We start from the raw sequence: 72,089 nt of genomic DNA, 5'->3' as shown, positions 1-72,089 counted from the left end.
CCGCTGAGGCAGGAAAACCTCCCCACCAATGGCAAGGAAAGCAACCGACAAGGTCATATCCTACACTGAGTTGCTGCCTGGATGCTTTCGCAAGTCCCACATGTTGTGACCACGTTGACAATATCAGTACTGATTGCTTGAAAAAACCCATGTTGCCGGGCTAGCGTCTTCGCGAACCCAACTCCCTAGTGGCCATTATGTAGGAGAAACAGGATGCCATGGTGCAAGGCAGATGTGATAACTTAGCATCGTTAACCCATCTGCCATTTTTTCCTTGCAGCAAATGGACACAATAGAGGCTGAAGAACTCGCTGTGCTTGTGCCACATAACACAACTGTTTCCTATATGTCAGCCACCCTCAGTATAACAAAGTATCTCAAGGATAATAGTGTTCTCTGAGCAGTGATGAGCCGTCTATTGAAGCGACACACCGTTTTGGTCGAGATCTTGGAGTGTGCCTTGTATAATAGCAAAATATGTTAATGGTCCGACAAGAACCCGAAACGTCCTCTGTACACACTGTCGGGGAATTTCTTCTGCGTTATCACAATTGCCAAGGCCTCCTTTTCCCTTTGTCTGTAGGCCTGGGGAAGGCAGACACTGGTGACTCACTCAGTCGGTGATGACTGGTGCAGAATAGCGTCGTTAGTAACAAACCTCCCAATCGAGACTCTGATTGAAGAACTGCAGATTCAGTCGCCGCCTGGCCCAGATCTCGACGGAAAGACTTTGTGCCGCTCTAAGTACCCAGATCGCATCGTAATACTAAATGAACTATTTGTGCACACATGACTTGTGGAGGCAATCATGGCCAGCGATCTCTGGTGGCGCTCGCACAGCCACCTGCTGCTTAGGCAGTGTGCATGACTGGAGCTCTGTCTGCTGCTGGTGTCACCCCTTTGACGTTGGGCTACTAGTACACCTCTTCTGTGAGAACGCTGTAGATTGTACAGTCCGTACACAGAAGATAAAAGAAAGTGTTGGACGATATCAACTCAGTGAAATACTGCAAACAAAAAATGTATGGCAATCAAATAACTTCCATCTCCGAGAGAGATTCACAAGGATGGTAATGCAGCGAAAATCAGGTAAATGTAACAAAAGGGAGTAATGTCCTGGAGCAAAGACCATGGGCCTTGCCCCAAAGAACCAGGACAACTAACATGTAGACAGCGACATGTCTATCAGATGAAGAAGTTAATTTCATGGACATGACTCGATGTTACTCGGAATGTTATAGCCTCAGAATAGAGGCCAGGCCTATGTTTCATGCTCAGGATCATATCAAATAACACACACACGCTATTACAGAAATATTTTTTCCGTCATCAACAGATTGTGTGCTGATATGAAATTTGCTGGCAGATGCAACCTGTGATACACACTGGGACTCGACGGATAACGTTTGCTCTTCGCAAGCAAGTGCTTACAAACAGGGCTACCCAGGCACGACTCTCGACCCCTCCTCACAGCTTTACGTCCCCCAATACCTCATCTTCTGCATTACAACTTTCACAGTTCGCCTCCATAAGTTCTGGGACTAGCACTCATGGAATAAAGGATATTGCAGAAATCGGTTGGCTGCTGATAAACGTCCGGGATGTGAGGTCATGGTTCAAGAAACTCTTATGTTTCTGACGTTTCGTCCAGGACTGCGCAGGACGTCCTCAGAGGCGCTCCTCCGCTGAATCTTGCCGTCTCACTCGTCGGACGTCCGAGAGCGACATAAATACTGTAGGAAAGGGGGAGACGTCAAGGTAACACGTGATGAGCAGAGATAATCCTTGTCAGAGATAAAAACTTAACTATCGATTGTCGTCTTGTCAAAGATAAAACTAGCGATTGTGCAAAGCTACTTCCACATGTCACTAAGTTTCATTGCCTCCTCTTTCCTATGAAAATTATTCTGATGCTTATTCATTTCAATGGCTTCACTACATAGTCGTTATTTGACGTTGTGGATAAAATTTCTGTTTCAGAAAACTTCACTTCTGTGTTTCCTGACAGAGAAATCAGCTGTAGCAGGGCATACTCTTTCAATCAGGAAACCACGAAGGGAAGTTCCCTAAAAACCAGAAATTTTATCTACAACGTCAAATGACGACTACGTAGAGAAGGCATTGAAATTTATAAGCATCATGATAATTTTCATAGGAAATAGGAAGCAATGAAACTTAGAGACATATTTGGACAGTAGCTCTGCAGAATCGCTAGATAGTTTTATCTTTCACAAGACTACAATCGATATTTAAGTTTTTATCTCTGACAGCATTATCTCTGCTCATCACGTGTTACTTTCACCACTCCCCTTTTCCTACAGTATTTATGTCTCTTTCTGACGTCTGGTCATTCAGTCGGTAAGACACAGCAGAGGAGCACCTCTGAGGATGTCCAGTTCAGTCCTGGATGAAACGTCAGGAACAGAAGAGTTTCTGGGACCACGATCTCGCATCCCGAAACGTTTACCGGAAGCTATGTGATCCGGTCGTGAAAGCTTTCATTCTATGATCAGAGATGTGTTAGCCACAGCCTGAGCATGTTTTCAGGAGACGAACTTCTATAAAGTTTAGAAGGTAGGGGACGGAGTACTGGCGGGAGTAAAACTGTGAGGAGGTGTCGTCACTCATGTTTGAGCGGTTCAGATGGTAGGGCACTTGGCGCGAAGGGCAAAGGTCCTGGGCTCGAATCCCACTGCAACACATAGTTTTCATCTTCGAAGAAGTGTCATTATTCATTCATTAAAGGGTATTTCAGAGATATGGCTTAGCCGAATCCTGTGGATGTTTCGAGAAGGAGAACTTCGGTGAAATGTCTAAGGTAGGAGACGAGGGACTAGCTGACGGAGAACTGTGAGGATGTGTCAGAACTTGTGCTCGAGCAGCGCACATGCCGACACAAGGGAGAGATTCCGGATGTGAGTCTTAGCCCACTACGTAGTTTTAATCTGCCAGGAAGTTCCACGTTATTATATTTCATGGCGCTTGTCAAGCATCCAAACAATGCAGATATACCCTCGACATATGGAGGAAATAATGTGTACTTACAGAAGTACTGCAATACGTTGTTCAGTCAGACACTAAAGTGGGTCAGCGTGCTTGGGTAAAGTTATTGACTCTATCTTCTGCATGTTTGCAAATTATTTTATTCGTATTTAGAATTATCTGCTTTCAGCTGAGGACCTGTAGCTAAATTTGGGTTTTCCTCATTCTCCAATTGAAAATATGTCGCATGGATATGACGTGCAGCGTGAGGGGTTAGAGCAGCTGGGTGTTGGCCGGGTAATATTTTACACGATCTGTCGTTCTAAAGAAGGTATTCGCCCATATGCAAGCGTGCAGAGAGGCAGGCGCAGAGTGCATTAATATGCATGCGCTGTCTGGCGGCTGGACGGGGCACTTGCCTCGGGAGCCGTGACGCGTCAGCAATCCCACATACACACACACACACACACACACACACACACACACACACACATACATACATACACATATCCACATGCAGCGCTGGAGCTGGAACAGCGCAGCCTGAGGACCGCTTATGGGATTAGCGCAGGCGACGAGTCCACAACCAGAGCTGGCTGCTGGCTGCCTCGCTACCTCGCAGCACAGGGCGCCCTACAAAGAGACGTCGGGCACTTTAGAGCCTCCAGCGCCCAATATACGGCATACGAACTAAGCACACCACACCATCCGCCTTCTGGACTTGGTAAAGGTTTTCTCATGGCCAGGTTTTGCAACAGTTCTACTATGATGCGAATCTGGAAATTTTGCAAAATAATCCTTTCATGACACTGTGCAACATCCCCGAAGGATACCAAAATGAACAAGATCGAGCCTTTTGCGCAACAGACGCAGAAATAGTAGACGACCTTAGCTCAGACCAAGGAGACACTTGCCACTGACTGCAAAGTGTTTATTGTGCTAAGTGTTTACCCAGGTGACAGTTATAAACAGACAACGCTTGTAACACTAATGTCGATTATAAGTAGTTTATACTGTGTAATTACGTGTACGTAACTAAGAAGCGGTTTTTCTTTACTAATGTAGGTCACTGAATCGTCAGAGAGAAAACTGAAGTTTGTAATATAAATATTGTAAAAAATTAAAGGATATTTAAAAATAATGGAATTTTATAATATATGTCTGCTCATAAAAGAGAAATAGAGAAATTGAATGTTGGTAGATGCTTATGCAGTTTGTATTGTGTAGTATAAAAGATTTAGGGGACCCCCCTCCGCTAGAGAAGTGGCTTGGCGCACGTTAAAGGTGGTTTTGGCGGTTGATCTGGGGGTCTACTGGGTGAGCACGTTACGCAGACAGTGGCTAGCCGTTGTACGGTTTACATCGAGGGTGCAAAATGAGTCATTTGGAAGCCAATTTATATTGAAACTGCCTCGGATGTGGTTTCGTCTGTCGTATGGTGCTCTTGTTAATATGGAATGACTCTAAAACGAGGATAATATGTCGTAAAGAAGAATTGATAAAGAACATTCAACATCAAGAGTGTGAGACCAGATAACCGCCACGTGCTTGCCTCCACTATGTGCCGCTGCTCCGCCCACTTCAGGAACTCAGGTATGTATCATAGTACGAACCAGTATGTTTATGTGAATGTTTTTCAGTAAAAATTCCAGTGATATAAACATCCGTTTGAACCTTAGAATTGTCCTGATCATGAAACCAATGCTGGGTCCCTTCATAATTGTGCAGAAACCCAGTGTCCTGTTTCTAATTAATTAATGGTTTGCTTCTGTACGAAGTGTGATAAAGTTCAGTGCCAAAGTGTGTAGTGTTATCGTAAAAATACCTGCTTCACAGGTAATGGATAAGGCACACAAATTGAACCTATAGGAAAAGTAATTTTGTTTTGATTATTATCATGAACTATATTCTGAAGTTAACTGAACTTAATATTTGAGTTACTTACTTTAAAGTATGAAGACATAAACTACTTCAAGTGGGGTTAGAAATCAATATTGCCAAATTGCAGTTTGTTTCTCAAATAGTCACAGAATTTGCCTGTAAAGACAGTTTCAGTTTATGAGTCTCTACTACATTCGTTTGTATTATAGGAAATGTGAACTAAATATTGCTTTCGCTAAAGAAATCTGAATCATTTCCATAAGAGTGTGAGTATAAAAAGTGTCTGTGTAATTTTATTTAACATCATTTGTGGAGTTTGTATGTTAGTTAATCCAGGACTCTTGTCATGCTCAATTTTAGTTTCGTGACGTCCTTAATAACATCTTAGTGGTGAGTTAGCTATTGATTGCTACAGTAACTATTTTCACTACGAGTGAAACATTTTCTTAATTTCCTATGATTGCTCATTTGTGTACACAGTAACTAATGCTACCCACTACACAGCTCGTCCGGTAGTCGTGTGTATTCATTGCACTATTCAAAAGGAGTATTAATGATAGTCAATTTAGTAACTTATATTCATTTTTCTTAAAACACAATGTTCGAAATTGTTATGCTTAAGTAGACTGGCAACAGTTTATAGTTTCATTTGTATGAACCTTTCGACTTTTGTTGCTTTCAGAGCAAAGGCTGTTCAGTTTTCTATTAATTGTCATAAATACGAAATTACTGTTCGATACCCTCTGCTCATTAGGTAAACACACGGTGAAAACTTTCTAAATTCCTCCCAGAGGGTAACTCAAGTCTGCAAGAGCGTTATATTTTGAGCGAACTTGCAGCTTTCGTGTTATATGCTACAGACACGAGAGTATTATTGCATTAAACATTTGCATTAGTGATATTTATACATACATATACACTCCTCCTTAGCTGAGGTCACTAACGCACACCTGTACAATGGTATTCGCTCAGAGATAATCAGTTTCGAAACCAGGTGGTGGGTGAAGTTTTCACTGCCAGTATTTGCTCAAATGGTGTGGATAAGTGGTGGCGTAAAGCTTCTGAACACCAGACTTTGTGTCAGTGTTCTCGATTAAATTCAAACCCCCTCTGCAATGTCTCACCAAGTGAGGACATGTGGCACTTTCGATAGTGATCTGTCCGACGCAACGGGTGCCATTCGGAACAAGTAGATCGTGTGAAGATGAAAATAGTATCAGGTCTTTCGGACATGTCCTAAAGAACCGATACCATTGGTGATATTGCACCTCTCCAAGAATTTACCAACGACTGTAGCAGCTAATAGTCTGGATTTCATTGTTATTTCAAGTAGACTATGTGGCGGTAACGGGTTTCAAACTCTACCTTCTCTTATCAGCGTTATACAACACGACCACAACAACATTCTATACACACGTCCATTACACTGAAGCTACATTCAACGAGTACACCTGAGACAACTGTCACGTCTCCGCAAGAAAATGGGACACTGGGTGCAGCTGACCAGCCCTTCACATTCCCCAGCCAACAAAGTCATACCATTCTACACTGAGGTGACGAAAGTCACGGGATACCTCCTAATGTCGTGATACAGCTCCTTTTGCCCGGCGTAGTGCAGCAACTCGGCATGGACTCAACAAGTCGTTGGAAGTCCCCTGAAAAAATAATGAGCCGTGCTGCCTGTACTGCCGTCCATAATTGCGAAAGTTTTGCTGGTGCAAGGTTTTGTGCATGAACCGACTTTTCGATTACGCCCCATAAATGTCCTATGGGATTCGTGTCGGGCTATTTGTGTGGCCAAATCATTCGCTCGAATTGTCCGAACTCTTCTTCAGACCTACATGAAGTCGATGAACGGCTGCAAATTGTCTCCAGGTAGCCGAACATAATCATTTCTAGTCGATGTAAGATTCAGTTGGACAAGAGGACTCAGTCCATTTCATGTAAACACAGCCACAACATTATGGGGCCACCACCAGCTTGGATATAACGTTGCTGACAACTTGGGTCCTTGGCTTCGTTGGGTCTGCGCCATATTCGAGCCCTGCTATTACCTCTTCCCAACTGAAATCGGCTCTCATCTGACCAGGGTGCCATTTTCAGTCCTCTAGGGTGCAACCGATACGGCCACAAGCCCAGGACAGACGCTGCAAGCGATGGCACCGTCATACATCTTTCACCGTCCTACATCTCACAGTATTTTTAGAAATTATTTCATGCAGTGAAGATTGTTTGTTAGCAATGCAAATGATGCTGCTCTCGGTCGTTAAGTGAAGGCACTCGGCTACTGCATTGTCCATGGTGAGAGGTAATTCCTGAAAAAGTGGCAGTTGACCTTAAATAAAGAAAAGTATTACGTTATTCACATGAGTACTAAAAGAAATCCACTAAATTTCGACTACGCGGTAAGTCATACAAATCTCAAGGCTGTAAATTCAAATAAATAATTAGAGATTACAATTACATATAACCTAAATTGGAACGATCACACAGATAATGTGGATAGAGCAAACCAAAGACTGCGATTCATCGGCAGAACGCAGGTCTACTAAAGAGACTGTTTGTATCACGCTTGCCTCCCTTGTCCTGAAATATGGCTGTACGGTGTGGGATCCGCATCAGGTGGGACTGAGATCAGCATCAGGTGGGACTGACGGATGACATCGAAAAAGTTCAAAGAAGGGCAGCTAGTTTTGTATTATAGCGAAATAGGCGAGATAGTGTCACACACATGATACGTGAACTGGAGTGGCAATCATTAAAACAAAGGCCTTTTTCGTTGCGACGGGATATTGTCATGAAATTTCAATCAACAGTTTTCTCCTCCGATTGCGAAAACATTCAGTTGGCGCCCACCTACATAGTGAGAAATGATCATTACGATAAAATGAGAGAATTCAGGGCTCGCACAAAATATTTAAGTGCTCGTTTTAGCCTCACGCCATTCGAGAGTGGAACGGTAGAGATACAGGTTGAAGGTGGTCCATTGAATCCTCTTCCAGGCACTTTTTCGTGATTAGCATAGTAATCGGGCAGATGTACTTGTAGAAATTTGCTATTTTCAGCACACTCTTGTCACTTTGTATATCGGATTCTATTCTGTAACGATTTCCAAAATGGAATGTCCCATGCATCTGGCTACAACTACGATTCCGCACTCAATTTCTTTTAATTCCCGTAGGGGCCATAATCTTGTCGGAAATCTTGGCAGCCCAGTCTTCACGGTGTGCTGGACTGAGGAGAGGTATCGATATCGATCGGTGAGTCCTGGCAAGAAGTCGGCATTCCAAAAGATCGCAAAGGTGTTCTGTAGGATTCAGGTCAGGACTCTGTGCAGGCCAGTCCTTTACAGGGACGTTATTGTCGTGTAACCACTCCGCCACAAGCCGTACATTATGAACGGGTGCTCGATGGTGTTGAAAAATGCAAGCGCCATCCCAGAATTGCTCTTGAACAGTGGAAAGCAGGAAGGTGCTTAAAACATCAATGTAGGCCTGGGCTGTGATAGTGCCACGCAAAACAACGAGGGGTGCGAACCCCCTCCATGAAAAACACGATCACGCCATAACATCACCGCTTTCCGAATTTTACTGTTGGCGCTGGACACATTGGCAGATGGCATTCACTGGGGAATTCGCCATACTCACACCCTGCCATCAAATCACCACATTGTGTACCATGATCCGTCACTCCTTACGGCGATTTTCCACTGTTCAGTCGTCCAATTTTTACGCTCCTTACATCAAGCGAGGCCTCGTTTGGCATCTACCGGCGTGATGTGTTGCTTTTGAGCAGTCGCTTGATCATGAAATCCAAGTTTTCTCACCTCACGCCTAACTGTCATACTACTTGAAGTGGATGCTGATGCACTTTGGAATTCCTATGTAATGGCCTGCCTATCACACATTACGGTCCTCTTCAACTATCGGCGGTCTCTGTCAGTCAACAGACGAGGTCGGCATGTACGGTTTTGTGTTGTACTTGTACCTTCATGTTTACACTACATTATCACATCAGAAACAGTGGACCTAGAGATGTTTAGGAATGTAGAAATCACGCGTACAGACGTATGATACAAGTGACACCCAATCACCGGACAACGTTCGAAGTCCGTGAGTTCCACGGAGGGCCCCATTCTGCTCTCTCGCGATGTCTAATGAGGTCGCTGATATGGAGTACCTGGCAGTAGGTGGCAGCACAATGCGCCTAATATGAAAAACGTATGGTTTGGGGGGGGGGGGGGGGGGTGCGGATGCTTTTGATCACATAGTGCCTATGTGTATATCGCTATCTCATGACTTTTGTCACCCTAGTGTGCTTTATAAATTGGTAAGCCAACAAATATTAATATTTCAAAACACGAAACATTACTTCTTTGTAAGAGTTTGAATATTAATGGAAAGGAGTAGTATGTAAAGTCACAGATCACAACATTTCTCACAGAGGCCAGAGAGGTGAAACAGACGCTGCCGCCATAGCCAGGAGGAGTCAGTAGGTAGCCAGAGACACCAGAAGCGACACTGGGTTTTCGGCTGCCGACGCCTCTGAAGCCCCCCTCAGCAGCTGGCGGGGCGTACGCTAGTAACAACTGGTGGGCATCCTATCTTACAACTAGCCTCCAGGTTCCCTTTTCTGACGCTCTACTAAAAGTGCCAGTTATTCCAGCTCGTAACACACAATAACTATACGGGTGTTACTCTACACCTTCATCTACATACATAGCAGCGCAGGTTAGCGGCGTGGTCTCGGCCGCCTTGCCACGGTTCGCCCTGCTGCTGCCATAGGAGATTCGACTCGTCCCTCGAGCGTGGGTGTGTGTTGACGCAAGCGTAAATTAGTTTAAGTTAGATTAAGCAGTGTGTAAGCCTAGGACCGATGACCTCAGAAGTTTGGTCCCATAGGAACTTACCACAAATTTCCCATTTTCTACATACATACTCCACACCTCACCACAGAAGAGCCTGGCGGAGGGTACCTAGTACCATAATTAGTCATTTCCTTTCCTGCTCAACTCACAAATAGAGTAAAGGAAAAACAGACTGTCTCTATGCCTCCGTACGAGCCCAAATTGTTTCTACCTTATCTTCGTGGCCCTTACGTGAAATGAAAGGGCTGCAGTAAATTGCTCTGAAGTCAGCCTCAAAAGCTAATTCTCTATATTTTCTCAATTGCACTTCTCGAAAAGGATGTCATCTTATCTTCACGTGTTCTCATTTGAATTCACGAAGAAACTGGGAAACATTTGGACGTTGATCAAACCATTTGGTAAAAAATTTAGCCTCAGTATTGCTTCGATGTCATCCATTAATCCGACGCGGTGGGTCTCACTAGTGTTCTATATGGGGTCTCCTATATATGTGAGCTACACTTTCCTGACGTTCTCCCAATAAACTGAAGTCGATTACTCGCCACCCCCACTACCCGTCTTACATGCCCATTCCATTTCATATCGCTTTGCAAAGCTAAACCTAAATATTTCATTGAAATGAACACTATTACTGCTATAGTCTAACGAAAAGGTTTGTTTTTCCTGCTCTAATTTCTCACTTTTTTCGACATTTTGAACAATCTGTCGTGCGGTATACCAACTAAAAATAATCTCCAACTCATCTTGTTTCTCCACAGAGTCACGTAACACCTTCCTGTACAGCACACCTTCATCAGGAAACAGTCGCAAACTGGTGCTCACCCTATTTCTCAGATCATTTATGTGGGTAGATAATAAGATTAGCTTACCACAATTAATCTTGGGCATAATCAAGGGTACCATTTGCCACATGGCGATTAGGAACTCTATCACCACTTTGTTGAAAAACTACCCAACTACCCAAGAGGAAGGTGTTTTTAACTGTTCGTAGCTTTCCAGTGGTGGTCCACCAATATACACACATGAATAACCTCGTGCAGAATGTATGAACATGTAATTAATGAAGTTATGCACCAAGTCCACTTTCAGTGCCATAAATTTGGCTTCTCCAGAAAGTTCCTTCTTAAAAACTTAGATTTATACTAGTTGTACTTGCATTTAATGCTTCATAAAGGGCGTTACTCCTTCGTAAAGTTTCTTTAGTTACTTTCTTTTAGGTTAACTTGGCAGAAATACAAGATATATGTACCTCAGAAATTATTTGTTTAACGTCTTCCATAGTTTATGAAGTTATGTTGAAGAGCTTTTCTAATAGCTCTGCCTCATTCTTTTGAAGCTGTGTATCTGTTAAATTTGCGTGCTTGTCATAAAGTTTAATTTCTGTACCACAACAGTTATGTTATCATCATAAAATTATTGAAAACAAAATCAGCGAACTTTAAAGTTAAAATTTTCAACTCTACTTAACAGTTGGTTTTTTTTTTTTTTTTTTTTTTTTTTTTTGCTGTACTGCATAGTGTTGGACTTAGCAAATATCCTACACGAAACGTAAATCAATAGAAACTACATTAGGTTCTTGTTGAAGTATGTATGCGTCTTTAGTTTCTGCTTTTATCCAACTGACCTCCGCTTTATGTGTTGTGAATTGTGTGATGCGTGATGGATTCCGTATTTGAACTGTTCCATATCTTGTAACCACTGCAAGTTGCAGGCAGTTTCGCGTGATTTTAATTTTCATGTTTAGTTCCATTAGCTTCTGTTTGGTCCTTAGGTAGCTGTGTATAACTCCCCCATCTTGGCTAGGCACAAACGTAACGAGAACAGTCATTGCCTGCTAAGGAAAGAGCGACTCTTGTAATTAAGTTTGTAGGAGTACAAGTTGTAATTAAAGAAAAAAAATGTTCAAATGCGTGGGAAATCTTTTGGGACTTAACTGCGAAGGTCATCAGTCCCTAAGCTTAAACACTACTTAACCTAAATTATACTGAGAACAAACACACACACCCATGCTCGAGGGAGGATTGGATCTGTGAGGATAATTTTACAGGCCCCCATACTTTCCCTAGGCCGACAAACTTTCATCTCAATCTGCACGGATGCACAGTTATTTTTAATTCGCTGCTGTAGTTGTGCTACATTCCCAATTGCTATATCATACACGATCTTCTTCAGACTGCCCCAAAGGTGGAAGTCCAGGGGGTTAAGCAACTGGTCCTTCGTGACCCGTTAAATTATGGGGATAAGAGACTTTGAGATACTTCCAGAATGAAATGTGCAGCAGTACAGTGGACAAAGAAGCATCAGCCGATAAGCAGGCAAACACGACACGCCAAAAGCTTGTACCGGCCCATGACATAATGCCTACCACAAATGACATTAGATGCATCGTAACTTGGAAATAAAGCGGTTTGAGACAAAACTTTATTTAATATTTTACCTTATTTTGATGCATCATTACATCCACGGAATGTGTAGAGTTACTTTTCAGCCGGCCAGTGTGGCCGAGCGGTTCTAGGCGCTGCAGTCTGGAACCGCGCGACCGCTACGGTCGCAGGTTCGAATCCAGACTCGGGTATGGATGTATGTGATGTCATTAAGTTAGTTAGGTTTAAGTAGTTCTAAGTTCTAGGGGACTGATGACCTCAGCAGTTAAGTCCCATAGTGCTCAGAGCCATTTGAACCAGTTACTTTTCAATCTCCTTGTGTATCTAAAATTATTTTTTTTTATTTTCGGAGTAGAAAAATGGTGTTAAGATAAATGTCTCTCATTGGATAGTGCTAACAATGTTGTTAATCATTCGGTCGTTTTGACTGCAGCGGGAGAAAAATTGATTGTTAAGTAAGATCGCTAGTTCAGCGAGGAAACGGGAGTTTAGCATTGAATTGCTTCATCCAGAGACGTGAAAGCGTTAGAGGGTTCATAACAGGAATCTTGTACTGAAAGATGTTTTTGTTAATGAGAAGGGACTTCTTGATAATGAGTTGTACACTACTCGGCACCGGTACTGTATTACTAGCTGTAAATGGTAGATGTTAAGCTAAATAATTTTATCGAAGATATGACGTGGAAATTGGTTTATTTACTTCATTGTTGACGAAATGACCTGAATTACTTATTTACTTCTTTATTATTGAAGCCGGCCGGAGTGGCCGAGTGGTTCTAGGCGCTACAGTCTAGAACCGCGCGACCGCTACGGTCGCAGGTTCGAATCCTGCCTCGGGCATGGATGTGTGTGATGTCCTTAGGTTAGTTAGGTTTGAGTAGTTCTAAGTTGTAGGGGACTGATGACCTCAGACCCCATAGTGTTCAGAGCCGTTATATTATTGCAAGAAAGAACAGCAGTTACAAAAAGTTTAAATAATTACATGAAGTACAAAATGTTACCGAGATTCAGTTGGCTGAACAAATGTGAAAAATATCTTGTACGAGTACGACAGTATAATCGTTGCTCAGGCCACAACGCATCTTAACGCCTGCACAAAATCATACTTTCGAAGTAACTTTGTCCAAACAACTTAATGTAACTGGTAACAGATTTAGTAGGTGGTTTAAGAATCATCTTTTTAGGTTTCCGTAATGTTAGTTTAGATGAATAAATTACGTAAATGTGAAGGGAAGGAGCTCATGCAGTTTCCAGAGAAAAGTTTTACAGTTATACATATCCGTTGTAGTCATAATAGAGCGAGTGTTACGCAAAGTACACGTGATTTAACTGACATTTTAACTGGTAAATACGTGGAGAGAAATTTGAGAGCCCCTTGCGGTGTTAAAAGTTACAAGAAGATCGAATGGAATTAAATGTAAATAAAGGAACCCCAAGGAGAAGATGTGTATGATCAGAGCGAAAGATATATTCCCGGTTTCGGCGTATAAGGTAAGAGAAGAAAAAGTGTGTGTACTGGTTATTTACTGAGTAGTGAAATTACATCTTCCAAGAGGAAGATTTATTCCCCTTACCGGCGTATAATCTCAGGATAGGATCAAAATGATTATACACAGAGCATAACAGTAACATCGACACTGTGTAATGACGATAAATGAATCGAGGTACATTTTAACGTAAAAAATAGTATTTATTTATTTCTAATTAGCTTTGGAGAGTAACACTAGTCACGTTACGTGAATTTATGGCGATTGATTAGCTGAAAGCAAATGTAGTTTCATTGAGATTAATGATTATTAGTCATGAATAGTATTGAGGTGGAAATATGAATATGGACTTCGTATTTATGATGAAACACAAACTATATTACTAATAGCATTGTCTACGAAGTATGAAAATGAATATGAATGTGGTGTTGTTGCTTAAGTGTGAGTAATATTATAAATGGTATTGCTGTTGAAATATTAATATGAGTGTCAATAGTAATTTAGTAATGATGATGCAAAAGTCAATAATATTGATTCCTGTGTACGGTAGTACAATCGACTCGGCTGACAGCGAGGTGATATTTTGTCTAAAAGGAGAGGCATGTGGCGGTTTTCTTAAACAGGCCATCTTAAAAATTTAGACTCAGAAATTTAACGAGTTAAGCATGTCAGAATGGGAAATTACATAGACATGAGAGAAGCAATCACCGACCTAACAAGAGGGAATTTTTATGTTTTTAATATGAACTGAAAATGGTTGCAGGACGCCTAGAGTAAGTTACGTGCGCTGCTGTTGGTGAAGGGTCGGTGAACCAGGTAATGTCAACAGCAGAGGCTAGCCGACAGCCGTGCGAGCATAATGCCACCGCCAATGAATCCGCCGAAGCACGAAAATAATGTAAAAAATGTTAAGAAATTATGTTCTGTTCATATCTGTTTGTTCATGGATAATGGTTTGTAACGCGCCGAGCATGATACTTTGTGATTTTGTAAGTGCATTGACTGACTGCAAATGGAGGTTAAAGATTTTGAGTGGCCGCTGCCTGTACGTATTGTTGCTCTTAAGAATTGTAGTAATTTCAACGCCGTCCTTGAAAAATTCTACACAGTCGGACAAATTATTAATTCAGGCCTGGATTCATATCATGAGACAACGGATTAATCCTTCTGCAGTAGAAACTTTCCTTTACCTATACCAGAATAGTTGTAATATATGACTTATTTTTACCATACTAATGCAGAATTCCTGTAGCTCTTCTGCTGCGTCTTTGTCAGTTGTGATGTTTAGCGAGATGCTATAAAGGCTTGTTTTAATGAGTTTCAAAATTGTGCGAAGTACATGGTGCGATGACAGCACCATTCTATCGTTTTAAATGACCTACTTCGTGTTTCGGATAACAAGGTTCCACGATGGGTTTGTAGCACTGGAGGGAAACGCATCAGTCCCACCTAATAATGGCATGCTTCTTCCAGAGCCCACAGTACAGTCTCAACATGTTTCCAGTGAGGTAACGCGACGAATGCTTTCCGGATATCTAGAAATATCGAAGGTTTTGAAGTGCAACAGGGTGAGTTTCCCGTACTCCCCTTGTCAGCAAACTCCTCGTATTTCAAGCCATTCGAGAATCTGTGGGACTGCCTCTGTCGGACTGTTCGTGTCACAAATCCTAAACCGAGAAACCCAGCGCGGCCGACCGAGATGCTGGTGTCGGCATGACTCCACGCTCTGTCGGTACCTTCCAGAACCTCATTCACACTCTTCCTGCACATCTCGCAGTGGTTCGGGCTGCAAAAGATGATTGTACAAGCTTTTGACGGATGCTTATATTAATGTGACTAGACAGTGTATGTCTGATATATGTCACTGTTACCTACTTTGTATGTAAACGTTTTGTTTATGTGATGATGTAGTATATATTATGCTTGTTTCACTTCTGTTAGTGATATTTATTTTTTATCGATACAAACACGAGTGTTTCGTCACGATGTAACCGGTTTCGACAAGCCAGTGGTCATCTTGAGACTAAAGGATCATAATAAATGCTGAACGTGGTTCCAGTGGCGTTGTCAACAACCTGAAGGCAACAAGCAATATACAAGTAAAATATCATGAGTTAGTCACTTTATCTTCCAGAGACTATGAAACGTTTTCTGAAATTTACAGAAATTTATTGTTTCTGTATTGTTCCGTGTAAGTTGCTTTGAAATTGTATCTTAGCTATGTAGTTAATGTAATTCTGAACAAGCTGATATGTCCACCAAGGGAAATACCATTTCATTTTGAGCTTGGGTTTCTACCACTAGGTAAGAGAGGTAGAAATGCTTTTATCACGTCGAATCTAGGCGCGCCGAGGAGAGCACAATCAGTCTCAGTGACGCAACCGTCATCGCCAGACTCCGTTTAGCCATCGTCGACGACGGTCAGTTTCCAAAAGCTGCAGAGGCATGAAACCTGAATACTCAACTAAGAACTTTAAATTGGCTCGTATCAATGAATAAGGTGTGAAGCGAAATATAATGAAGCCCGTTCAACGATCCGGTAAATATTAGGTCACATCAAATACTGTGCGAACTTCACGAGATGGTAGCCACCAAATAAACGTGCTGCCCTGTGAAATGGCTTTCCTTGGAACTCTGGTTGCTGAAATCCGCTAGCTGCGACCCGCATATTATTTTTTGAACTGTAGTAATGCATGATGTTTTATCGTTCATTTCAGCTTCGGAAAGTCAGATTAGGATTCTTTCTTTTTGCTTCTCGTGCTTGTTACAAACTTATATAGGTAATCATTTAAAAATGTTTTGTCCCTACAATCCTTTTCTTTTTTAGTGTAAAATGTTACCGATGCTGTTAAGTTCAACATAGACTCCATTCGTGGTCTGTAACTACAATATTTTCAATGTGTTCGCGCCAGGGTAACGCTTCAAATTCCGGAGCTTTGGTGTGATAACTAAAGTGAAAGTTAGTTTTGATAATACAGTTATAGTTAGGATTAAACGAGAGCCACAGATTGTAGTAGTAATCCCCTGAATGCATTAATAAAACGTATGCTCATCTCTGTTTCTACTTTGCAAGCGACTGGCGTAATGTTAATGAACAGATCTCGTTATTCCAACTGTATATAAAAGCCTTAGCAGTATTTCTCAATGCTGACATGATGTTTACTACAATAAGAATCAGAAGCTACAGTCTGACTAACAAAAATGTTCAAATGTGTGTGAAATCTTATGGAACTTAACTGCTAAGTTCATCAGTCGCTAAGCTTACACACTACTTAACCTAAATTATCCTAAGGACAAACACACACACCCATGCCCGAGGGAGGACTCGAACCTCGGCCGGGACCAGCCGCACAGTCCTTGACTGCAGCGCCTGTGACCGCTCGGCTCACCCCGCGCGGCAGTTTGACTAACCATCTTTTCCTTTATTAGAGCAAAAATATTTTCATATCGCAAAATACCAATGACCAACTGGTTAATGATTAAAACAAATGAGTGTCCTTAATGAAACAGCTAACCGATTTCAAATACACTGGCGGAAAAAGAAATTCCAGCACCAAGAAAGAGTAGTGGGACATACACGAAAGTTAGTAGGCCTGTTTCTACGTCTTGAAGATGATGTTTATTCACATTTCGCTCCAGTCGCATTACAGTGGGGCTACTTACCTTTGAGTCTGGACGTGGTAGCCTGATGTTAGTCAAGACTACCTTAAAGGCCACAAAGACGCCATTATCACCATGTTACCGGGTTTGAACGACGTCGTGTAATTGGGTTACAAGAAAACACTTGAAACATCCCCATAGAAAAATTTGTGAATGATTGTGCTGATAAACCCATTACGTTATTTAATTTTCAAACAGCTGTGCAAAGCTGAACGTGCACAGACATTTCTCTCTTTACTTATTCAGATCATCAATAAACTGACACACAATATTTGTAGCACAACGCAATCTGATAATCACTACAAAAGAATGGCCCTGACTAACAATAACCTATACCTTTCATGAATCACTTACCTCACAAAAATCTTGGTTGCTCGAACTACACTCCTGGAAATTGAAATAAGAACACCGTGAATTCATTGTCTCAGGAAGGGGAAACTTTATTGACACATTCCTGGGGTCAGATACATCACATGATCACACTGACAGAACCACAGGCACATAGACACAGGCAACAGAGCATGCACAATGTCGGCACTAGTACAGTGTATATCCACCTTTCGCAGCAATGCAGGCTGCTATTCTCCCATGGAGACGATCGTAGAGATGCTGGATGTAGTCCTGTGGAACGGCTTGCCATGCCATTTCCACCTGGCGCCTCAGTTGGACCAGCGTTCGTGCTGGACGTGCAGACCGCGTGAGACGACGCTTCATCCAGTCCCAAACATGCTCAATGGGGGACAGACCCGGAGATCTTGCTGGCCAGGGTAATTGACTTACACCTTCTAGAGCACGTTGGGTGGCATGGGATACATGCGGACGTGCATTGTCCTGTTGGAACAGCAAGTTCCCTTGCCGGCCTAGGAATGGTAGAACGATGGGTTCGATGACGGTTTGGATGTACCGTGCACTATTCAGTGTCCCCTCGACGATCACCAAAGGTGTACGGCCAGTGTAGGAGATCGCTCCCCACACCATGATGCCAGGTGTTGGCCCTGTGTGCCTCGGTCGTATGCAGTCCTGATTCTGGCGCTCACCTGCACGGCGCCAAACACGCATACGACCATCATTGGCACCAAGGCAGAAGCGACTCTCATCGCTGAAGGCATCACGTCTCCATTCGTCCCTCCATTCACGCCTGTCGCGACACCACTGGAGGCGGGCTGCACGATGTTGGGGCGTGAGCGGAAGACGGCCTAACGGTGTGCGGGACCGTAGCCCAGCTTCATGGAGACGGTTGCGAATGGTGCTCGCCGATACCCCTGGAGCAACAGTGTTCATAATTTGCTGGGAGGTGGCGGTGTGGTCCCCTACGGCACTGCGTAGGGTCCTACGGTGTTGGCGTGCATCCGTGCGTCGCTGCGGTCCGGTCCCAGATCGACGGGCACGTGCACCTTCTGCCGACCACTGGGGACAACATCGATGTACTGTGGACACCTCACGCCCCACGTGTTGAGCAGTTCGGCGGTACGTCCACCCGGCCTCCCGCATGCCCACTATACGCCCTCGCTCAAAGTCCGTCAACTGCACATACGGTTCACGTCCACGCTGTCGCGGCATGCTACCAGTGTTAAAGACTGCGATGGAGCTCCGTATGCCACGGCAAACTGGCTGACACTGACGGCGGCGGTGCACAAATGCTTCGCAGCTAGCGCCATTCGACGGCCAACACCGCGGTTCCTGGTGTGTCCGCTGTGCCGTGCGTGTGATCATTGCTTGTACAGCCCTCTCGCAGTTTAGGGAGCAAGTATGGTGGGTCTGACACACCGGTGCCAATGTGTTCTTTTTTCCATTTCCAGGAGAGTACTTCAATATAGCGAGCGCCAATAGTGCCAGCTAAATTAAGTCATTAACTACTGATAGCTATAGTTAGCAAGTGAAAGATTTTGATAGAGAACAAACAATGTATTTACCTTAATAGTGTGCAAAAGTAATTTTATATATATATATATATATATATATATATATATATATATATATATATATATATATATCAGTTCATTACATCGAGTCTTACAAATTTACTGTCTGATGGACACACGTCCAGATCATCCGCTCTCAAAACTCCGCCATCTCTCTCTCCACATCCACCGCTGCTGGCGGCTCACCTCCAACTGTGCAACGCTGCGCGCTGTTCACATCCAACTGCCCAACACTACAATAGCGAATATTTTAACAATGCCAGCCAGCCATAGACTGCACACAGCACAGTCAGTGATTTTCATACAGAGCGCTACGTGGCGTTACCAACATAAAAACCTAAGCAGTCTACTTACACACTGTACACCGTTTCTGGTAGCGGCGGTCACGAGAATGCATGGTCGTCAGAAGAACAGGCCCCAGACGGCCCCATGATACTGCCAAGAGGGTGACCATCGTTCTAGGTGTATGGCTCTGGCGCACCGAACTGCATCTGCAGGAGCAATACGAACAGCCGTTGGCACTCAGGACACCGCCATTTGGGACTTCAGTGTTGTCAAGCGAGAGCTCACTGGAGGACACAATGGAGGTGTTTTCTGATGAAAGTTGTTACAGCTTCAGTGCCAGTGATGGCCGTGTGTTGGTTATAATGACGCAAGTTGAGGGCCTGCTACCAGCTTCTCTGTGTACTAGATATGCTGGTCCTACACCTGGAGTTACGGTCTGGAGTGCTATTTCGTACGACAACATGATCACTCTCGTGTTTATCCCACGCACCCTGGCTGCAGTTTTGTAGGTGAACCTGGTAATTCACCCTGGTCTGCTGCCATTCATGAATAGCATTACAGGGTTGTCATAACCCAATATGCGCTACAGAGTGTCGACTTGTGGCCTCGGCCTGCTCGATCACCAGGTCTCTCTCCAGTCGAGCACATACGGGGCTTAAATGGGCGACAACTGCAGCGTCATCCACGAACAGCACGAAGCGTCGCAGTATTGACCGACCTAGTGCAACAGGCATGGAATTCCATCCGGTAAACTGACGTCCGGCACCTGTACAACACAGAGCCCTCACGTTTGTATGCTTGCATTAAACATTCTGGTGGCTACACCAGTTATTAATGTACCTGCATTTCACATTTGCAATGACTTATCTCGTGTTTACATTAATCTGTGATGTTAACGACTTGAAAAGGTGGATTTTACCGGTTCCTGATTCAGTTTTAGGTACTGGCACTTGTTCAAAAATGGCTCTGAGCACTATAGAACTTAGAACTACGTAAACCTAACGAACCTAAGGACATCACACAAATCCATCCCGAGGCAGGATTCTAACCTGCGACCGTAGTAGTCGCGCGGTTCCAGACTGAAGCGCCTAGAGCCGCTCGGCCACAACGGCCGGTACTGTGACTTGTAATGTTTCTTTATTTACGTGACCATTGCAGCACTCCAACCCCAGTTCTCGATACCAATAATATCGTACTACTTTTCTGCTTAGTTACAGAAATATTTTTGTGACAATATTCACATTTACTAACGTGTAGGAACTCCGATGTATAGATATCTTACAGTGATATGGTTCTTGTGTGTATTCATTTGTGTGAGACTGTCATAATCTGTAACTGTTTAGGCGCGAATGCGCGCAGAGCGGTCTTTGTTTCACTTTGTAGAAGTTAAGTTGTTATTTATCTTTGTAAAAGAACAGTCAAGACTTCTGTATGGTTAAATGTTGTTGTTGTTGTGGTTTTCAGTCCTGAGACTGGTTTGATGCAGCTCTCCATGCTACTCTATCCTGTGCAAGCTTCTCCATCTCCCAGTACTTGCTGCAACCTACATCCTTCTGAATCTGCTGAGTGTATTCATCTCTTGGTCTCCCTCTACGATTTTTACCCTCCACGCTGCCCTCCAATGATAAATTTGTGATCCCTTGATGCCTCAAAACATGTCCTACCAACCGGTCCCTTCTTTTTGTCAAGTTGTGCCACAAACTCCTCTTCTCCCCAGTTCTATTCAATACCTCCTCATTAGTTATGTGATCTACCCATCTAATTTTCAGCATTCTTCTGTAGCACCACATTTCGAAAGCTTCTATTCTCTTCTTGTCCAAACTAGTTATTGTCCATGTTTCACTTCCATACATGGCTACACTCCATACAAATACTTTCAGAAACGACTTCCTGACCATTAAATCTATACTCGATGTTAACAAATTTCTCTTCTTCAGAAACGCTTTCCTTGCCATTGCCAGTCTACATTTTATATCCTCTCTACTTCGACCATCATCAGTTATTTTCCTCCCTAAACAGCAAAACTCCTTTACTACTTTAAGTGTCTCATTTCCTAATCTAATTCCCTCAGCATCACCCGATTTAATTTGACTACATTCCATTATCCTCGTTTTGCTTTTGTTGATGTTCATCTTATATCCTCCTTTCAAGACACTGTCCATTCCGTTCAACTGCTCTTCCAGGTCCTTTGGTGTCTCTGACAGAATTACAATGTCATCGGCGAACCTCAAAGTTTTTATTTCTTCTCCGTCATTTTAATACCTACTCCAAATTTTTCTTTTGTTTCCTTTACTGCTTGCTCAATATACAGAATGAATAACATCGGGGAGAGGCTACAACCCTGTCTCACTCTCTTCCCAACCACTGCTTCTCTTTCATGACCCTCGACTCTTGTAACTGCCATCTGGTTTCTGTACAAATTGTAAATAGCCTTTCGCTCCCTGTATTTTACCCCTGCCTCCTTCAGAATTTGAAAGAGAGTATTCCAGTCAACATTGTCAAAAGCTTTCTCTAAGTCTACAAATGCTAGAAACGTAGGTTTGCCTTTTCTTAATCTTTGTTCTAAGATAACTCGTAAGGTTAGTATTGCCTCACGTGTTCCAACATTTCTGCGGAATCCAAACTGATCTTCCGCAAGGTCCGCTTCTACCAGTTTTTCCATTCGTCTGCAAAGAACTCGTGTTAGTATTTTGCAGCTGTGACTTATTAAAATGATAGTTCCGTAATTTTCACATCTGTCAACACCTGCTTTCTTTGGGATTGTAATTATTATATTCTTCTTGAAGTCTGAGGGTATTTCGCCTGTCTCATAAACCTTGCTCACCAGATGGTAGAGTTTTGTCATGACTGGCTCTCCCAAGGCCGTCAGTAGTTCTAATGGAATGTTGTCTACTCCCGGGGCCTTGTTTCGACTCAGGTCTTTCAGTGCTCTGTCAAACTCTTTCCGCAGTATTGTATCTCCCATTTCATATTCATCTTCATCCTCTTCCATTTCCAGTACATCACCCTTGTATAAACCTTCTATATACTCCTTCCACCTTTTCGCCTTCTCTTCTTTGCTTAGAACTGGGTTTCCATCTGAGCTCTTGATATTCATACAAGTGGCTCTCTTTTCTCCAAAGGTCTCTTTAATTTTCCTGTAGGCAGTATCTATCTTACCCCTAGTGAGATAAGCCTCTACATCCTTACATTTGTCCTCTAGCCATTTCTGCTTAGCCATTTTGCACTTCCTGTCGATCTCCTTTTTGCCTGCTTCATTTACTGCATTTTTATATTTTCTCCTTTCATCAATTAAATTCAATATTTCTTCTGTTACCCACGGATTTCTATTAGCCCTCGTCTTTTTACCTACTTTATCTTCTGCTGCCTTCACTACTTCATCCCTCAGAGCTACCCATTCTTCTTCTACTGTATTTCTTTCCTCCATTCCTGTCAATTGTTCCCTTATGCTCTCCCTGAAACTCTCTACAACCTCTGGTTCTTTCAGTTTATCCAGGTCCCATCTCCTTAAATTAGCACCTTTTTGTAGTTTCTTCAGTTTTAATCTACAGTTCATAACCAATAGATTGTGGTCAGATTCCACATCTGCCCCTGGAAATGTCTTACAATTTAAAACCTGATTCCTAAATCTCTGTCTTACCATTATATAATCTATCTGATACGTTTTAGTATCTCCAGGATTCCTCCATGTATACAACCTTCTTTTATGATTCTTAAACCTAGTATTAGCTATGATTAAGTTATGCTCTGTGCAAAATTCTACCAGACGGCTTCCTCTTTCATTTCTTCCCCCCAATCCATATTCACCTACTATGTTTCCTTCTCTCCCTTTTCCTACTGACGAATTCCAGTAACCCATGACTATTAAATTTTCGTCTCCCTTCACTACCTTAATAATTTCTTTTATCTCGTCATAGATTTCTTCAATTTCTTCATCATCTGCAGAGCTAGTTGGCATATAAACTTGTACTACTGTAGTAGGCGTGGGCTTTGTGTCTATCTTGGCCACAATAATGCGTTCACTATGCTGTTTGTAGTAGCTTACCCGCACTCCTATTTTTTTTTATTCATTATTAAACTTACTCCTGCATTACCCCTATTTGTTTTTGTATTTATAACCCTATATTCACCTGACCAAAAGTCTTGTTCCTCCTGCCACCGAACTTCACTAATTCCCACTATATCTAACTTTAACCTATCCATTTCCCTTTCTAAATTTTCTAACCTACCTGCCCGATTAAGGGATCTGACATTCCACGCTCCGATCCGTAGAACGCCAGTTTTCTTTCTCCTGATAACGACGTCCTCTTGGGTAGTCCCCGCCCGGAGATCCGAATGGGGGACTATTTTACCTCCGGAATATTTTACCCAAGAGGACGCCATCATCATTTAATCATACAGTAAAGCTGCATGCCCTCGGGAAAGATTACGGCTGTAGTTTCCCCTTGCTTTTAGCCGTTCGCAGTACCAGCACAGCAAGGCCGTTTTGGTTAATGTTACAAGGCCAGATCAGTCAATCATCCAGACTGCTGCCCCTGCAACTACTGAAAAGGCTGCTGTCCCTCTTCAGCAACCACACGTTTGTCTGGCCTCTCAACAGACACCCCTCCGTTGTGGTTGCACCTACGGTACGGCCATCTGTATCGCTGAGGCACGTTTGGTCAAAGTGGAAATTAAATATATGGAGATTGATACAAAAGTGTTTTCTTGATGATGTGACAATTAAGAAGAGGCCGGCCGGTGTGGTCGTGTGGTTCTAGGCGCTTCAGTCTGGAACCGCTTGATCGCTACGGTCGCGGGTTCGAATCCTGCCTGAGGCATGGATGTGTGTGATGTCCTTAGGCTAGTTAAGTTTAAGTAGTTCTAACTTCTAGGGGACTGATGACAACAGATGTTAAGTCCCATAGTGCTCAGAGCCCTATTAAGATGAAGTGTATGTGAATTTTCAAGAAGTTCAATAAAAATGTGGATCGTGAACACCAAGTCAAAAATTATTTCTACCATACCATTGTTCTGATCTGGGATTGTTTGATCATTAAGAATTTCCTGAAAAACGCATTTGTTAGGTCTTCAAATATTGCTAAAATACAGATCCGGACATTCTAGCTGTCAAAGTGGAGTAACCCTAGATCAACAAGGTGAGCATAACAACTTCAAAGGATTTTTCGTGGGAATCCATTCAAGATAAGTGTCAAAATTAATGACTTTTTTTACAGTGACTTCATTATTTCCATTCTGACGATACCATCCACCGTGATTAACTTTGTTGTTGCCCGATAAAGCGACCATATGCTTCGTGAGCAACATTATTTATCTGATTTCTAACCTACTTTGCAAGTGGTGGTATTGTTAGACACTGCAGGTCTGAGAAGATGGCCCTGAATGAAGCGTTGCACAAGAAAGAACTGAAAATATCAGTGTAACGACTGCTTCAGAAGCGACAATATAATTCTATTTTAGGTTCTTCGGAATTATGATAGCCTGTATGACAAATTTAATTTTTTCAGATCCTGGTGTGTTAATTTAAAACTTCCTACTTTAAGAGTGTCTGCCTCTGTTGCTGAGTGGTAGCTCTTGAGCGATCGTGTTATGCTTCCGCCTCTACCATAACACTGCGAGGGCTTGCTGCGTTTTCCTTTGGTGCTCTGCGTGTCCCTTTGCACATCACATCGTCGATCGTCTAACAACGTTAGTTGTTTGTGTGTCTTTACTGATGAAGTTTTAGCCCACATCGTGATGTATACCATGCTTCACAAGAACATTTCATGTAGCGGTATTGGAAGTTTCAGTTTCTACGAATGCACGTGGGTCCCTGGAGGTTCGAGACTGCTTTGCTAACTGATTCGGGTCACTACAGGACAGGTTCACACGGTTTACTTTGATTCCGATTCCTCCATTTTTTTGTCAAATTTCTGAGTCCACTTAAGCAAACAGGTAAATTTCGCATCATCGTTCCCAGATTGTCTTCAACCATCGTGGTTGAACTATTACTACGGTTCTTCTAGCTGACGCGGAATTCACATATAGCTAAGTTATGATATTTAATCTTTCACCTAAATTTGACGTAACAAATTCCTTAAGAAAGTTTTGGCCCTATACGGGAAAATGTAGACTATACTACGAGAATGCTGATTGCCTCCAACATCGATTGCAGTGCTGTAGCACCATTCGTTTGGTGGAAATGTGTATAAAACGGAATATCCTCTCTCACACGTGTGCAGACACCGTATTCGTACTACTTATACAGGACAAGTAGGAACCTGCTTTTTCTGTAACGGAAGTGGCCACCTCCGATCAAATTGTGCACTTTGAGTGATGGTCTTAAAATTAACTTATGAACAATGTCGTTCATTGACATCAGTAGACCTTGTTCCACAACAGACGGAAGCCATGCCTCCACAAGTTACTGCGAAGGAACGGAAACTGCTGACTCGCAACTTTCGAAGATTTACATGGTTACATTCGCATCGTGACATTGAAATTGCAAACGCCACGCCACTGGCACTTAGAATTCAACACAAGCGTTGACATACTCAGGATGGGGACGAATTTTCCCCCACTCCTTTCCATCGCCTCTGGTGTAATTCAGTCGGAGGACGCTTCTCCCCATACCGAGTATCGGTCTTAACAGAACTGGAAATACTGTACAGAATCAGACTGATTCCGGCATTCTCCACCGTGATTTTCTGGAATCGAGAACGTTCCTTCAGGAAGGACTGAGGATAGGGATGTAGTTGTGTCCCATACAGTCTCGACTAACTTGTCTACCATACCTAAGGCCTCACATAGTTTATAGGCTTCTTATCACCCTTAACCCCCCCCCCCCCCCTCTCCCCTCCTTGCCCGTCTTTCTTCTTGTAACTTTGCAGCAGGTCACTAATGATAATTTAACAGGCAATACTGCAGTGCAGAAAATACTGGCTGATAGCCCCAGTTTCAGTTTCAGTCGGGACCTTAATGATTAAGTGCGTTCACTGCCATTACGAAATGCACTGGTCTGCATAACTCCTAACCTTGTGAGATATACATACTTTATAGTTACCTCAAGCGACAGGCTTGACCGTTTTTATTTTTCTCGTTTGTTATGTAGGAACCTATTGAAGATAGATGCTATACCAGCAAGCTTCACAAATGAGTATGCTGTAGCTTTAACATTCAGTCACGTACGACAACTAGTACACCTCTATCGTTTCCCTTGGTTGACAAATATATTAATTTACAGGATCCTTCTCTCGATGATGTTATTAGCAAAGTCTGGGATAGCAAGCCCTCAGTTATGGACTGGAGGATAGAGAATACAAAACCTGGATCCGAATGCGATTCAGCGCTACAATGGCGAGAGAAATCCGGCAGACTTACAAATTTTACTCCGCTATTTTACAAAATCCTGAAGATAGCTCCCGGGCACCATCTCCTGCGGATTACGAAGGTTAGGCGCGTTAAAGCGGAACTGCTTCAGCTTAAACGACAGGACGTCTTATTCGGTTTCGACTGTGTTGTAAACGCACACGTATCACGACTCTTACAAACAGAGATGGGTACTTGATGACGTCACAACGAGACATGTCGCTCACGATACACCATTTCTTTTCTGATCTTTACGCAGTGCCTGCTTCTCATACTGTGTTGTCTGTTGTTTTTACATCTTCTCTGGATTGAGTAGTCATTAAAGCATTAAATGGTGAGTATTTAGGTGGTTATCATAGAGATAATATATATGATTTTGTTTTTCACTGCCGCGCGTTGTAGCCGCGTGGTCTCGGGTGCCATGCAACGGTTCACGCCGCTTCCGCTGTCGAGGGTTTGAGTCGTCTCTCGGGCATGTATGTATGTGTGTGTGTGTGTGTGTGTGTGTGTGTGTGTGTGTGTGTGTGTGTGTTGTCCTTAGCGTAAAGTTAGTTTTAGACAGATTAATTAATGTGCAAGGCTAGGGACCGATGACCTCAGGACTTTGGTGTCATGGGAACTTATCACAAATATCCAGATTTGTTCATTCATCCTCACGTAAGTCACAGGTATTAGAAGATGTCCGATGTGCATCTTTGGCTACTTGCAGATGGCACGATAACGTCGCTGGTAATGGGGTATTGAGGGGCGGGGGGTCGGATCCCGCCCCTTTCAAGGTTGCCAATATCGTCTTAAACCGGAAAGCGTCGGGACGTCAGACACTGAAAAACCCCGTCCGATAACGCTCCTTCATTTAGGTTACTAAATAGCTGTGAGGGCAATATTCAGCCCGATAATGCTTTTTAATTTTGATTACAAAACAGTTGCGAGGGTAATGTTCCGCCCGATAACGCTCCCCAATTTTGATTGATTGTTTCCAGGGCAGTAAATAGCCGCCTGTCGGCCTAGATTACGACGATCCTTTCAGTTCGCCAAAGTTGTTTTCCTGGTCGCACGATCACGTCCCCTGTCGCAAAATGCTGAGACATTGTGTCGTTGGCTGCCACCGCTTCTATTGATGAAGCCTTCTTTCTATTGGTTTTAATAAGGGGTTTGACCGAGTAAGTCACCGTTTCTTGTTGCGGGTGCTGGAAGCTGTCGGTTTTAATGTTCAAGCTCATCGAATATTACTCACTTTAGTGAACCAACCCCCCCCCCCCCGCCCCTCCTCAAAAAAAAAAAAAAAAAATAAATAAAAAAAAATCTTAATCCGTCGAGGTGTCCCACAGGGGAGCCGCCTCTCCAAGTAGCGGTATTATTTCTGGAGCCCTTGCTTCGCCCTATCGCTCCTCAGCTACGCAGGGGGACGATATTAGGAGACTAATTTTCGTTGCGAGCTTAAGCGGACAATGTTATGGTTTTATTTAGTAATTCAGATGAAATACCCTTGCTCAAAGAAACCTTCGATGCCTTTTGTCATTTCTGTAGAGCCCACATAAATGAACGGAAATGCTGTACGTTAAATTTACGGCCTTTTACCGAAGCTGTGATCCCATGGGCCTTGGTGATTGATCGCTATAAATCGTTATTTATCATCATTGATAGCTGTTTGATTAAGATAACTGCAGTCAGTTGGAGACGAGTTATGGAGAAAATACAAGAGGCGTTTCTCAAGCATGAGCACCGCTTCCTTACATTACTTCAAAAATTCCTGATCTCAGGTACCTATGACTTGTGTAAAGCGTATTATGCAGTACAAATTTTTCCACCTTCCGCGACGTTAGCCCGTAAACTAAATAAGTTATCAGAACGTTTCCTATGGAGTACGACAGTAAATGATGGAGAGAAACCATCTCCTTGTGGTGACGCAGCTTCCTGATATACAGGTTTACTTTTCGATGTTATTTAACCGGCTCACTATCTTAACATATGCACACGTTGCTCAGTCACTCACGTCTCGACTGCCTCTCTCCGGTCAGTTAAATTCCGTCTGTTAATGTTGGCTGAAAAATTCCAAATCGAAACATTTATGGGAATTTTATATGGCTATAAGTTATTTGGGGCAGGTATCCTCTCAGTGACACATATCACCACCAGGCTCTTGTTCCGTAGCTAGGGAGGTCTCACTTGCTTCTCTCCTGATGAATGTGTGTCGCCAATGACAACCTGGATGTTGGTATGGATCTATATTAGCCTCCCTGTTCTACCAAAGGATGTGGTGCCGTCTTGGTGTAAGGTCGTTCCATTTCTGATCCCAACCAATGGACGTCTTTTTCGTATTGGTCTAAGTGCTACGGGCCAGTGCAAGAATTGTCTTCAAAGTGATACGTTGACACATCAAGCTCTTGTCTCTTGAGGTCGAGAGCACTGGATCTGGATTAGACGGCAACTGGCTTTCCTCACTCGATCGACCGAAACTGCCTTTTTGGTGACATCCTTCTACCTTCAGACTCTTCCTATTCCCCACTAACGAAAACCAAATAGGCCATTACGTTCACTGTATAGTGGGAGAAGAGGACGATAACGACCCTCATAAGCTCTAGCAATCTATGGCTACCCCCACTGGAAATGCCTGCGGACGCCGCTTTATCGCTCTTTATTTGCCAATGTGCTGGTTCTTGTTTTTACTAGCCATCTGATTAAGTAGTTTTGTTTTATAGCACTCTAAAGTCTCAAAAGCTCTTCCGACACTTCTGTCTTGCTTCTTGTGGTAATAACTACTCGAGTTAATGGTTCCGCAGATTTTGTTTTTATATGTCTATTACATTTCGTAGTGAAAAAAAAAGAAATTAGGAGAATCACTGAGAAGGTTTTCTTTGTGGGACACTAGAGTTTTAGTTCTTTGAAAGACGAGATTTTGGTTTTCTTAATAAGAAAATGTGAAGCTTGTGGCTACGAGCCGTGAGGTTGCTAGAACAATGCGGTGAAGCCGTGCGGGGCCCCATCTTCAATTCCCGGCACTGAATGGGATTTTTCCTTCGAGAGAACTAGTAGGGGGCGCAGTCGGCCTCGTGATGTCAACGGAGGAGCTGCACGACCGATTAGTAGCGGTTCCATGTCAAGGAACTCGACGACGACAGCAGTCTGCTGACCAAATGCCCCTGCACACCGCATCCGATGACGCCACCGACACAGGATGACATGGCGGTTGGTCAGCCCAATTGGCTCCTGCAATACGTTTACTTTTACGTAAAGAGTTATTATTTAATGTGTTTGATGTCGTAACACTGAAATGACGTTACGATGAATCTTTGCTTACTAACTGTAGTGTAAGCATCATGCTGTAAGTGCTTGCTCTATACAATGGTAGGTTGATATGCATTAAATAACTGACTTAAGAAGAAATATGTTGTGGCATGTTGTACATTATGCCTCTGAGAAAATTCGCAACTTAAATAGTTTTTCGGAAATCCACCTTACTGTTATAATGTCTCCTTGAAATAAACTCCATTTAAATAAACATTACAGGACTTGGAAACGATAAAAAATGCGATCACGTAATTTTACCACCAGAATACACAACACAACGCCGGAAAACGCAAAACATCGCTTTAAGATAACTGAGTTCCTTGGTTTCAGGTAAATAGTATACTGTTTGCAACTATAATCATACGAAAACCGGAAACTGTTAGAAGTAATGCTCAGAAAAGAGTGGAACGCTTTTTTGTATTAAGACTCCTGCAAAATTAACAAGACTTCCGCCCAAAACTGCATAACTGAATTACAATATTTCTTGTACGTTACTCCAGAAAAATTGATGAACAATTTGTTTTTCAGCGCTCTGGGCGTCAAAGAGCAGGTATGGGCAAAATATATCATGTTTGTCCCCATCATACTGAACATATTGTGAATCCAGAAGACCGGAAATGACGAAGGAAATGCTATATTTATTCTGGTGTACGCTTAGGCTGGATACACAGGTAGCACTTTGTTTTACTTCACAGTGCATCATCTCAACACGAGGGGATAATCCTGGGCCCGTTGAAAGCCGATCTCGCCGCGCTGGGGGCGATGTTTGCTTGTGCGAGCGGAGCAAGAGGTCGGCCCCTAGCGTGGGGAAACGGGTCCGGGACAACACAGTGAACAGACCTGCTGTAGAGGTTCGCTGGAACTGGTCGAACTATCAAGAAGTTAGTCTCTTGCGCGTTTCGTTCTCACTTTTTGATTCTTATTTCATACTTCGTTATACCTGCATATTTCATTTCTCTGAAATCTAATACATTTCTTCTATTTCTTTTTGATATCGCTTTTTTGCGCGTTCAGGACTGCGGTTGCTTGTAGGTCTGTGACGCTCTTTAGACAGGTAAACAGAGTGGTACCGTTGTCCCGGCAAAATTTAGGAAATTATTGAGGAATATTATACGATTGTTTTTATATGCGGGCCCGTATTCTTCAGTGGCTCGTTACAAAGTAACTGCGTCTGATTTTATTCCTTATGACCATTCATATTTACATCCGTATTCCACTGAAAATACCTGCAAAACACTTAAAATGTCGATGATACGCACTGTCGTTTTTTAGAAACAATGTTTTGTGTCAACGTATAACGCTTTGTATCATCAAAATCTGATCAAGGAAAAAAAAAATCGTGATTTAAAGTTTTAACAGTCTGCTCGGCTTAATAGTTCGAATGTTAACTTACTGACTGTGTTTGCACTAAAGAACCAATATACAGCGCGGTTAGTTTATTGGTATGCCAAAGAAAAATTATCCTGCGCTATTACTTTTCTTACCTCAGTGACAGAAGTATTTTCGGAATTTTGCGTCAGTGAGACAATTTAGTTCCTCTTTCTTTTCTTTACGGATATAAACTAGCACCTGATTCACTTGGCTGGAATGTACGGATTTACTGATCTATCAGTGACTCTCTGAGAAAAATTCTAAAAACTCTCCGTAACTCCATCTTTATATATATGGTTGCAGGAACTCGGCTGCTCAGTGTAAAAAGTCGAATAAAAACCCTTTCAGCCATTTAAATCTGCAGCTGTTGCTTTATTTGAGGAACCACTTTCGGTGCTACATAATGCCATCTTCAGGCCCCTGGCCGATTTCTAGGAAGAATCCCATCTCCGCCGCTAGCGTTCAGTGACTGATATCCGTAGATCCTTCACACAGTGATCACTTCGATTATAACTTTCCGGATGTTAGATAAACATTCCTACATATTATTTAGAAATGAGTACTTAGTAATGATTTTTGTGTTTGTTTCAGAGTGGATAGGCAGCATTATAATATCGTTTAGCCATAATGTACCGATTTAGTCTGCGTGAAGTAATGGCCTCAATCTTCTCAATTTATCACACAAACTGAAGTGTAAGCTACATATAGGTACACGCAAATTCACATGTAGGCTGTTACATTCATAAGAGATATTTTACTACTCATACTGTTTTCTTAATTTACTTTCAAGTAAAAGTGACTAATTAACGCTTAACAGAATATTTCGGTAATGATCAGTGGATGAAAGCAAAAGGTTGATAGCAAGAAGCAGTTTAATGATGTTCCCAGAATTGGATCTTATGCTGTGATCAAGACACCAAGAACACGACACAAAAAACTTGGCTACGTAACGAAGAGGACATCAACTTTCTTGTAGAGATTAATCGCCACCGATCTACTTCAGAAGATGTTTTTAGAAAATTGATAAATACCGACAGTTAACAATACCGCAGTTCGTTAATCCAGACGATTTTATTAAGAACCAGCAGAAACAAGTTATAGCAATTAAAAACAAAAAAGAACTTGTTAGGTGCTACATGAAATGCACTATACCCAATTACGTACGCTTAATACGTGACTTAACTTTACTTCAAGCTATATCGAACTGATATTTACTGAAAATCAGTTTCTGCGAGCGACTCGAAGGAAGGTTCTGAAAATACAGGCCAAAACACACAGTAAATTAAATTTGCTTTTAGTAGCCAAGATTACGACTTCTTGGTTAAAAAGAGTTTTCTGCCACGTTCTAAGCGAAATTTCATTCCAAAAATTCCTTCATCTCTCTAACTTTACTCCAAGTGATTATTCTGAAAAATTATAAGGTGAAACAAGTGTAAAGAGCTTATTGTTTGCTGAAGACACATTGTGACTGAAAGGAGGGATATCTTTGTAGGACATATTCAGAGATATCAAAAGATACTTTTATTCGAAATGGAGGGAAATATAGGAAGGAAAAGCTGCTTTATTTACTGACTGAACTTTTCGTGTCATTAGCTGGTCTTTCTTTTTCTACCAGCGACAGAAGATGGCAATACTACAGAGCCTACACAGTAAATTCCCACTTATTTTTCACCCAAAACTAGGAATATCGTGGTGATAACCCTAACGCTACAGAATCCATCGGTGAAACTCCAAAAGCAGAAATTCGTAAGTTTTAATCTTCTACTCTCTCCTATCAACGTACTACGCCCATCATCTTGCAGAAGCGTAGCTGTTTTGCTCATATCGTGGAGAATGTAAACATAGAAGAATGACTTGGCAATAGCAAGGGAGAACGTCGCCCATGCGCAAAAAGATGCTCTACAGGACGAAGTACTGGCCTTCAATAAGTGAGGCCACAAACATCTTTTCATACTTTGATAATTTATTTTCGGATCACATGATTGTGTGTGTGTCACTTAACGGCAACTGGAAATACTCACCGTGGATCTCGTAGACAGTTCAATAATTCTAGATCAACGACGCGCCGCGGAAGGCCACTGCGACCGCCTTCCGTCATTATCAGCAGATTTTAATTAAGGCATGAATAACGCATAAGGTTGAGATAAAAACGCAATTAAAGTTTGCATTGGGCGGCGGCTGTTTTAAGATGCAAATGGCGTGGTGGCGGGGGAAGAAGTGCGACGGAAGTTGGCGCCGCCTCGCCCTGCTACGTATTCACGTGAGGAGCTCACTCTGTTAGTCTGGCACTTCGGAAGCCGGTTAGTATCAGTAGTTCATGTGACCCAGTAAAAGCAAAGGAACTTTAGGAATTCATATTACTTCATCATCAGTCCGCAGCTTGTAGTTTCGCGGTAGCGTTCTCTCTTCCCGGGCACCGGGTCCCAGGTTCGATTCCCGGCTGGGTCAGGGATTTTCTCCTGCCTCGAGATGACTGGGTGTTGTTGCGTCGTCTTCATCATCATCGTTCATCCCCATTACGGTTGGAAGAAGGCAATGGCAAAACCACCTCCACTAGGACCTTGCCTAGTACGGCGGTGCGGGTCCCCGCATCGTTCCCCTATACTCTGTCAAGGAGTATTGGACATCATTATTCATCATCGAGCGCTTCAGGCGTCTTTGTTTTGAATAATTTCAAAGCTCTGACAGACTTCACACTACTGAGCGGAAACAGAAAGGGTTCCATCAATATTACAACTCAATTTTATAAACGTAAGTCAGTCAACAGTGATAAATTCCCACACTCGTGAGACTCTGTGGTTTTAAACGAATCGTGTTGGAGACGTAAGCTATAAAATTGGACCACTAGCGACACGCGTAAACGTAAGAGGCCTGAATGACAAAGGTATTTCGAGAACTAACGTCTCATCGGCAACAAAGCACGAACCCAGCTGAATAAGGATGACAAGTGTTGCCTATTGTCCATTTGTAATGTCTACCGGCGAGCACCTAAACTGTTTTAATTAATCACTAGTACTATATGCAGCAATGACTGAGCTAGAGTCCTTTGGTATACAGCTATTCACTCATTAGCAAATGAGTAAGAAATTCTTTGCAAGCACAGTCTGGAACCCCCATTTATCCTGATGGTGCCGAAGATGACGTGGATGACACGGCACATCGAAATCGTTGAAGACACATTGTTAATGACGGCCCCTCACACCCGCGCTGAACTCTAGGTTATTGGATAAAAGTGTGTCCAAGAAATGCACAGCTTGGTCGTTGGCGACCAGGATGAAAGCAGTAGCTCTGAAGTCAAGCTCCATGGGATTCCATAGAATATACGTGTCTAACCGTTTGAAGTGGGGCGACGACATAAAAAAACTCGTTGGAAGTTCATATGACATTAATAAAGGAAGTAAATTTCCTGTATGAGTCCGCTATCACCCATAATATTTTCTGAATAGAATCGTCTACATTGCTGAATATATATCCTTATTTATGTCTTCTCGGCTAGTGCCTTCATTAAATGATGCCCTTCTTTTACAAGTTCTGAGATTTAATCTGTTGATGGCAATACCCAAACCTAAATTATAAGTAAAGAGGTATATCAAGCCAGGGGTAGTCAAACTTTTCCACCTACCACCAATTTTTGTATCTCTCTTAATAGTAAAAGTTTGTAACCAGCCACCGTTTCGATAGTAATGGTGATTTATAAAGTAAGGAAGTAGCTTCATAGATTTTACAAGGCACTTACAGATAGTCAGAGTAAATAATAGTAATTTCGTATTTCATGTCAAATTTTATGAATACTTAATGTCAAGCTTTTATAATCCGTGCCGAATGCCATCCACCATGAAAACTGGAACACCTACTGGTGAATGGTAAGGCACAGGTAGCCTAACTCTGTATTAAGCGATCTAGACGGTTTTACTCACAAAAAGAAGCAGATGCCAGACTGAGATTCACTGGCAGAGTCCTAATGTAGTCCATCAGATGCACTTGAGTGTTTCTCAGCATTGGAACAAAGCTGGTTCTACCCCAAAGAATCGCTATCGAAGATGGCGGCGATGACGTCATACAAGATGGCGGCCGTGACGTCAATAAAGATGACTACATGTGCACACAAGTATCCATGTTAAAACCTACACCTGGTTTTCGATTCGAGGTACGACATTACCTCTCAATGAGTTGGTTTTTTATGGACAAATACCATGATGGTTATCGTAGGAATACGTATTACCAGCCAACGATGCAACCTGGGCATAACATTACTCAACTTTGAAGGTGATACAGCGAAGAAACGTGGTATGTACGCGGTACAATACTTTAGAGTTGATAGCTTTGATGATTTACGTAAAAATGTGTCGAACTCAATTCATCTGGAACTCCAATGCATGAATAAATCAGTCTTTTCTTTTTCTTCTTAACTCTGTGCTATTACATTATGGCACTTTGAAATCTGTTACTGTACATCGACAAGGAATGCTAGCTCCTCGATATGGTCACATCTCCAGAAATCCCATGCACTTTGATGGGTTAGGACTCAGAAAGCTCTACTCATTCACGAGAAGAGGAGTGTAGCAGTATTCTGATCGGTTGGATATTAATTCTCTAATGGTGCTGCAGGGTTGGTTGGTCAATGACTATGTGAGGATGGTCTTTTACCCTAACACGGGGAGATTGCTCTGTGACTCCCATACACAGAGAGACGGATTGTAAATTAAGTACTATGCTTCAGGTCTGTCTGGTATACTTTGATGATTTATGTGTTCGAGAATTAACTGTTAATGGATGTACTGCGTAGTCATCTATACATGTGTGCAATGATGCTCGCAATGTAGAGAAGGGATGGTACAGCTATGATACTGAAATTGGGGAAGATGCTGTCACATGATTGGCCGGTGTTGGAGTTGATGTAAAATTTTTTTGATTGGCAACTCCATGGAGTGTTCTGTGCACCATGACCAAATAGTGGATGGAATTAGAAGGAGAATATGCATTGGCCGTATTTTTTTTGTTTTTTATCCGCAAAATCAATTTTCGGTCACTTAGTGACCATCCTAAGTGCTGGAAGTTAAAAATTTCACATAATGATCAGAGAGTATAAAACATAAAATCACAACTACAACTGTGTAGGAACATAACAGTTGGTAGGAACATACACTCCTGGAAATGGAAAAAAGAACACATTGACACCGGTGTGTCAGACCCACCATACTTGCTCCGGACACTGCGAGAGGGCTGTACAAGCAATGATCACACGCACGCCACAGCGGACACACCAGGAACCGCGGTGTTGGCCGTCGAATGGCGCTAGCTGCGCAGCATTTGTGCACCGCCGCCGTCAGTGTCAGCCAGTTTGCCGTGGCATACGGAGCTCCATCGCAGTCTTTAACACTGGTAGCATGCCGCGACAGCGTGGACGTGAACCGTATGTGCAGTTGACGGACTTTGAGCGAGGGCGTATAGTGGGCATGCGGGAGGCCGGGTGGACGTACCGCCGAATTGCTCAACACGTGGGGTGTGAGGTCTCCACAGTACATCGATATTGTCACCAGTGGTCGGCGGAAGGTGCACGTGCCCGTCGACCTGGGACCGGACCGCAGCGACGCACGGATGCACGCCAAGACCGTAGGATCCTACGCAGTGCCATAGGGGACCGCACCGCCACTTCCCAGCAAATTAGGGACACTGTTGCTCCTGGGGTATCGGCGGGGACCATTAGCAACCGTCTCCATGAAGCTGGGCTACGGTCCCGCACACCGTTAGGCCGTCTTCCGCTCACGCCCCAACATCGTGCAGCCCGCCTCCAGTGGTGTCGCGACAGGCGTGAATGGAGGGACGAATGGAGACGTGTCGTCTTCAGTGATGGGAGTCGCTTCTGCCTTGGTGCCAATGTTGGTCGTATGCGTGTTTGGCGCTGTGCAGTTGAGCGCCACAATCAGGACTGCATACGACCGAGGCACACAGGGCCAACACCCGGCATCATGGTGTGCGGAGCGATCTCCTACACTGGCCGTACACCTCTGGTGATCGTCGAGGGGACACTGAATAGTGCACGGTACATCCAAACCGTCATCGAACCCACCGTTCTACCATTCCTAGACCGGCAAGGGAACTTGCTGTTCCAACAGGACAATGAACGTCCGCATGTATCCCGTGTCACCCAACGTGCTCTAGAAGGTGTAAGTCAACTACCTTGGCCAGCAAGATCTCCGGATCTGTCCCCCATTGAGCATGTTTGGAACTGGATGAAGCGTCGTCTCACGCGGTCTGCACGTCCAGCACGAACGCTGGTCCAACTGAGGCGCCAGGTGGAAATGGCATGGCAAGCCGTTCCACAGGACTACATCCAGCATCTCTACGATCGTCTCCATGGGAGAATAGCAGCCTGCATTGCTGCGAAAGGTGGATATACACTGTACTAGTACCGACATTGTGCATGCTCTGTTGCCTGTGTCTATGTGCCTGTGGTTCTGTCAGTGTGATCGTGTGATGTATCTGACCCCAGGAATGCGTCAATAAAGTTTCCCCTTCCTGGGACAATGAATTCACGGTGTTCTTATTTCAATTTCCAGGAGTGTATTAAGTGATAGACAAGAAACTACCCATAGTCTTCATCTCTTTATACAAATTTAGTGAAAAAATTCTCCCCATGAACCATGGACCTCTCCGTTGCTGGGGAAGATTGCGTGCCTCAGCGATAAATTTAGCCGCACCGTAGGCGCAACCACAAAGGAGTGGTATCTGTTGAGAGGCCGACAAACGTGTGGTTCCGAAAGAGGGGCAGCAGCCTCTTCAGTATTTGCAGGGGCCACAGTCTGCATGACTGACTGGTCTGGCCACGTAACACTAATCAAAACGGCGTTGTTGTGCTGGTACTGCGAACGGCTGAAAGCAAGGGGAAGCTATAGCCGTAATTTTTCCCGAGGGCATGCTGCTTTCCTGTGTGGTTAATTGATGATTGCGTCCTCTTGGATAAAATATTCCGGAGGTAAAATCGTCCCCCACTCAGATCTCCGGCGGGGACTACTCAGAAGGACGTTGTTATCACAGTGAAGACAACTGGCGTTCTACGCATCGGAGCGTGGAATGTCAGATCCCTTAATCGGGCAAGTAGGTTATAAAATTGAAAAAGGGAAGTGGATAAGCTTAAGTTAGATATAGTAGGAATTAGTGTAGTTCGGTGGAAGAAGAAACAAGACTTTTGGTCAGGTGAATACAGGGTTATAAATACAAAATCAAATAGGGGTAAAGCAGGAGTAGGTTTAATGATGAATAGGAAAATAGGAATGCGGGTAAGCCACTACACACAGCATAGTGAACGTATTATTGTGGCCAAGATAGATAGGAAGCTCACACATACCACAGTAATACAAGTTTATATGCCAGCTAGCTCCGCAGATGACGAAGAGATTGATGAAATATATGATTAGATAAAAAATTAGTCTGATAGTGAAGGGAGACGAAAATTTAATAGTCATGGGTGACTGGAACTCGATAGTAGGAAAAGGAAGAGAAATAAACGTAGTAGGTGAAGATAGAATGAGAGTAAGGAAGGAAAGAGGAAGACGCCTGGTACAAATTTGCTCAGAGCGTAACTTAATCATAGCTACCACTTGGTTCAAGAATCATGAAAGAAAGTTGTATACACGGACGAAGCCTGTAGATGCTGGAAGCTCTCAGGTAGATTATATAATGATAAGAAAGAAATTCAGGAACCAGTTTTTAATTGTAAGACATTTCCAGAGGCAGATGTGAACTCTGACCACAATCTATTAGTTATGAACTCTGGATTAAAACCGAAGGAACTGCAAAAAGGTGGGGATTAGAGTAGATGGAACCTGTACAAACTGAAAGAACCAGAGGTTTTAGAGAACTTCAGGAAGAGTATTAGGGAACGCCTGACAAGAATGGGGAAAAGAAATACAGTAGAAGAAGAATGGGTAGCTTTGAGAGATGAAATAGTGAGGGTAGCAGAGGATCAAGTAGGTATAAAGACGAGGGCCAATAGAAATCCTTGGGTACCAGAAGAGATATTGAATTTAATAGATGAAAGGAGAAAATATAACAATGCAGTAAATGAAGCATGCAAAAAGGAATACAAACGTCTCAAAAATGTGATCGACAGGAAGTGCAAAGTAGATAAGCACTGATTGCTACAGGAAATATGTAAGGATGTAGAGGCGCATATCACTAGGGTTAAGATAGACACTCCCTACAAGAAAATTAAAGAGGCCTTTGATAAAAGAAAGCCACTTGCAAGAGTATCAAGAGCTCTGATGGAAACCCAGTGCTAAGAAAAGAAGGGAAAGCAGAAAGGTGGAAGGACTATATACAAGGGCGATGTACTTGAGGAGAATATTATGGAAATGGAAGAGGATGTAGAGGAAGACGACATGGGAGATACGATACTGTGTGTGGAGTTTGACAGAGAACTGCAAGACCTGAGTCGAAACAAGGCCCTCGGAGTAGACAACATTCCATTGGAACTACTGACGGCCTTGGGAGAGCCAGTCCTGACAAAACTCTACCATCTAATCAGCAACATGAATGAGACAAGCGAAATACCCTCAGACTTCAAGAAGAATATAATAATTTCAATCCCAAAGAAAGCAGGTGTTGACAGACGTGAAAATTACCGAAATATCAGTTTAATAAGCCACGGATCCAATATACTGACACGAATTCCTTACAGACGAATGGAAAAACTGGTAGAAGACGACCTCGGGGAGAATCAGTTTGGATTCCGTAGAAATGTTGGAACACTTGAGGTAATATTGACCATACGAGTTATCTTAGAAAATTCGAAGTAGGAATTAAAATCCATGGAGAAGGAACAAAAACTCTGAGTTTCGCCGATGACATTGTAATTCTGTCAGAGATAGCAAATTAGCTGGAAGAGCAGCTGAACGGTATGGACAGTGTCTAGAAAGGAGGGTATAAGATGAACAACAACAATAACAAAACGAGGATAATGGAATGTAGTTGAATTTAATCGGGTGATCCTGCGGCAATTAGATTAGGAAATGAGACGCTTAAAGTAGTAAATCAGTTTTTCTATTTGGGGAGCAAAATAACTGATGATGGTCGAAGTAGAGAGGATATAAGATGTAGACTGGCAGTGGTAAGGAAAGCGTTTCTGAAGAAGAGAAATTTGTCAGTATCTAGTATAGATTTAAGTATCAATAAGTCGTTTCTGAAAGTGTTTGTATTGAGTATAGCCATGTATGGAACTGAAACGTAGACGATAAACAGTATAGGCAAGAAGAGAATAGAAGCTTTCGAAATGTAGTGGTACAGAAGAGTTCTGAAGATTAGATGGGTAGATCACATAACTAATGAGGAGGTATTGAATAGAATTGGAGAGAAGAGGAATTTGTGGCACAACGTGACTAGAAGAAGGGACCGGTTGATATGGCATCATGTGAGACATCAAGGGATCACAAATTTATCATTGGAGGGCAGCGCGGAGGGTAAAAAGTCGTAGAGGGAGACCAAGAGATGAATAAACTAAACAGATTCAGAAGGATGTAGGTTGCAGTAGGTAGTGGAAGGTGAAGAAGCTTGCACAGGATAGAGTATCATGGAGAGCTGCATCGAACCAGTCTCTGGACTGAAGACCACAACAACAACAGCAGTAAAAAATGATAGCTGGGGCTTAAAGATATGGGGCAACGGAGGTCATGTGATGAATGGGAAAGCAGAGAGTATAAGGGTACAATTTGTGAGTCAGAACTCTCAGATGTGCATGGTGAATAGTGAGATGTCAAGTTCGCTCAAAGATTGCCTTTTATGTTATCAGTGCAGTGTCGTTACTTTATACTTAAATGACTTTTTGAGCATCATTGGTCTGTAAAAAGTTGTTTTAATACTGCCTTTCTTTTAATTTTGAGTTTAATATTATCTTATGACATAGGTGATGAAAGATATTTCAATCTGTGAATAATATCTTTCAATATTATTTTTGTACTTATAACTAGACAAATGGCCATATTGCGCCGTACTTTAACAATAAATAACTAGTCAAAATCGTGAATGTTGTTATTTCGACAGCAGACAAGCCATCTGTAGACCAGTATGTCTCCCTGAAATTAAAAAAATTGTGGCTAGGAATTGTACAGGTATTAATTTTTTTTCTTGTTTTAATCATAAGTCTTCTAAGTGGTTCGATTCTGGCCGCCAAGAATTTCTCTCCTGAGATAACCTCTTCATCTCAGAACAGCACTTGTAATCTGTCCAAAATTATTTGCTTGATGTATTTCGGTCTCTGCTTCGTTTACAGTTTTTACCCTTTAAAGTTACCTCTAGTACCATGGACGCTATACTCTGATTGCTACATACGCATGTCCTATTATTCTATACCTTTTATCGGCAGTGTTCTCCGTATGTCTCTTTCTTCGCCAGCTTTGCACTGAATCACCTCATTGCTTATCTTATAATCCCACATGATTTTCAACACTTTTCTGTAGCACTGCATCAAAATCGCTTGGGTTCTCTTCTGTTTCAATTTTCCCCCTGACTTTGGTTCTACTCACCTTACGTATCATTAAATAAGCAAGACAGATACAAAATAAGAATAAGGGTATGTACACGACATATATTTTTTTATAACTGTCCAACGTGTGGTGCGTAGCTGTTGTATTCCTGGTCTACGTTATTGATTTCAGAGATACAGACTGGTCTGAAGATGACCTATCTATAATTGAAACCGGTCACCAGAATAAAAAACACCATTTGTGGGCTACACTGGTAACTAGTTTCGACAAGAAGAGAATAGAAGCTTTCGAAATGTGGTGCTACAGAAGAATGCTGAAGATAAGGTGGATAGATCACGTTACTAATGAGGAAGTATTGAATAGGATTGGGGAGAAGAGAAGCTTTTGGCACAACTTGACTAGAAGAAGGGATCGGTTAGTAGCACATATTCTGAGGCATCAAGGGATCACAAATTTAGCATTGGAGGGCAGCGTGGAGGGTAAAAATCGTAGAGGGAGACCAAGAGATGAATACACTAAGCAGATTCAGAAGGATGTAGGTTGCAGTAGGTACTGGGAGATGACGAAGCTTGCACAGGATAGAGTAGCATGGAGAGCTGCATCAAACCAGTGTCAGGACTGAAGACAACAACAACAACAACCGTGAATATCAGGGACCTGCTAAAACGTCAGATCACCGACATCACTGCGACCGGAAAAACATCCTGCAAGAACGGGACCAACGACGACCGATGAGAATCGTTCAGTGTAACAGAAATGCAGCACTTCCGTAAACTGCTACAAATTTCAGTGCTGAACCATCAACAAGTGCCAGCGTGCGAACCATTCAACGAAACATCATCAATATGATCTTTCGGAACTGAAGCCCGACTCATGTGCCTTTGATGACTGCCCGACGCAAAGGTTTACGCCAGGCCTGGGCCTGTCAACACGGACATTGGACTGTTGATGACACGAAAAATGTCTAGTCTGACGAGTCTCGTTTCAAATTATATCGAGCAGATGGCTGTGTACGAGTATGGGCTAACCTCATGTACTAATGGTCTCTGCATGTCAGCAGTTGCTGTTCAAGATGGTGGAGGCTCTGTAATGGTGTGGAGTGTGTGCAGTTGGAGTGGTATGGGACCCCTGATACGTGTAGATGCAACTCTGACGGGTGACACGTAAGCAAGCATCCTGTATGATCACCTGCATTCATTCATGTCCATTGTGCATTCTGATGGGCAATTCGAGCAGGACAATGCGATACCTCACACCTCCAGAATTGGTACAGAGTGGCTCCAGGAACACTTTTCTGGGGTTCAACACTTCCGATGGCCACCAAACTCCCCAGACATTAACATTATTGAGCATTTCTGAGATGCCCTGTAGCGTGCTGTTCAGAACAGATCTAAACCCCCTACGTACTCTTGCGCATTTATGGACTATCCTGCAAGAATCATGGTGTCAGCTCCCTCCAGTACTACTTCAAACGTCAGTCGAGTCCGTGCCATCTCATGCTGCGGCACTTCTTTGTGATCCCAGTGGCAATACACGATATTAGGCATGCGTATCAGTTTAGATGGCTCTTCAGTGTATGAAAGGCATTGATGTCTGACGTTCGTCTTCCGGTTACACACCAATTAGCGATGTCCGCAGGTATGCTTACAGTTGGAATAACTGTAAGCTCGTCACTCACAAGCAAACAGCTTTGGACACTTTAGCAGGTTATTTAGTGAAAGTTACCTAACAATAACACCCAATTTAACAATCATAAGAGGGAACAGCATTCTTAAATGAAAAAGCACACTGGGCGCCCGTGGTCACCTGAAAACGCTAAAAGGTGCAAAGGAACTGACAGTTTAACGTGCAACCAGTCGACCATCTACGTGAGACAAAACCAAATTCACACAAAACATCGCGGAAGTGCGAATCGAGGCTCAAGGATCATTCACTCATCTCAATGCAGTTTCGTTTTCACTTGGCAACGCGGGCTGCCGTCGTTCTAATCACCTCCACAGTTAAAATTGGTAGGAGGGGGGGTTGTACCTTACTATACTTTTCTGATAATCACCTCTAAAGGGCTCTTAATAGAACCTCGTTGTCCTATTCGTGTTTCAAACGGTAGTATTCAATCATCATGTGCTGCACTTTTCTTCAGAGATTAAAAAAACTACTGAATGATATTGTTCTTGCGGTCTTCAGTCCAGAGACTGGTTTGATGCAGCCCTCCATGATACTCTATCCTGCGCAAGCTTTTTCGTCTCCAAGTAATTACTGCTACCTACAGCTTTCTGAATCTTCTTAGTGTATTCATCTCTTGGTCCCCCTCGGTAATTTTTACCCTCCACGCTGCCTTCCAATAATAAATTGGTGATCCCTTCAAGGCTGAGAGCATGTCCTACCAAGCGACCCATTCTTCTAGTCAACTTGTGCCATAAATCCCTCTTCTCCCCAAGTATACTCAGTACCTCCTACGTGATCTACCCATCTAATCTTCAGCATTATTCTGTAGCACCACATTCGAAAGCTTCTAGTCTCTTCTTGTCTAAGCTATATATCGTCCGTGTTCTACTTCCGTACATGGTTACACTCCATACACGCACTTTCAGAAAAGACTTCCGGTCGCTTAAATCTATACTCGGTGTTAACGAATATCTCGTCTTCAGTAACGCTTTCCTTTCCATACCCAGTCTACATTTTTTATACTCTCTACTTCGACCATCATCAGTTATTTTACTCCCCAAATAGCAAAACTCATCTTGTACTTTAAGTGTCTCACTTCATAATATAATTCCCTCAGGATCACCTGATTAATTCGACTACATTCCATTATGCTCCTTTTGCTTTTGCTGATGTTCATCTCATGTCCTCCTTTCAAGACACTGTCCATTCCGTTCAATTGCTCTTCGAGATCCTATGCTGTCTCTGACCGAATAACAAGTCGGGAAACCGCCAAGTTTTTACTTCTTCTCCCTGGACTTTAATTACTACTCCAAATTTTTCTTTTGTTTCCTTTACTGCTTGCTCAATATACAGGTTGAATAACATCTGGGATAGGCTACAACCCTGTCTCACTCCCTTTTCTACAATTGCTTCCCTTTCATGCCCCTCGACTCGTATAACAGGCATCTGGTTTCTGTGCAAATTATAATTAGCCTATCGCTTCCTGTATTTGACCCCTGCCACCTTCAGAATTCGAAAAAGAGTATTCTGGTCAACGCTGTCATACGCCTTCTCTATGTTTACAAATGCTAGAACCGCGGTTTTGTCATTACTTAATCTGTCTTCTGAGATGAGTCGTAGGGTCAGTATTGCCTCATATGTTCCTACATCTCCACGGAATCCAAACTGATCCTCGGGAGAGCGGCAGTTTTTCCATTCGTCTGTAAACAATTCGTGTTATTATTTTGTAGCCGTGTCCTATTAAACTGATACTTCGGTAGTTTTCGCACCTGTCAACACCTGCTTTCTTTGGGTTTAGAGGTATTATATTCTTCTTGAAGCCTGAGGGTGTTTCGTCTGTCTCATACATTTTGCTCAGCGGATGGTAGAGTTCTGTCAGTCCTGGGTCTCCCAAGGCTATCAGTAGTTCTAATAGAATATTGTCTACTCCTGGGGTCTTGTTTCGACTCAGGTCTTTCAGTGCTCTGTCAAACTGTTCACGCAGTTTCGTATCTCCCATTTTATATTAATCTACATCCTCTTCCATTTCCATAATATTGTCCTCAAGTACATCGCCCTTGTATAGACCCTCTTTATAATCCTTCCACCTTTCTGCTTTCTCTTCTTTGCTTAGAATTGATTTTCCATCTGAGCTCTTGATATTCGTATAAGTGGTCCTCTTGTCCCCAATGGTATCTTTAATATTCCTGTAGGCAGTATCTGTAATACCCCTAGTGATACATCTTCTACGTTCTTACATTTGCCCTCTGGCCATCCCTCCTTAGCCATTTTGCACTTCCTACCGATCTCATTTTTGAAACGTTTGTATTCCTCTTAGCTTGCTTCATTTACTGCATTTTATATTTTCTCCTTTCGTCAATTAAGTTCAGTATGTATTCTGTTACCCAAGGATTTCTACTAGCCCACGTCTCTTTACCTACTTGATCCTCTGCTGGCTTTACTATTTCATATGACAAGTCTACCCATAACCCTCCTACTGTATTTATTTCCCCCATAGTTCTCAATCGTTTCCAAATGGTCTCCCTGAAACTCTCTACAATCTCTAGTTCTATCAGTTTATCCAGATCCCATCTCCTTCAATTTATTTCTTTTCGGAGATTCTTCAATTTTAATCTACAGTTCATAACTAATAGATTGTGTTCAGAGTCCACATGTGCCCCTGTAAATGTCCTGGTTCCTAAATCTTTGTCTTACCATTATATAATCTCTCTGAAACCTTCTAGTGTCTCCAGGTATCTTCCACGTATACAACATCTATTAGGATTTTTAAACCAAATGTTAGCTATGACTGGCCAATGGCCTTGCCACAGTGGTAACACCGTTTCTTATCAGATCATCGAAGTTGAGGGCTGCCGGGCTGTGTTAGCATTTGCCTGGGTGACCATCCGGTCTGCCGAGAGGTATTGGCAAGCCGGGTGCGCTCAGCCCTTGTGAGCAAATTGAGGGGAGAGCAGTGTGCTGACCACATGCCCCTTTATACCCGCATCCAGTGACGCGTATGGGCTGGGGATGACACGGCGGCCGGTCGGTAACATTGTGCCTTCATGGCCTGTTCGGGAGGAGTTTAGTTTTTTTAGTTAGCTATGATTAATTTATTGCTCTATCTACATCTACATGACTACTCTGCAATTCACATTTAAGTGCTTGGCAGAGGGTTCATCGAACCACAATCATACTATCTCTCTACTATTCCACTCCCGAACAGCGAGCGGGAAAAACGAACACCTAAACCTTTCTGTTCGAGCTCTGATTTCTCTTATTTTATTTTGATGATCATTCCTACCTATGTAGGTTGGGCTCAACAAAATATTTTCGCATTCGGAAGAGAAAGTTGGTGACTGAAATTTCGTAAAAAGGTCTCGCCGCGACGAAAAACGTCTATGCTGTAATGACTTCCATCCCAACTCGTGTATCATATCTGCCACACTCTCTCCCCTATAACGCGATAATACAAAACGAGCTGCCCTTCTTTGCACCCTCTCGATGTCCTCCGTCAATCCCACCTGGTAAGGATCCCACACCGCGCAGCAATATTCTAACAGAGGACGAACGAGTGTAGTGTAAGCTGTCTCTTTAGTGGACTTGTTGCATCTTCTAAGTGTCCTGCCAATGAAACGCAACCTTTGGCTCGCCTTCCCGACAATATTATCTATGTGGTCCTTCCAACTGAAGTTGTTTGTAATTTTAACACCCAGGTACTTAGTTGAATTGACAGCCTTGAGAATTGTACTATTTATCGAGTAATCGAATTCCAACGGATTTCTTTTGGAACTCATGTGGATCATCTCACACTTTTCGTTATTTAGCGTCAACTGCCACCTGACACACCATACAGCAATCTTTTCTAAATCGCTTTGCAGCTGATACTGGTCTTCGGATGACCTTACTAGACGGTAAATTACAGCATCATCTGCGAACAACCTAAGAGAACTGCTCAGATTGTCACCCAGGTCATTTATATAGATCAGGAACAGTAGAGGTCCCAGGACGCTTCCCTGGGGAACACCTGATATCACTTCAGTTTTACTCGATGATTTGCCGTCTATTACTACGAACTGCGACCTTCCTGACAGGAAATCACGAATCCAGTCGCACAACTGAGACGATACCCCATAGCTCCGCAGCTTGATTAGAAGTCGCTTGTGAGGAACGGTGTCTATGAAAAATTCTACCAGGCGGTTTCCTCTTTCATTCCTTACCAACATTCTGTATTCACCTACGACTTTTCTTCCTCATCCTTTCCCTACTGTGGAATTCCAGTTCCCCAAGTTGATTAAATTTTCATTTACCTTCACTATCTCAACAATTTCTTTTACCTTATCATACATTTCTTGAATCTCTTTGTCGTCTGCGGAGCTAGTTGGAACAGAAACTAGTACTACTGTGGTAGGCGTGGGCTTCGTGTCTATCTTGGCTACAATAGTGCGTTCACTATGCTGTCGTAGTAGCTTATCCGCACTCATTTGTTTATTCATTACTAAACATACTTCGCCATTACCGCTATTTGATTTTGTATTTATAATCCTGTATCCACTTGACCAGAAGTCATGTTCGTCCTGCCCAGCGCACTTCGCTAATTCCCACTACATCTAACCTTGACCTATCCATTTCTTTTTTAAATTTTCTAACCTACCTATTATTCCACTCTCAGATCCGTAGAACGGCAGTTTTCTTTCTCCTAATAACGACGTCCTCCTGAGTAGCCCCCGCCCGGAGATCCGAGTGGGGGATTATTTTACCCAAGAGGACGCCATCATCTTTTAACAATACAGTAAAGCTACAAGCCCTCGGGAAAAATTACAGCTGTAGTTTCCCCTTGCTTTCAGCCGTTCGCAGTACCAGCACAGCAAGTCCGTTTAGGTTAATGCTACAAGAAGGCTGCTGCCCCTTTTCAGAAACCACACGTTTGTCTGGGCTCTCAACTGATACCCCTCCGTTGTGGTCGAACCTACAGTACGGCTATCTGTATCGCTGAAGTACGCAAGCCTCCCCACCATCGGCAAGATTCATGGTTCATGTAATGGGGAAGGGGAGGGGAGGGGAGGGGAGGATGAAACACAAGTATTCCATTTCATTTGAAAAGTGTTGCAGTCGTGAAAATCTTGTCAGTATCGTGTTTAATAGTCTGTCAGTTATAACATTACAGTGCTGTACACTAATAACCAGTAAGTGCAATAAAATTAAGCAGAAATAGTACCAAAAACCACTTGCAAGTTATATACGTTTTGAAATAGAAGCTACTGGAAACTGATACAGAGTTACATTTACAAGACATTGAAGAAATTCAGTACATTTACGAGTATCACATTTTCAATGCTAAAAGACCTACTTTTGTGTGGCTTAACTTCTACATTCTATTTATTAGGGCGTTCAAAAAGTAATAGAATACTGTTTTGTTTCTCAGACAGTTCCGGTTCAAGAAATGCGAAATTTACTGTGGGACATCGTCGAATATTGCCGCTTAATCCCTTATAGTTTCATGAATTGTCAACTGGTTGCGGCGCTATCTGTATCTTCTAAACGTTGCTGTAACAAAAGTGTGTTACAAGAAGAGAGCTGTCATTGAGTTTCTTTTGCCGAAAACCTGAGCATCTGAGATATTTCTAGCCACTTGCAGAATATCTACGCAGATCCGAGAGTCAACAAAAGCACTGTGGGTCGTTGGGCGAGGCGCCTGCTATCGTTGCAACAAGGTCGTGCAAACCTCTCCGATGTTTCGCTTGCGGTGCGCCCACACACAGCTGTGATTCCTGCAGAGATGGAACGTGCGGACACTCTCATTCGAGGCGGTCGACGGAACGCAACTGAGCACCCGGCTTCTCAACTGTCTACATGACTACTCTGCAATTCACATTTAAGTGCTTGGCAGAGGGTTCATTGAACCACAATCATACTATCTCTCTACTATTCCACTCCCGAGCAGCGAGCGGGAAAAACGAACACCTAAACCTTTCGGTTCGAGCTCTGATTTCTCTTATTTTATTTTGATGATCATTCCTACCTATGTAGGTTGGGCTCAACAAAATATTTTCACATTCGCAAGAGAAAGTTGGTGACTGAAATTTCGTAAAAAGGTCTCGCCGCGACGAAAAACGTCTATGCTGTAATGACTTCCATCCCAACTCGTGTATCATATCTGCCACACTCTCTCCCCTATAACGCGATAATACAAAACGAGCTGCCCTTTTTTGCACCCTTTCGATGTCCTCCGTCAATCCCACCTGGTAAGGATCCCACACCGCGCAGCAATATTCTAACAGAGGACGAACGAATGTAGTCTAAGCTGTGTCTTTAGTGGACTTGTTGCATCTTCTAAGTGTCCTGCCAATGAAACGCAACCTTTGGCTCGCCTTCCCGACAATATTATCTATGTGGTCCTTCCAACTGAAGTTGTTCGTAATTTTAACACCCAGGTACTTAGTTGAACTGACAGCCTTGAGAATTGTACTATTTATCGAGTAATCGAATTCCAACGGATTTCTTTTGGAACTCATGTGGATCATCTCACACTTTTCGTTATTGAGCGTCAACTGCCACCTGACACACCATACAGCAATCTTTTCTAAATCGCGTTGCAGCTGATAATGGTCTTCAGATGACCTTACTAGACGGTAAATTACAGCATCATCTGCGAACAGTCTAAGAGAACTGCTCAGATTGTCACCCAGGTCATTTATATAGATCAGGAACAGTAGAGGTCCCAGGACGCTTCCCTGGGGAACACCTGATATCACTTCAGTTTTACTCGATGATTTGCCGTCTATTACTACGAACTGCGACCTTCCTGACAGGAAATCACGAATCCAGTCGCACAACTGAGACGATACCCCATAGCTCCGCAGCTTGATTAGAAGTCGCTTGTGAGGAACGGTGTCAAAAGTTTTCCGGAAATCTAGAAATACGGAATCAACTTGACATCCCCTGTCGATAGCGGCCATTACTTCGTGCGAATAAAGAGCTAGCTGCGTTGCACAAGAGCTATGTTTTCTGAAGCCATGCTGATTATGTGTCAATAGATCATTCCCTTCGAGGTGATTCATAATGTTTGAATACAGTATATGCTCCAAAACCCTACTGCAAACCGACGTCAATGATATAGGTCTGTAGTTAAATGGATTACTCCTACTACCCTTCTTGAACACTGGTGCGACCTGCGCAACTTTCCAATCTGTAGGTACAGATCTATCGGTGAGCGAGCGGTTGTATATGAGTGCTAAGTAGGGAGCTATAGTATCAGCGTAATCTGAAAGGAACCTAATCGGTATACAATCTGGACCTGAAGACTTGCCCGTATCAAGCGATTTGAGTTGCTTCGCAACCCCTAAGGTATCTACTTCTAAGAAACTCATGCTAGCAGATGTTCGTGTTTCAAATTCTGGAATATTCCATTCGTCTTCCCTGGTGAAAGAATTTCGGAAAACTGCGTTCAATAACTCCGCTTTAGCGGCACAGTCGTCGATAACAGTACCATCGGCACTGCGCAGCGAAGGTATTGACTGCGTCTTGCCGCTTGTGTACTTTACATACGACCAGAATTTCTTCGAATTTTCTACCAAATTTCGAGACAATGTTTCGTTGTGGAACCTATTAAAGGCATCTCGCATCGAAGTACGTGCCAAATTTCGCGAGTCTGTAAATTTTAGCCCATCTTCAGGATTTCGCGTTCATCTGAACTTCGCATGCTTTTTCCGTTGCCTCTGCAACAGCGTTCGGACCTTTTTTGTGTACCACGGGGGATCCGTTCCATCTCTTACCAACTTATGAGGTCTGAATATCTCAATTGCTGTTGCTACTATATCTTTGAATTTGAGCCACATCTGGTCTACATTGGCATAGTCAGTTCGGAAGGAATGGAAATTATCTTTTAGGAAGGCTTCTAGTGGCACTTTATTCGCTTCTTTAAATAAAATTATTTTGCGTTTTTTTCTGGTGGATTTGGAAGAAATGGTATTGAGCCTAGCTACGATGACCTTGTGATCACTAATCCCTGTATCAGTCATGATGCTCTCTATCAGCTCTGGATTGTTTGTGGCCAAGAGGTCAAGTGTGTTTTCGCAACCATTTACAATTCGCGTGGGTTCGTGGACTAACTGCTCGAAATAATTTTCGGAGAATGCATTTAGGACAGTATCGGAAGACGTTTTCTGCCTACCACCGGTTTTGAACAAGTATTTTTGCCAACATACCGAGGGTACGTTGAAGTCCTCACCAACTATAACCGTATGAGTGGGGTATTTATTTGTTACGAGACTCAAACTTTCTCTGAACTGTTTCGCAACTGTATCATCGGAGTCTGGGGGTCGGTAGAAGGAGCCAATTATTAACTTAATTCGGCTGTTAAGTATAACCTCCACCCATACCAATTCTCACGGAGTATCTACTTCGACTTCACTACAAGATAAACCACTACTGACAGACACAAACACTCCACCACCAATTGTGCCTAATCTATCTTTCCTGAACACCATCTGAGACTTCGTAAAAATTTCTGCAGAACTTATTTCAGGCTTTAGCCAGCTTTCTGTACCTATAACGATATCAGCGTCTGTGCTTTCTATTAGCGCTTGAAGCTCAGGGACTTTTCCAGCGCAACTAAAACAATTTACAACTATAATTCCGACTGTTCCGTGATCCAAGCGCGTCCTGTAATTGCCAAGCACCCTTTGACATTGCAGCCCATCCCGCACTTTCCCGAGGCCTTATAACCTAAAAAACCGCCCATTCCACGCCACACAGCCTCCGCTACCCGTGTAGCCGCCAGCTGAGTGTAGTGAACTCCTGACCTATTCAGCGGAACCCGAAACCCCACCACCCTATGGCGCAAGTCAAGGAATCTGCAGCCAATACGGTCGCAAAACCGTCTGAGCCTCTGATTCAGACCCTCCACCCGGCTCTGCACCAAAGGTCCGTAGTCGGTTCTGTCAACAATGCTGCAGATGGTGAGCTCTGCCTTCATCTCGTAATCAAGACCGGCAGCCTTCACCAAATCAGATAGCCGCTGGAATCCAGAGAGAATTTCCTCAGATCCAAAGCGACACACGTCATTAGTGCCGACATGTGCCACCACCTGCAGGTGGCTGCACCCTGTGCTCTTCATGGCATCCGGAAGGAACCTTTCCACATCAGGAATGACTCCTCCCGGAATGCACACGGAGTGCACACTGGATTTCTTCCCCTCCTTAGCCGCCGTATCCCTAAGGGGCCCCATTACGCGCCTAACATTGGAGCTCCCAACTACCAGTAAGCCCACGCTCTGCGATTGCCCGGACCTTGAAGGCTGAGAATGATCCTCTGAAACAGGGCAGGCAGCTGCATCTGGCCCAGCCAAGGACAGTGCCTGAAACCGGTTTGTCAGACGCACCGGGGAGGCTTTCTGATCAGCCTCCAGGGACGCCTTTCGCTGCCTGCCACGCCTTGGAACGACCTCCCAATCAACCACAGGCGAGGGCTCAGCCCCACTGCGGGCAGCAACCGGGGCAACCACAGCGGCAGACCGATCTGGGGACAGACGGGACGAGGTTGACATCCCCGTGATACCCGAGTCCGGCTCCCCACAGTGGTGCCCATTGGCAACAGACTCAAGCTACGCGACCGAAGTCAACACCGATTGCAGCTGTGAGCGAAGGGATGCCAAGTCAGCCCTCATCCGAATACAGCAATCGCAGTCCCTGTCCATTCTAATCGATGTTTAACAACAGTTACCGAAACACGAGTCCGTGCCTAGATAACGCAAGCGGAACACGCAAAGAATATATCAACTAACCTGTACAAATGCCTAACAACTGCGCTACAATCTGCTGAATTTACGATTACAGTAACTAAAACTCGAAATTGCACCTCCTATACGAAACTCACACGCAATTTAAATAAGAATCTACGAAGTAAACACTAAAGCGCGATGCTACAACTGTCAAATACTATAATACGCCCGAAATAAATGAATTAAACAATGCAAGTACCCAAAAACACGCAAAGAAATTAATTAAACTAACAAATAAGTAAGCTAGGGTTATACGACTTGCTGCTGCAGCTGCTTATCCAACGGCGGCAGGGAGTACGTCTCTTTTGGTGGTGCAGGCACACTCGTCTACCAGTTGCAGTACTCAATTTGGCTATGCCCTTTGGGTTCCTCGCCGCCTAATTGAAGACCATAAAGATCAATGAAGGACCACCCGTGCGAAACTTCTTGCGCGTTACGACGGTGATCGTGACAATGTTATGTCGAACATTGTTACAGTCTCCAGTGTCGACCACTAGTGCGGTACCATGTGGTCAGACAGACCCTCACAATAAGGTGGCGTAAGCCGTCACATTGGACGGAGGTTGTGGTGAAAAATTTAGTGTTGTAACCTAATGAGTTGGGATAATATGGTGTATTGGAATCCTGAATAAAAGCAACCTGCTTTCAGAAAAAAAGTCCCCTCGCAAATAGTTGTAACAGCATGTAGATTATATTCGCCATAAAATTCATTAACTGGAAAATTAACAATATTTTCCAAATAGCTTTAATATATTATACGGCACTTAAATGTGTGGATCAAGAAATATTTGCAGGTGATGCGCAAAACACAACGAATAACTGTAAAACATGACGGAAACTGACGTTGGTGGTTTCTAGTGCACTTTCCTTCGAGTGATTAAAATCAGTCGTTATCCTGAAATTCCGACAAAAATACAACGAGTGTCTTAGGTGAACTATCCTGTAGGCTCCATACTCTTCCCTGCAGTTGCGTATATCTTGTCATTTACGTGTGTGCACTAAAATGGACTGTGTGTGTACACAATAAAAGTGTTTCACACACTCAGAGAAAGTTATATTTCATTTAATAGTTAAACATGAGACCGACCTTGATTGTTATGTGAATCATATATACAAGGAAATAAACGAGTATCCCTCTATAGAATGTAAGTGCAATGTCAACTGGACATTCATTCTGAGTGCAGTACTGAACGAGGACGAATTTGTGCTGCACACCAAACTGAAGCTGCGATGACTGATGCCAAATTATGTGACGTAATTGAAACGTATAGGTTGTAATTTCCGTGTGTGTTGTAAAGTAAGTGTCTGCGTAATACAGATGAACTGATAACGCGTTCGCGGACGGAGCAGCGGTTGAATGCTTCATTACGTTCTGAAACACTGCGCGTCGAGAGCCACAAATTATGTGCCGTCAGCACATTGTCACAAAGTCCTGTGTGCCCTCAGCGTGCGGGGGTGTAGGCGGCGAAACAAGGGAAACGACAAACTTGAACATAGCTTTAAACAAAAGAACAATTAATTACATTTTTTGAGAGTTGAAACCTCAATGCTGTCTTCCTGGCACACAAGCCAGCTTTCCTGTAAGATTGCGCTTAAAACAACAGCAAAATTTATCAGATGCTGGCGTAACTAAACATTATGTAAATGTATTTATGGTAATGATAAAATCTATGACAGCAACAAAAAGAAACCAGAAATCGTTTTTAATAAAGAATATTGACATCTAATGGGTTAGTTATCAATTATCAATGTTTGTTCGTCGTACTTTGGACAGTCGTTACAGACTGTGACGTCGGAAGGATGTACGTACAGACAATGTATCGTCAGTGAGTGGCATAGCAGTTCTACCTAACAATTCTTTAATTAACTCGCTTATACTAACAATACCATCAAACAGCGGAATAAGGTTCTTGTACAGATAGAACTTCTACTTTGATCATGCTGCAATTCTCTTTTGCATGGGAACTTTGAACCTCAGGATGCACTGTTTGGGAGTTACCATGTATTGCCATCAATCTGCAGGTGTTTCTGGTGGAATGCAATACGCTGCCAGAAAAAAATTAGCACACCTCGAAAGACGACGTTGATTTTCATCCGATGACGGCATGCGCCACCTTGGCGATAGTAGATGAAATTATAATGGTTTCAACGTTGTCTGCCTACAGACACCATAGTGGCATAGCTATGACAGGGCCATCTGTGTCTCCCCTTTAATAGGGAATGTCCACAGCCACAAGGCTCAGTATGGCGCAGACGTGTGAAGAAAGCACGTAACATCGCTACCGAGACGCATTCGTTCATCCTGCAGCCAACTGAGCGACTTTGAGGGGGGTGAAATTGAGATCTTCCGAGTGTCGTGCTGGTCAGTTCGGGGAATTGCTACAGATGCCGGACATGCTGCGTCAGTTATGCAGCGACGGTGGCATCAGTGTTTACGGGAACATCCTCACACCTGTAGACGAGTTTGTGGGCGTGCAAGGAGCACGGACGGCCGCCAGGACCGTGATATTTTAAGGGCAGCAGTGGCAGATCATACAGCTACGACACCTTACTTAGAGGGCTTGTGAGCCCAGACGAGTCAACACGAACTTTTGCGAACCTCTTATAAGCAGTGGAGCTATGAGCATGCACACCTCCAGCCTGTCTTCTACTCACGCCACGGCAACAACGTGCAGGACTCGACTACCGCGTCAGATGATCATTTGGTAGCTGGAATGGCGTGCCGTATTTCTCTTTCACTGAAGAGTACTTGACAATGTTTGATATTCGTAGACAGAGAAAAGCAAGAGGAGCAATCAAAAATATTATCAATCCTGGGTTTCATAGATGTTGACTCTGTTCCAAAGAGTGTCGAGTGTTCAAAACAAACAGTCAATGTTTTCAACAGAAAAGGCGAAGGGTTTCAGCAGTCATCTTTAGAAGGAATAAGGAGGAGAGTATGGTCCATGATTCATGAAGCAGAAACATTCGTCACATTTAATTGAAAAACGCCCCAAATACACTTCTACATCTACAAACTCCGTTAATCAAGTAATGGTATGTGGTGGAGGATCTTTGTGTATCAATGTCACTTTCCCCTTTCCTGTACCAGTCAGGAATTGAGCTGGAAGAGCGATTGCTGGTAATTCCCCATGTGAGTTCCAATCTTCCTCAAATGGTCCAAATGGCTATGAGTGCTATGGGACTTAACATCTGAGGCCATCAGTCTCCTAGAACTTACAACTACTTAAACCTAACTAACCTAAGGACATAACACACATCCATGCCCGAGGCAGGATTCGAACCTGCCACCGTAGCTGTCGCGTGGTTCCAGATTGTAGCGCGTTGAACCGCTCGGCCACAGCGGTCGGCACTCATCTCCCTAATTGTACATTGATGGCCTTTTAGGAAGATACGCTTAGTAGGAAACAACATTTTGCGTGACTCTCCTAAGAAAAGAAACTAACGGAATTTTAACAGTGTACTATTCCGTGGTGCGCGAAGGTGTCCATTGTAACGTATGCCAGCGAAGCTGAATGAACGTCTCCCATGACGTTCTGACGCTTGGTTAATGAACCTTGGACGAAATTAACTTTAAAATCATTGACGGTTGGTCCATACGAACCGCACAGGTAGGTTAAGATTGCAATAATCATGCGCTGGTACACAAAAATGCGCCCTTCAGGTATGGCAGATTTTCTAGGCTTCAGTGTGTATGGGTATGCCCTTCAGTCCTGCGAATTCCTCTTTAGTGGCGTACAAATTTCATAGCGGCATTACAGCATTGGCAGGCCGTATGGAAAAGCTGGCAGTTTTTCACATAGTTGAGTTAAGGATCTGTTACGAGGGAACGAGTATACATCCATCAAAAACGATCCAAATTAATTTTAATGAAATATTTGATTCCAAGATATCGTTTATTTCCAGTCAAAATTATTTAACATCTTCACTGCTGCTACCCACTACTGTTGTATACATCAGTGACTCCGGGGGCGGTTCCAACAATGCGGTTTGCTATGTCACACCATCATCGGCGCTCTTTACAGTAGCGGTCTCCCAAATACTATTTCACTTGGTGGGAATCTGTGGCCCCTCGGACCGTATAAGACAACTGGCGCAGTGAGCTTCACATGATGTGTATGTTCGCTAAATTTATATTCCTTAGCCAAGATCAAGTCACACCTCTGACCACCAATACTCCAACGCCCAAGGATTTGATACATAGGATCACTAAGTGCGAACCAGTGGGCTCTGGGACAATGTAAGATAGCCTGCGCAGCCAGTCCTAGTAGGGTCTCTTGTTTGCGAACTTAAAGTTTGTTAGCTATGATCCACTTACTTCTCTGACCATTAATACCGACACGACCAAAGATTTGTTACGTAGGATTCAAATGGAGCCAAACAGTGTGTTCGGGACTGCATAAGTAAGGTTGTACGACGAGTTAAGTCCGATCTTTACTTCAGCAAACTTAATGATTATTTTGAACTTAATGTTCGTTATTTATAATCCGGTCGCTTCTCCCATTTATTCTTGTTCCACTCAAGTTCCACTCAAGCATTTGCAACATGGTGTCACTAAGCACATACCAGTGGTCCACGTAAGGAGAGTCGTTCAAATGTTCAAATGTGTGTGAATTCCTAAAAGACCAAAATACTGAGGTCATCGGTACCTAGAGTTACACACTACTTACACTAACTTCAACTAACTTATGCTAGAAACAACACACACGTATGCCCGAAGGAGGACTGGAACCTCCGGCCGAAGGGGCCGCGCAGTCAGTGACGTGGTACCTCTGACCGCGCGGCCACTCCGCGCGGCACAAGATCCGCATGCCAGTCGCTTCTCCGCCACTGCTGTCGCTGTGCACCTGTGTTTGCTACGTATCACCACTTGTTGTGAACCACTGGTACCGGTTAGTACATATAAAAGCGGACACAGAACACCACAGCAGCCTAATATGTCTTTAACTACACTCCTGGAAATTGAAATAAGAACACCGTGAATTCATTGTCCAGGAAGGGGAAACTTTATTGACACATTCCTGGGGTCAGATACATCACATGATCACACTGACAGAACCACAGGCACATAGACACAGGCAACAGAGCATGCACAATGTTGGCACTAGTACAGTGTATATCCACCTTTCGCAGCAATGCAGGCGCTATTCTCCCATGGAGACGATCGTAGAGATGCTAGATGTAGTCCTGTGGAACGGCTTTCCATGCCATTTCCACCTGGCGCCTCAGTTGGACCAGCGTTCGTGCTGGACGTGCAGACCGCGTGAGATGACGCTTCATCCAGTCCCAAACATGCTCAATGGGGGACAGATCCGGAGATCTTGCTGGCCAGGGTAGTTGACTTACACCTTCTAGAGCACGTTGGGTGGCACGGAATACATGCGGACGTGCATTGTCCTGTTGGAACAGCAAGTTCCCTTGCCGGTCTAGGAATGGTAGAACGATGGGTTCGATGACGGTTTGGATGTACCGTGCACTATTCAGTGTCCCCTCGACGATCACCAGAGGTGTACGGCCAGTGTAGGAGATCGCTCCCCACACCATGAAGCCGGGTGTTGGCCCTGTGTGCCTCGGTCGTATGCAGTCCTGATTGTGGCGCTCACCTGCACGGCGCCAAACACGCATAGGACCATCATTGGCACCAATGCAGAAGCGACTCTCATCGCTGAAGACGACACGTCTCCATTCGTCCCTCCATTCACACCTGTCGCGAAACCACTGGAGGCGGGCTTCACGATGTTGGGGCGTGAGCGGAAGACGGCCTAACGGTGTGCGGGACCGTAGCCCAGCTTCATGGAGACGGTTGCGAATGGTCCTCGCCGATACCCCAGGAGCAACAGTGTCCCTAATTTGCTGGGAAGTGGCGGTGCGGTCCCCTACGGCACTGCGTAGGATCCTACGGTCTTGGCGTGCATCCGTGCGTCGCTGCGGTCCGGTCCCAGGTCGACGGGCACGTGCACCTTCCGCCGACCACTGGCGACAACATCGATGTACTGTGGAGACCTCACGCCCCACGTGTTGAGCAATTCGGTGGTACGTCCACCCGGCCTCGCGCATGCCCACTATACGCCCTCGCTCAAAGTCCGTCAACTGCACATACGGTTCACGTCCACGCTGTCGCGGCATGCTACCAGTGTTAAAGACTGCGATGGAGCTCCGTATGCCACGGCAAACTGGCTGACACTGACGGCGGCGGTGCACAAATGCTGCGCAGCTAGCGTCATTCGACGGCCAACACCGCGGTTCCTGGTGTGTCCGCTGTGCCGCGCGTGTGATCATTGCTTGTACAGCCCTCTCGCAGTGTCCGGAGCAAGTATGGTGGGTCTGACACACCGGTGTCAATGTGTTCTGTTTTCCATTTCCAGGAGTGTATTATCCAGCCGCTTCTTCCACCACTGTTGATGCCGGTGCAGCGAGCTTAAGCAGACCCATATATTTCCGGACTTTATGTTGAGCAGTTATGCTCCAGAACTCTGACTCATAATCGGACTGTTGCTATGCCTTCGTATTTGCTGTGTCGGATCACTTCACATAAACCAGTTGTCCCCAAGACCTCATAAGACCACTTGTGCTGTGAACTCCAGCTTTGCAACCTTTATGTTCGTTACCTACAACCCATTCACTACTCCGTTCACTAATCATGCTACGTTGTAGAAACCAATGGGTTCCTAGCCAGCAAGAGAAAGTCAGTGGAGTGAACCCCAGCATATTCGTAAGTTTGCAAACTTGATACTTATTAGCTAGGATCCAGTCATTTCCCTGAGCAGTGCTAATGATATACCGATTGATTTGCTTAATAGACTCGCCCGGCACTAGCCGACAGTCTCCGCCGTCACATAAGAAGTCTGCTCAGCGTGCTTCAGCAGATATGTGTATCTGCGAACATAAAACTAGCACTACACAATGAGACTTTCATGACACGAATCATATATCCTGTCGTTGGTGACCTATTTAGGAACTTAGTAACTTAATGTATTTAATTCCTTTAAATATTGATGTTATTTTTGCAGTCAATTATGTAGAAAGTCACAGAACTGCCTAAACTGTGAAAACGAAACAGAATTGTTGATATATGTTCATTCAAGCCAGTCTGTGATAGTCTAGGCTCTTCACTTTCATCATCGGACTCTCCTTCAAGCTCGTGTTCGAAATTATCTAGCATCGTCTTCTTCATCAACACTAGCTTCTTCAACATCACTGAAGACACTAGAGTTTATATTGTTATTTTTGCATCATCATTTAATACAAGGCTTATCCAGAAAGTAAGTTCCGAGCAGTTACGAAATGGAAACTACACTGAAAATCAGAATGTTTTATTTGCGACAGCTGACTCAATCTTCCAGCTACTTCTATACATGATCGCCGCTCCAACTAGGACATCCGTCGCACCGTGAAACCAACTTCTCAATACCTCGTCATAGAAGGCAGCCGCCTGTGCTTCCCGCCTGCCGCGGTGGTCTCGCCGTTCTAGGCGCACAGTCCGGAACCGTGCGACTACGGTCGCAGGTTCGAATCGTGCCTCAGGCATGGATGGGTGTGATAATCTTAGGTTAGTTAGGTTTAAGTAGTTCTAAGTTCTAGGGGACTAATGACCACAGCAGTTGAGTCCCATAGTGCTCAGAGCCATTTGAACCACTTGAACCTGTGCTTCCCACAAACTCTCCACGCTCATCTAAAGCTCGTTGTCTGTGCGAAAATGTTGTCTTCAAAGCCAGTAGTTAATGTGAGCGCAGATGAAACACAGAGGGAGCCAGTTACCGGCTGAAGTGCTGGTGATCAAACACTTCCCATCGAAAACGCAGCAGAAGCATTTTCATTGTCCCTGCAGATTGCGACCGATAATTGTCATGAAGTAGGAACAGTATGACAGTTCTGTAATGAAGGCTGCATAACATCAACTGAAATCTCTCACCAGGACCTCTTACTTGGCGGGAGACATTATTTCCTACGCGTCTTTACATACTCACCACGCTCTCAAACATGAAAATATGGAATTGATGCAACCGAGAGGGATACTAGAGACACTTCTGAACACATATGTGCAAAACTCTATTAGATTTTCACAGTGGTTTCCATTTCTTGACCGGTCGGAACTTACTTTCCGAATATCCCTCGTAGTTTCGCCACTTCTATCGAAAAGCCGTGGCATGAATACGCCATATTCATAGCTAAAGTGCTATAAAATATATAGTAAATGGGCGATAACAGATCCTAATGTCTGACTCAGTATCTCAACATCCATATGTGCCATGTATTTTAAAATGAGGAAAGGTGACTTGTGTACAATACTGTCGTACAAGACACCACGGGTTCGCATGTGGCGCAAACACAACCATACAAAAAATATAAATTGGCAGTTCATGACATACACAAACTCTAAAGACAGACCGGAAAATAGCTCGTTAATGGCAAGAGGCACATGCGCAGTTATGAGCAAGAAATGACGGTGGGGCGGGCAATCCTACAGTGTGGTTCTAGGATTAGAGCTCGTTAGCAGTGATGTGGTCCCGTCTATGACGACTAATACTGCTGTGCAAAACGATTTGCTATGTGACAATGCTTTGCGTGAACCAGAACCATGTAATACAGCATTCACAGAAAGCTCCAGCAGATTCGTTTGCTTGTGAACTCAATTTCCGTCCACTATGATCCAGGCACATCGCCGACCTCTAATAGTGATACGATCATAGATTAGCAACGATCTGTTGTCTTGACCGGATTCGCTTTGGCTTCCACTGACTGCTACACCGGTAATGGGTTCTGTGTATTTGACGTTTTTTGTGTAAACGGTTCTTGTGTGAAGAGATTATACGACTACCTTGTGTCAGACGTGGTATTTACTGGTATTAATGAAAACTTGGAAGGGAGGGGCCACCAACATAACTTTCTTTTCACACAACCTGTTTATTTAACAATATATAATAATAAATTTGTTTTATTTACAAATTAACAAAATTGGGAAACGTTTAAGCTTTTGCAAGAGAAATCAAAACAAGAACAACATGACAATAATTACAACAGTTGCAACATCGCGGACGTGCAGCCCGCCCGCTATCGAGTGAAACAGCGGTGTTTACTACCGCGCTGGACACAGTCTGTCTTATTAAACGCCCTCCTGCAACACATGAAAATATACAAGTAATGTTGACGAAAAAAAGTGTTTCAATTACTCAAACAGATGACGCAACACTTTTTTTTTTTAATTTGGAAACTGTATGTCGAAAGGTTCGGGGTTAAGATGCGCACCTATACTTAAAGGTTAAAAAAAGTAGAAAACAGTTATGACAATGATAAGGCTTGCTTCAAAGCAACCAACCTTTTCATTTCAATCAACAACAAGGTGCGACTGGATCCCAACCCGTCCCTTTTGAGAATCTTATTCTGACCACAGCCCTGGTGACAGTTGGCTGATAACATGTCAAAAGTTAAACTGATTGTCAGTTATGAATGCCGCTGAGAAGGAACGTTTTAAAACATTGTATATGAGCACTTATTACAAGAGAACGCACTCAGCGGAACCACAGTACCCAGTTAAAATACAACAATTATTACCTGGTGTTTCAAAGACAGGAACGCACAGCTTTGTACGACAGGTAATTCAGATTATCTCAAATGCAATTACAAAGAAGAAACTGAACATGTTAACATCCAAATCTAACCACAAGACCCCTGGTTGTTTAACGGCAGCCTATGCCTTGGTACAATTGTTCCGATTGTATTTCCAACCAGGAACTGATTCATTAAAACATTAATGATCGAGGATAAAGTAGAAAGGAAGGGTAATATAATACCAGAAACAATTTTCAAACGAAAACTAGTATTTAGTACAGTACTACGGTCTATATTTCCGATCAAACAGCCCACCTAGTAAATCTCTGAGGGTCAGGTACAAACTAGAAAATAATGATGATGTCAGGTAGACAACGACACCAGTCATCACGAGGTATACGGAATGTTAGTCGCCTTTATCAGCAAGCAGTTCCATGGATCCACGGCGTATCGCTGCGGTTACTGAGTGGTGCCGATGACAGCCTGGCAGAAGGGGGCAGCCAGGCCGCGAGCGGTCGTCCGACACGAACGTTGCCAACCAACAGGCGGGATGTCGTCCTGCTGCTTGTAGTCGACGCTGGCCTCAGTGAAGTACTCCGGTATCTTCACTCTGCGCAGGCTCTCCTTTTGTAGCTCGTGGTTTCGGGCGCTCGGATCTCGTGGCCGCTTCTTGTCGCAAACTTGGTGCCTCCCTCTCGGGCCGGTCAACTGTATATATAGCGGCAAGCAAAGACCTACTAAGGACACAGCCCACAGATACCAACTCTTCCTCAAAGATATTGGCTATGGGGCCGCAAGGGAGATAGTCGATACTACCCTAGAGGCAGTGGCGCCAGAGAGAACAGTTTACTAACTCAATGGCGTCACGGCTCAATGTGTTACAAATTTGACAATAGAGTACTAGAATATCTGTAATTTACGAAAAGCCACACAATGAGCAGGGGACTGTTGAACAGCAACGAATGCAGAGATGAGCCAAAACATTATGACCACCTGCTTAATAGCTTGTTTGTTCGTCTTTGGAACGAAATACATCACTGATTCTGTGTGAGGGAGTCGACAGTTTGCTGGTAGATTTGTGGCATTAAATGTTTATGCACAGGTCATGTAACTCCTAAACAACGGGCTGATGATGTCCGTACGCGATGATGGCACCCGATAGCGACCCAGATGGGTGATGCAGTAGCAAAAGTACGTAAACGGAGCAAACACACACTAGCTAAGATGTGGGCGGACAATGGGGAAATTCATTGACATAAGCGACTTTGACAAAGGGCAGATTGTTACTCCGCAGAGCCTATGAACGAGTATCTCGAAAACGGTGAAACTAGTCGAATGTTCAAGTGCTACCGCCGTGAGCATCTAAGGAGAGAGTTGGAAGAACAATGAAACTACCACTAGGTGGTAAATGGTTAAACGCCCATGACTCTTCACAGAGAGTAGTGTTGGGAAGTAAATCTGTTCTGTAAAGTAGGATAGATGGTGACCTGTGGCAAAAAGAGCACAGTGCTGATGCACGCACAAATGTTTCGGAGCACACAGTTCATCGTACATTGTTGAACATGGAGCTCCACAGCAGACCACCCCTACGTGTTCACATGTTGACCCCACGACATCGTCAATTTCGATTGAAGTAGGCACAGGACCATCGGGATTCGACAGTCGATCAATTGAAACGTGTCGGCTCTTCGGACGAATCACATTAAAAATAAAAAAAAGAAGAATCGATGGCCGTCTCCACAAATTCCGTTACCGAGGAGAAAGGCGCTTCGAAAAGTGCAGTGTCCCACGGGCGCAGTATTATGCTATGGCAGACATTCTACTGCGCTTGAATGGGACCTGTGCTGGTAATCAGAGGCCCACTGACAGCTGAGAACCACCTGCATCCCTCTATGCTTGATGTCTTCCCCGACGGTGACGTCATCTTTCAGCAGTATAGCTGTCGGCGTCTGGGAGCCAGAACCATCTACAGTGGTTTGAGGAGTATTACAGTAAAATCACGCTGATCTCTCGGCCACCAAATTCACCCGATGCAAATCCATTAAACCTATCTGGGTCGCGGTAGGAACCCATCACTGTAACGCTAATCAGCCGCCCCTTACTTCCGCGAATTATATGCCCTGTGCGTATAAATCTAATGCCACATACCTCCACAAACATACCAACAAACTGTCAGATCCCTGAAACGTAGAATCAGTGAAGTATTTCGTTGCAAAGTAGTCGTAATGGTTTGACTCATCGGTGTATGTACTTAATTTTTTGTATTGTGGTAGGCTAAACTAAGGACATAAGGGCTCAACTGCATTGTCCCACTTTGCCTGACTCCGTCGTATAACTCTCATCTTGTGTGAGAGTCAAGAAGTAAGTTTCAAATAATGATTGTCAAGTTGCGGAATATTCGCAGTGACGTTCCACAGAGATACAAGAATTTTTTGTTGTAAATCCGTACACTTCTTAATTAGGTAATTAATTTCGGTCAACGATGACCATCTTGAGACCTAAAAATAATAAATTATACACTACTGGCCATTAAAATTATTATACCAATTAGAAATGCAGATGATAAACGGGTAATCATTGGACAAATATATTATGCTAGAACTGACATGTGATTACATTTTCACGCAATTTGGCTGCATACATACTGAGAAATCAGTACCCAGAACAACCACGTCTGGCCGTAATACCGGCCTTGATACGTCTGGGCATTGAGTCAAACAGAGCTTGGATAGCATGTACAGGTACAGCTGCCCATGCAGCTTCAACACGATACCACAGTTCATCAAGAGTAGTGATTGGCGTATTGTGACGAGCCATTTGCTCGGCCATCATTGACCAGACGTTTTCAATTGCTGAAAGATCTGGAGAATGTGCTGGCCAGGGCAACAGTCGAACATTTTCTGTATCCAGAAACGCCCGTACAGGACCTGCAACATGCGGTCAAGCATTATCCTGCTGAAATATAGGGTTTTTCGGGGATCGAATGAAGTGTAGAGCCACGGGTCGTAAAACATCTGAAATGTCCACCGTTCAAAGTGCCGTCAATACGAGCAAGAGGTGACCGAGACGTGTAACCAATGGCACCCCATACCATCACCCCGGGTCAGTATGGCCATGACGAATACACGCTTCCAATATACGTTCACAACGATGTCAACAAACACGGACGCGACCATCATGATGCTGTAAAAAGAACCTGAATTCATCCGAAAAAATTACGTTTTGCCTTTCGTGCACCCAGGTTCGTCGTTGAGTACACCATCGCAGGCGCTCCTGTCTGAGATACAGCGTCAAGGGTAACCGCTGCCATGGTCTCCGAGCTGATAGTCCATGCTGCTGCAAACGTCGTCTAACTGTTATGGCAGATAGTTGTTGTCTTGCAAAGGTCCCCATTGTTGACTTAGGGATCGAGACGTGGCTGCACGATGAGTTACAGCCATGCGTATAAGATGCCTGTAATTTCGACTGATAGTGATACGAGGCTGTTGGGATCCAGCACGACGTTCCGTATTACCCTCGTGTACCCACCGATTCCATATTCTGTTAAAAGTCATTGGATCTCGACCACTGCGAGCAGAAATGTCGCGATACGATCAACCGCAATCGTGATAGGTTACAATACGACCTTTATCAAAGTCGAAAACGTGATGGTACACATTTCTCCTCCTTACACGAGGGATGACGACAACGCTTCACCAGGCAACGCCGGTCAACTGCTGTTTATGTACGAGAAATTGGTTGGAAACTTTCCTCATGTCAGCACGTTGTAGGTGTCGCCACCGGCGCCAACATTGTGTGAATGCTCTGAAAAGCTAATCATTTGCATATCACAGCATCTTCTTCCTGTCGATTACATTTCGCGTCTGTAGCACGTCATATTCGTGGTGTAGCAATTTTATTGGCCAGTAGTGTATATAATATATATAAAAGTGTATTATCAGGTAATTCATTTCGGCCGATAGTGTTACCTTGAGGTTTTCTGAATATGGTCATCATCGACCGAAATCAATTACATGATTGATAAACTTATGTGATCCATGTGATCCGGACGGAGGCCCATCTTAACCAGCTCCTGGGTATCCCCATCAGTAGATTTCGGTTGATCCATTGTCGAAGTGGGACAACGACTGGACAGGACTTCGAACGAATCACTCGAATAACGAATTCACGGTATCCAGATACTGATCGCTCCAGTTTGCTAGTGTCGATACATCTGTCCGTCTATACATGAAGTGTATATGGGGCCTGAAGGCATCATTATTGAGATGCCGAAACTGGTTGTCTGAATGAAATAAGTGCTCAAAACGTACTGCTGTCGGGCAATTTTCCTTGTAAGTAATCATTAGTAATTGTTCAGATTGCAGACAGCTCCATTGGACTTTTGAATAATTCCATGAAGTAAATTCTGAAGTTGTTGTAGCTATGTTTCCAGTCACACACCTCATAGGTTTACTTTCAAAAGAAAAGGAGGCAAATATATACCCGCAGATCTCCACAAAGTATGTTTAAACTTGCACTGCATCCAGAATTGCAACTGGCCATTCGGTTTGTATCAGTGCAAAGATTTTCCTTTCAAATTTCCAACGCCCCCACCAATGTAAGTGCTACGTACAGCACCAAGAGGCATTGATGGCAGGGCATACTCCACGAAATCTGAAGGAACTACCATCTCTCAAAGTAAAATCAACCATAGTAGTTTCTTCATTGGCAGTGTAGTACAGATCCCAATACACTTTGGAAAACGGTAGCAATGTACACATTGTCATCAGAGTCCGACATAACGTTTCGCATCCTCAGACAAGCCATATAGACCTCACTCTGTCCCATTCTGTGGAGAAGTCACTGCTAACAGTAGCTGAACTCTCTGAGCACGGTGCTGAGGCAGTCTCCTCTCGCAGATGGTTCTCAACAGACCTCTGCTTACATTTCCAAGACACTGAAGTCGGCAGGATTACACATCAATAGAGAAAAAGGCCCTGTCAACCGTCTATGTCGTACGCAAATCTCGTACATACCTTAACGTTGTCAAGTTTTACCTCATTATGTTATATAGACAGCAGCAGGCAGTGTTTAATCTTCAGTCGTCTTTACTGGATACGTCATCTCCAGATTTTGGTGATGGTTGCCGTTCTTATCATTATACACACATCAAAAAACGTTTTGTATCACCTCGGTCCCCCCTCATGAACCATGGACCTTGTAGTTGGTGGGGAGGCTTGCGTGCCTCAGCGATACAGATAGCCGTACCGTAGGTGCAACCACAACGGAGGGGTATCTGTTGAGAGGCCAGACAAACGTGTGGTTCCCGAAGAGGGGCAGCAGCCTTTTCAGTAGTTGCAGGGGCAACAGTCTGGATGATTGACTGATGTGGCCTTGTAACAATAACCAAAACAGCCTTGCTGTGCTGGTACTGCGAACGGCTGAAAGCAAGGGGAAACTACAGCCGTAATTTTTCCCGAGGGTATGCAGCTTTACTGTATGATTAAATGATGATGGAATCCTCTTGGGTAAAATATTCCGAAGGTAAAATAGTCCCCCATTCGGATCTCCGGGCGGGGACTACTCAAGAGGATGTCGTTATCAGGAGAAAGAAAACTGGCGTTCTACGGGTCGGAGCGTGGAATGTCAGATCCCTTAATCGGGCAGGTAGGTTAGAAAATTTAAAAAGGGAAATGGCTAGGTTAAAGTTAGATATAGTGGGAATTAGTGAAGTTCGGTGGCAGGAGGTTCAAATGGTTCAAATGGCTCTGAGCACTATGGGACTCAACTGCTGTGGTTATTAGTCCCCTAGAACTTAGAACTACTTAAACCTAACTAACCTAAGGACATCACACACATCCATGCCCGAGGCAGGATTCGAACCTGCGACCGTAGCAGTCGCACGGTTCCGGACTGCGCGCCTAGAACCGCGAGACCACCGCGGCCGGCGGTGGCAGGAGGAACAAGACTTCTGGTCAGGTGAATACAGGGTTATAAACACAAAATCAAATAGGGGTAATGCAGGAGGTGGTTTAATAATGAATAGGAAAATAGGAATGCGGGTAAGCTACTACAAACAACATAGTGAACACATTATTGTGGCCAAGATAGATACGAAGCCCACACCTACTACAGTAGTACAAGTTTATATGCCAACTAGCTCTGCAGATGACGAAGAAATTGAAGAAATGTATGATCAAATAAAAGAAATTATTCAGATAGTGAAGGGTGTCGAAAATTTAATAGTCATGGGTGACTGGAATTCGGTAGTAGGAAAATGGAGAGAAGGAAACGTAGTAGGTGAATATGGACTGAGGCAAAGAAATGAAAGAGGAAGCCGCCTGGTAGAATTTTGCACAGAGCACAACTTAATCATAGGTAACACTTGGTTCAAGAATCATAAAAGAACGCTGTATACATGGATGAAGCCTGGAGATACTGACGGTTTCAGATAGATTATATAGTGGTACGACAGAGATTTAGGAACCAGGTTTTTAATTGTAAGACATTTCCAGGGGCAGATGTGGACTCTGACCACAATCTGTTGGTTATGACCTGTAGATTAAAATTGAAGAAACTGCAAAAAGATGGGAATTTAAAAAGATGGGACCTGGATAAACTAAAAGAACCAGATGATGTACGGAGTTTCAAGGAGAGCATAAGAGAGCAATTGACAGGAATGGGGGAAAGAAATACAATAGAAGAAGAATGGGTAGCTTTGAGGGATGAAGTAGTGAAGGCAGCAGAGGATCAAGTAGGTAAAAAGACGAGGGCTAGTAGAAATCCTTGGGTAACAGAAGAAATATTGAATTTAATTGATGAAAGGAGAAAATATAAAAATGCAGTAAATGAAGCAGGCATAAAGGAATACAAACGTCTCAAAAATGACATCGACAGGAAGTGCAGAATGGCTAAGCAGGGATGGCTAGAGGACAAATGTAAGGATGTAGAGGCTTATCTCACTAGGTGTAAGATAGATACTGTCTACAGAAAAATTAAAGAGACCTTTGGAGAAAAGAGGACCACTTGTATGAATATTAAGAGCTCAGATGGAAACCCAGTTCTAAGCAAAGAAGGGAAAGCAGAAAGGTGGAAGGAGTATATAGAGGGTCTATACAAGGGCGATGTACTTGAGGACAATATTGGAAGAGGATGTAGATGAAGATGAAATGGGAAATACGATACTGCGTGAAGAGTTTGACAGAGCATTGAAAGACCTGAGTCGAAACAAGGCCCCTGGAGAAGACAACATTCCATTGGAACTACTGACGGCCTGGGGAGAGCCAGTCCTGACAAAACTCTACCATCTGGTGAGCAAGATGTATGAGACAGGCGAAATACCCTCAGACTTCAAGAAGAATATAATAATTCCAATCCCAAAGAAAGCAGGTGTTGACAGATGTGAAAATTACCGAACTATCAGTTTAATAAGTCACAGCTGTAAAATACTAACGCGAGTTCTTTACAGACGAATGGAAAAACTGGTAGAAACCTACCTCGGGGAAGATCAGTTTGGATTCCGTAGAAATGTTGGAACACGTGAGGCAATACTGACTTATCTTAGAAGCTAGACTAAGGAAGGGCAAACCTACGTTTCTAGCATTTGTAGACTTAGAGAAAGCTTTTGACAATGTTGACTGGAATACTCTCTTTCAAATTCTGAAGGTGGCAGGGGTAAAATATAGGGAGCGAAAGGCTCTTTCCAATTTGTACAGAAACCAGATGGCAGTTATAAGAGTCGAGGTACATGAAAGGGAAGCAGTGGTTGGGAAGGGAGTGAGACAGGGCTGTAGTCTATCCCCGATGTTATTCAATCTGTATATTGAGCAAGCAGTGAAGGGAACAAAAGAAAACAAAAGAAAAATTCGGAGTAGGTATTAAAGTCCATGGAGAAGAAATAAAAACTTTGAGGTTCACCGATGACATCGTAACTCTGTCAGAGGATGATGGAATGTAGTCGAATTAAGTCGGCTGATGCTGAGGGAATTAGATTAGGAAGTGAGACTCTTAAAGTAGTAAAGGAGTTTTACTATTTGGGGAGCAAAATAACTGATGATGGTCGAAGTAGAGAGGATATAAAATGTAGACTGGCAATGGCAAGGAAAGCGTTTCTGAAGAAGAGAAATTTGTTAACATCGAGTATAGATTTAAGTGTCAGGAAGTCATTTCTGAAAGTATTTGTATGGTGTGTAGCCATGTACGGAAGTGAATCATGGACGATAAATAGTTTGGACAAGAAGAGAATAGAAGCTTTCGAAATGTGGCGCTACAGAAGAAGGCTGCAGATTAGATGGGTAGATCACATAACTAATGAGGATGTATTGAATCGGATTGGGGAGAAGAGAAATTTGTGGCACAACTTGACCAGAAGAAGGGATCAGTTGGTAGGACATGTTCTGAGGCATCAAGGGATCACCAATTTAGTATTGGAGGGCAGCGTGGAGGGTAAAAATCGTAGAGGGAGGCCAGGAGATGACTACACTAAGCTGATTCAGAAGGATGTAGGTTGCCGTAGGTACTGGGAGATCAAGAAGCTTGCATAGGATAGAGTAGCATGGAGAGCTGCATCAAACCAGTTTCAGGACTGAAGACCACAACAACAACATCACCTCGGTTCCGAGAGTTCTGGAACCTGTAGAGATAATTGGAATAGCGATCAACATACACATCATTTCCGCTCTTTTTACTGCTCATGGAAACCATGTTGTACCACCATACAACTAGTCCTTCGGAGGTGGTGGTCCAGATTGCTGTACTCACCGGTACCTCTAACAGCCAGTAGCTCATCCTCCTGCAGTGTAGCATGCCTGTATTCGTAGTGTCCTACTATCCACAAGTTCAAGTCACTGTAGGTCCAGATTGTCCCACTCCTCAACTTCGATTGGCGTAGATCGTTCAGACTGGTTGGTGGGTCACGTCGTCCAGAAACAGCCCTTTTCAGTCTGCTCCAGGCTTGACCGATAGGATTCGTGTCTGGAGAACATGCTGGCCACTCTAGTCGAGCGATGTGGTTATCCTGAAGAAAGTCATTCACTAGATGCGCACGATGGGGGTGCGAATTGTCGTCCATGAAGACGAATGCCTCGCCAATATGCTGCCGATATGGCTGAACTATCGGACGGAGGATTGCATACACGTATCGTGCAGCCGTTACGGAGCCTTCCATGACCACCAGGGGCGT

The sequence above is a fragment of the Schistocerca gregaria genome, chromosome 3 (genome assembly GCF_023897955.1).
Source record: "Schistocerca gregaria isolate iqSchGreg1 chromosome 3, iqSchGreg1.2, whole genome shotgun sequence".
NCBI classification, from domain to species: Eukaryota; Metazoa; Arthropoda; class Insecta; order Orthoptera; family Acrididae; genus Schistocerca; species Schistocerca gregaria.
The sequence above is the reverse complement of the archived record's forward strand: the minus strand, read 5'-3'. Positions refer to the sequence as shown.